General features: G+C 42.1%; 3 protein-coding genes across 5 annotated transcripts in view; 2 read left to right on the forward strand and 1 right to left on the reverse strand.

The window, feature by feature from the left end:
• Positions 1 to 16,652: 16,652 nt before the first annotated feature.
• Positions 16,653 to 25,811, reverse strand: C14H17orf67 (chromosome 14 C17orf67 homolog). The gene is made up of 4 exons (XM_034790397.1): positions 25,671 to 25,811; positions 24,832 to 24,932; positions 18,727 to 18,869; positions 16,653 to 17,158 (listed from the first exon to the last, which is right to left on the reverse strand). The coding sequence occupies exons 1-3, from the start codon at positions 25,723 to 25,725 to the stop codon at positions 18,753 to 18,755; spliced, it is 273 nt and encodes a 90-aa protein (XP_034646288.1). The 5' UTR covers positions 25,726 to 25,811; the 3' UTR covers positions 16,653 to 17,158; positions 18,727 to 18,752.
• A 6,012-nt stretch (positions 25,812 to 31,823) lies between these two features.
• On the forward strand, positions 31,824 to 58,452 carry DGKE (diacylglycerol kinase epsilon). Of its 3 annotated transcripts, XM_034789808.1 has the most exons (12): positions 32,519 to 32,775; positions 36,437 to 36,485; positions 38,759 to 38,918; positions 41,421 to 41,540; positions 42,676 to 42,819; positions 44,359 to 44,516; positions 45,193 to 45,244; positions 48,364 to 48,477; positions 49,668 to 49,739; positions 50,444 to 50,571; positions 50,881 to 50,992; positions 51,328 to 58,452. In XM_034789808.1, the coding sequence occupies exons 1-12, from the start codon at positions 32,658 to 32,660 to the stop codon at positions 51,517 to 51,519; spliced, it is 1,419 nt and encodes a 472-aa protein (XP_034645699.1). In that variant the 5' UTR covers positions 32,519 to 32,657; the 3' UTR covers positions 51,520 to 58,452. The 3 variants fall into 3 exon arrangements, with proteins under 3 accessions (XP_034645697.1, XP_034645698.1, XP_034645699.1); XM_034789806.1 differs by lacking the exon at positions 36,437 to 36,485 and having other exon boundaries at positions 31,824 to 32,775; XM_034789807.1 differs by lacking the exons at positions 36,437 to 36,485; positions 48,364 to 48,477 and having other exon boundaries at positions 31,824 to 32,775.
• Positions 58,453 to 66,786: 8,334 nt separating this feature from the next.
• Positions 66,787 to 71,319, forward strand: part of LOC117887763 (meteorin-like protein) — an 8,710-nt gene continuing 4,177 nt past the window's right edge. The window contains exons 1-3 of the mRNA XM_034790484.1: positions 66,787 to 66,909; positions 67,016 to 67,425; positions 69,386 to 69,445. Of these exons, the coding sequence (XP_034646375.1) occupies positions 66,884 to 66,909; positions 67,016 to 67,425; positions 69,386 to 69,445 (496 nt within the window). The 5' untranslated portion in view covers positions 66,787 to 66,883. The remainder of the gene's footprint in view (positions 66,910 to 67,015; positions 67,426 to 69,385; positions 69,446 to 71,319) is intronic.

Raw genomic sequence — 71,319 nt, forward strand, 5'->3', positions numbered from 1 at the left:
TGGTCTTTTCAAAGTGGCATCCCCCTAATTTTGATTGAAAATAACCCACCCAATTTAAGAAGAAAGTGGCCTTTTAACAAAAATTAAATAAAACTCAGCAGGGACGGTTTTCTACTGCAGTAAGCAAACATTGGGTAAGCCTTGAAAATGCCTCAGGCATTGACAGAGGCCTGATGTCCATGCATGTTATAGATGAGCTGTATTAACCGGGTAATGAGAGTTACTGGATAGCATCATCTCTTTCATCAGCCCACATGAGGCTAAACATATGTAAAGCCACAGAGCACATCTAACTGCAGGTTCCTAATATTGCGTTTCTACTGTATTAATTTTACTAATTAAAATAAATCTTTCTTATGTTCTGTAGACAAACAGTAATCAGGCCAAAAGGAGAAGGAGCAAAAGACTAAGACAGTGGATAAGATAAAGGGGTGTAAATCAATAGTTGTGGGAGTTTTGACTGAGCAAGGACTGAAGGATTTGGCCCATCGTGACTTTAAAGTGTTTCTCGCATTCTGGTCATTAGCCAGATGTTTCAGTGCAATTGCACTTCCAGTGTCCCACAGCAATGTTTTGTGTGTGTCTGTGACACACTGAAGAGATAAATGGGAACTTCCAGCGCCAGCCTCAGTTTTGTTTCCTTGTTGTTTATTCAGAACACATGTTAAAACTCAGTCAAATATTCCCTCAAGGAGCAGCAGCTTCCATTATTTTATTTTGGAGGGAAAATTCGGAGTAGCAGTGGGTGGTGGGGGTTCAGTGTGGTGTTTGTAGCTGTTCTATGTTCTCACCTGGACTACAGTGTTCAATCTGATCTCAAAAATGACATCGCATAAGTGGAAGGGATTGAGAGAAGGCTACGAAAATGATGCATGGACAGAGGTCTGTATGAAGAGAGATTGGGGAGAGGGGAACTGTTTGGTTTAGCAAGGAGACACATAAAAGGAGATTTGATAGATATATGCAAATTAATGAACGGTATAATGACAATAGGCTAAGTGCTCCTATTTACACATCCTTACAATTAATACTAATTAATTAATTCCTAGCTCTTAGTACTTTTCAACCACAGATCTCAAAGCATATAGCAATGGAGGTAATATCTCCACTTTACAGATGGGGAAACTGAGGCAGGAGTGGTGAGGCAACTTGCCCAAGGTCATCCTGCAAACCTGTGGCAGAGCTAGGAACAGAACCCAGGTTTCCTGAGTCCCTGCCCAGTGTTCTATCCGCTAGGCCACACTCCCTCCCATAATTCATGAACAAAGGTATATTCAACACAACTGAAAGGCAAAGCATTTTACACTGATGGAGGGAAATGTTTTCTTTTTTACACAATGCCGAATTAGCCTGTGGAACTCATTGCCACAAAACACCACTGAAGCCAAGAGCTGAGAAGGATTTTTAAAAGTATTAGCTAATTACATGGGAAAGGAGAACATCCACAGTTACATTAAATTATTTATTTTATTATTTGTTAATGAGGGACATAAACCCTCATGCTTCAGGGCATAAACCAACCTCCGGGGGTAGGAAGGATCTTCCCCTCTAAGCAAGTTATTCCAAAAACATCCATGGCCAGGTTATTTGTCCCTATCGCTAATGTGGTGGCCAGCAGAGTCCAGATACTTGCGCTACCCTAGCCCCCTTCACAGTAACACTCTTTTCCAAACCGCACCCAGGCTGCAAAATATTCTGTCAGGGCCCAATCCTGAGAGATGCTGAGCGCCATCTGCACAGGGCCGAGCATCCTCAACTGCCATGAACTTCATTCCCCTTGCATGACTGGGCCTTTCACTACTAGCAAAAGTTTGAGAACTAAAGATGATGGGCCTGCTTCTGCTCCCATTGGCCTCCGGAGTGATCCCTGCTGTGTGCCCACCCAGGGGAGTCAGGAGGTGTAAGCAGTGCCCTGGATATCCTCCCCGCATCAGCAGAACCCACATAGCAGGGACAGCAGCTACTCCCTAACCCAAGCAGATAGAGTGCGGGGAGCAGGAGGAACCTTGGCTCCGGCCCCCAGTGCACCACAGCTGACGCCAAGGACAAAGTGGTCTGTGCCACCGAAAGAACTGGTACAGACTAATTCTCCCATGAGCAAGGGGGGGAAAAGGACCAGGCTGAGTCCCAAAGTCACAATCCTATTCTTACCTGCTCCGGGAACAGCATATCTAAGTGCTGCCACTTACTTCGACTGCCTTGTATGATTGAAATAAAGAGGAGTCATGGATACAGTAGATAGAGTACTACACCGCTACCCCGATATAGTGCGACCCGATATGACATGAATTCGGATATAACGCGGTAAAGCAGTGCTCTGGGGTGGGGCGGGGCTGCGCACTCCGGTGGATCAAAGCAAGTTCAATATAACGCGGTTTCACCTATAACGCGGTAAGATTTTTTGGCTCCCAAGGACAGCGTTATATCGAGGTAGAGGTGTACTTGTGGCTACATAGAGATATTTAAACACAGTACTTTCTCAGCACAAAAAATCGGCTTCTCGTCCTCCTAAGGGATTTCAGCCTCCAACTCTCTTTTTGTAGCTATTCACCTTGCAGCAAGCTCAATACCTTCAAATGCTGCCTATGAAACGTTTTCAGCTCAGAAGCCGTTTTAATATTTTAAATGTTTTTCTCCAGCACTGCAGCAGCTGTACTATGTAAAATAAAAGACATTTTTCTCTCTGTCCCTGGGCAGCTCTAAAGCACCAAATGGTAAATAGGGAGGAAAAAAGAAAAGAAAAAAGTTTTGTTTCTACCTTGGAACTTCTCCTAAATATCAAATATTAACCCCCCAAAATTCCCTCCAGGGCTATAGATTTGATGTTAGCAAAACTTCCTGTCTTGCTGAAAGGCTCTAAAACAGTCAGGGTTTAAAAATGAATTACTCCAATGAGAAAGCATGCCTGAATAGCTCCATTTCTGCAGCTGGACTGCTCCAACTTCAATTCAGATCCAGGCCATGTTAAAATATTGACTTGTGTTCCGTAACTTGGAATAGTTAAAAAAAAGCTATTGGTCTTTATCTCTTAATTTGTATTTTGCTTTCATGTGGCATTGCTGGGTGTCAGCCCAGAGTTTTGATTGTGGAAATTGTAAGGCCAATGCAAATTTATGGGCAACAGGTCTGCACTATGGCAAGCTGTGGCCCTAAGCACTCCTCCCATGCTGTCCCATGTCCCCACCCCTTCTTGGAGCGGTGGCAGGTTTTGGAGTTAAGATGAATGGGACAGTTCACACCGCTTGGAGCTATTGTTTCAGGCTGCCTGCAGATTCAGGCAGACATCCATTGTACTCAAATCACATTTTCAAGCTTTTCTTTGCATTCACCAGGACTAGAAATTTTTTTTTTTAATGAGAGCTGAAATTCTGATCTCATCACATGACTCCAGGAGCTGGGGTTGGATAGTAGTTATGCTTTAATCCAGACCAGACAGTACTTTTAATATTCTTTTTCAACCAGTTGGCAACTTCTGTACTAACAAGTAAATGAAGTTCCTGCTTTTTCCAACAGTGCATTTGCCAGGGTTGTTTTAATTGTTATTATGGTTGCACATGGGGTGTTATTAGAGATCAAGACTCCATTGTGTTGGGCACTGTACAATAAGAGAGAGTCCCTGGCCCAAATCTAAGTAAACAAGGAAGGATTATCATCTTCATTTCACACATGGGGAACTGGGGCAGAGAGAGGTTAAGTGACTTGTCCTGGGTCACACAGGAAATCTGTGGCAGAGCTGGGAGTGAAGCCCAGAATTCCTAAACCTCAGCTTAGTGCATGAACCCCAAAAGTCTCCCTCCTCTCCACTTTGAGATATAAAATGACAAAGATGAACAAAGCCTTTTCATTGCCTAAGAGCTTTATTAATTTTACACAAAAAAGCCTCCTAGCACTCATGTGAAGCAGGCAAGTGGGGATTATTATCAGCATTTAAAGATGGGGAAAGTGAAGCAGAGAGGTTGATGGACTTGGGAGGGGCAGAGTCTGAGCTGGGATGCTGGAGGCCCTCACTCTGAGTCCTGTGCTTAGGCCACTAGATCACACCTCCCTCAATCCCATAATACAGTGCTGCCACTGTATACTACACTGCACACTACACTGCCAGCACTCCGGCCCGGGTCAGTGTAACTAGGAAGGATCACCCTAGCATGGGTGAGCCACTGGTGGTGCATAGCTGCCTAGAGGCTCTTTCCTAGCGGGGTAGCTAAAAAGAGAGAATACAGCTCCTTATCCCCAGCTGTGTTTTCTGTTCCTTGAGGGTTTCTAGCAGCCAGTGGCCACTCTAGCTATAGGCAAACTAGGCAGCTGCCTAGGGTGGCTGATTCCTGAGGCAGTAGACTTCTGGGTGGTGTTGCAATCTGGCACACGAGGTTGCAGATCCCTCAAATTCCCACATACACACACACACTTTTGCAGTCCTTCCGGCACCCTTGGAGGGCAGTGCCATGCTGAAGTTTTACCTAGGGCAGCAGATTTTCCTGAGCGGCCTCTGCTAGCAGCCAGTTGCCCTAACATGTTGCAGAGGAACCAGGTAGCGATAGAATCAGGGGAGCTGTACGCCAGCTTTGTGTATATGCAGCCAGACTTGCCTTGTGTGAAGCCGGGTTGTGCCTGTGGAATGGGGCCCAAGATCTGCTCAGTGAATGCCTGGGGTGGGGTGTGATACTTTCATTAGCTGCCATTTTGTTGCTTCTTACCAGAACACAATCCAGCGCTGGCTTCCATTTGTGGATTCGTCTTAGGGCCCGGTCCTGCGATAGATGCTGAGCAGGCCCATTGAATTCCCTGGGACTACTGCACGGGTAGAATTGCTCATGTGCTTAAGATCTTGTAGGAGTGGGCCCTAAGCAATTCTGTTTCTAAATTCCAGATCAGGCTTGAAGCATTGATCTAGTTACTTTGAAATCAGTGATGTTTTACTGCTGGGTTATTCGAGGTTTTTCCTCTACTGTGCCTCGATACATTTGACAGATGCTTCCCAAAAACGCTAGAGTTATAGCACAAAATAGTATGTATGATGTAGAATAGACAATATATTATAGTACTGTATAGAAGAGCACAGAATTATCGCATAGCATAGAATAGATTTCTATGAACAATTCTCTGTAAGTCTAGTTCTTGACCATGTGGCCGGTCCATATATGGACCAAGGAGAGTGTCATCTGATACCCATAGTTTGTTTTCTGTGCAGAAATCTGTCCTTATTTAACCCTAACTACATGTCAGTATGCTTCCAGGAACTTCTTGCTTTGCGAACATAACATTTTAAAGGATTTTTTTTTTTAAGTCAGTGCAGTTTCATGTTTAGAAGAGTGAGGCACCCAACACATCCTACTCTGAGTAGGGTTCTTTGATCGGTTGTGATGCTGCATGAATGGTAAATATATCCTCAGACTCAGAGTAAATATTCAATGGCATGTAACTCAGGTATAAAGGAGTAAATTTTACACAAGTTGGCCACAGACGCCTTGTCATTTCCCAGTAAATTAAAGGGTCTTCCATTGGACCTATAAATTTATCATACTAGTATTCTTCCATGACTACAGAAACAGACTGACCCTGTTTTGATAGAGTGTTCCATTCCCTACAGATAACAAGAGCTCCATGCTGTTCGTGTGTGTACCACGGCACCTATAAATTGAGAACTAAACCTTTTTTGCTGCTGCTCTCAGTGTTAGTCTTTCTGTTTTACTGACTGGTAGTTTTTTTTCCAGACCCTTGATCGGATCCTGCCAGAAAAAAAACCTTCCCAAGTGCTCTCCCAGCTACTCACAGGCTTGGAAACCATCTCCCTATGCCAGAAGCACTGCCGTTCCCAAACCAAGCTTCTTTCTCCCATAAAGAAGTACACAGTGGGTTACTCAGCGTTGTGCAAGATGCCGAACTGCTGTTACAAGAGTCTCTGTTTTAATGCCCACTCTCAGCTATGCTGGTGTAAGGCAGAAGTAATTCCACTGAAATCACTAGTGTTACTCTGGCTTTACCTCAGTGTCACTGAGTCCTGAATTTGGCCCTCGTTTGTTTTGCTTAGGGCTACGCTATTTTTTGCTTAGGGTTACACTAGATCTTGTTACATCCTTCCCCTCCTTACAACACTGTGAGGGGCAGATTCCCAAGGTGCCAGCAAAGGGTCTCGTGGCAGCAGAAGCAGGGAGGGGTGGAATGTGGGATGTGTTCTGTTGATGGTGCTCTCCTCGCACTGAAAAGACCTCAGTCGGTAATCCCTGCATGCCAGTGCACAAGGGGCAGGTGGGGGTGGGACACAGCTGAGGTGGGGCCAGTGGATCTGCTGCTATACAGAACCTCTTATTTGATGCCACTCTGTGGTGGGAACATTTAACAGGCTGTGGAGGCTACATCACAGGTTGGGCAGCAGTTGCCTCCAGGGGACAGTTGTGCTATTGCTCTATAACCTGGGGGTGAGGATTCCTTCTTTCCAAGGCCCTTCCCCATGGATCTGCCCAGCTCCCCATCGGGTGTTGTCATTCAGAGAAGGTTCACATCTGCAGGACATTCCCCACCCCAAACACAGAGCATTACAAATATCACCAAGGCAGACATGTTAATATAAAAACAGCTGCACAACTGCCATATTCACACAATTACCGTGGATTAGATTGTGACAGAGCACCATTTTTTGTTTGTTTGTTTGTTTTTGGCAGATTAGCTAAAGTGCGTTAAGTAACTGCAAATCTTGTATGATAACAAGGCCTTTGTATTTTAACATTCCGCTTTTTCTACAGGAAGTTAGCAAACTTCAGCTCTGATTTGTGTGAGCATGTGTGCGTATGTGTGTGTGTGTGTGTAGCACAGTTAGGGGATCATGCTGCAAAAACTGATGGCATAGCGTAGTAACGAATGGTGCCAGCCATTTCAAAATGTGCACACAGATCTCCAGGCCAGGTCCTCAGTTGGTGTAAATAGGTGATGATCCACTGCAGTCAGTCTACACTGGCCCTGAATATTAAACATACCCGTCACATTCCTGGTACCACTGCCTAATGCCAGCTCTTTGTCCTCTTACCTGCAGGGATTTTTAATATCTGTTTAGGTGCTATTCGCTGCTAGATTCTTGGGGCGGGAGGGCACACAATGCATTCTGTCCCCAGAGAACAAAAGCCCAAGCAGTCACTAGGTTATTATAAATTTACATCATTAACAATATTTTCCATTCCAATGGCTCATACAGAATGATTTACTTTCTGTCTTGCTTTGGTTCTCATTAGCAAAAATAATAATGAATTATAAAATTATACGCGTCTATAGTGTGTTCCATTTAAACATATGAATAATAATTAATTAAATCTCACACCCTTATGAGGTAGCCAAGCGTTTTAAAGACAGACAGGGAGGCCCAGATCCACAAAGGTATTTAGGCTTCTAACATCCAGTGAAATCAATTGAAGTTAGGATCCTAAATACCTTTCTGAATCTGGGCTAGAGAGTTTAAGTAACTTCCCCATGGTCACACAGCCAATCAGTGGCAAACCCAGCATAACCTGCTGGTCAGTCTATATTAGACATCCTCCTCTGCAGCTGATGCACAGAGGATGTGTGTCCATTACAGCATTGGGCTCTTTAGCTGAATATGTAGATCTTCGCATTTTCCATTTCTGGGGCCCTTGGTTCCATCTCTGATGTTGGCCAAGAGGGCTGCTGTCACACCAGGAAGCGATTTAACTACTGGGCAATACTGCCTCATTAAAATACTTGTCATAAGAAATAGGCTGAATAATTGTAATGACCAACACAAGCCCTGATCCTGCAAACACTCAAGTATGTGAGTATTAGTTACCTGAGTAGTCCTATTGATTATGGGACTACTCACATGCATGTTTCCAGGATTATGAGGTTATATGGTAGAATATAGTCCCGGGCTCTACTTCTGTGATCTTTGTATCATACTGCATTTCACCTGATTAAACACTCCAGTTGCCTTGGGCCAGGCATGGTGTCTGTATAGCACAGGTGCTACGCATCTGATTGGCCAGACAAGCTGTAGACCTTGTTCTGATCTCGTTTTTACAAGTGCATCTCAGAGTGACTCCAATGAAGCAATCAGAGCAGTGCTATGGTTTGGGGGGCGCTGCACATTCTGTGTAACTGGGCAAGAAGTGCTCTTTATTCTGCAAAATTCAAACCCAGGCAACGATCTACCCTGATTATCTCTATCCTGAGTCCAGACCTCTGTCCTGAAGTCATCCCATTGGGCTTTGACAGAGATCATGTGGGATATCCTGTTCCACGTGTACGGAAGGAGATAGGCCTTGGATCCTACCACCCCCAAAATTGGAAAAGATTGAACCTAACCATTGCCACTGTCCCCCCCTTTCTAAAATAGATTGATTTAAAACCCCAGGCAGCTCAGACAAGTTTGAGGCTTGAGCCATCCCTAGACCTGCATACTCTTGGCTTGATGCTGGATCAAGACTAGTTACTGGCAAACCCATTTGAGACAATAAGATAATTTACCTTATTCAAGCCTTAATTAACCTTTTGTCATTTTGGTTGGTATTTTTCATGTTTGTGTACATCTTCACCTCCTGGACCTGAAAAAGGACTAAAATCTCTCACCATTTCTAACCATGTATCTGACAACTCAAGACACGCTGTTCTGACAAGATTTTCTAGCTCTTTTTCTACACCTTAACGAGTTCAGATAACCTTCCAAATTTGTGGATGCTTCATTAGGATGAGACTTAAAACCAAAGTGCACTCCTGACCCCTTTTGGTCATTAAAGGATAAGCCCCTCACCCCCAATATTTTAGCTAGATTCCCACTCATGTAAGTACATTCCACCAACCTAAATACCAATTGATGTTGTTATTACATACATAATTTACCAGAGAACAGCAGAACTCTGCATTCAGAATAATCTCTACTCCACAGGCTTTGAACCATTGCAGACTGTATAAACTAGAGCTGCAAATTCTGAAAAACTGCTTTCCATGAACACTAGTCCCAATTTTTAAATGCATGTGCTTTGGCTGTGTTCACCCCTCTTTTGTGTTTGCTTTTCACAGATGTTCTAGGATGGAATTTTAAGTGAATCTAAGCAACTAACTGGCTTTCAATGGGACTTGACTCTAGCATGTAAGTATTCCTAGTGCAAATACTCACGAAAGGAGAATAATTTCAAGTAGCCAAAGGATTTGAGGAAATTACAATCTGCTCACAGCCCTTCTACAAACAAACTGAAAAATCAACATTAATTGAATAATTTATTGGTTATGAATTGTTTGTCTAGCACTAGTCCAAAGAGACATATTAGATCATAACGTATAGGTTATGGGGTTTTCAACCTGGGAGTCATGACCAGGTCTGGTAGGATCATGACCGCCCTCATTTTTTTATGCTAAATGGGAGGAGGTGCCAAAAATAATGAATAAAGGTCCTGAAACTTTTTTCCCTTGTAATATGGGTCACAGAATGGCAAGTTTGAGAATCGGTGGTCTAGTGCTATCTCAGGACTTGTCTACCTGATGCCGCGGTCTGGAGTATGGGGGTGTGAATTGTAGTGCACTCTAACTGCCCCATGTTGGCCCTGCAGGTGTGAACTAAAAGCTACCTAGTATGCCAACATGTATACCAACACAGTCCTGTTGAAACAGGACTACAGCAAAGCAAATTAGGTACCTTTGAGTTTGCACCAGCAGGGTCTACTCGGGGAAGTTAGAGTACAACATATTAGCATGCTCTAGAGTTCACATCCCCGTAGTCCAGACTACAGTGCCGTGTTGACAAATCCTAAATCATCTTCATAGTAATTCACATCACCACAGTTATTCTTTACTTCCTGTCCTAAACCACTGTGTAGCATTGCTGTGCCGTGTTAAGCAATTGCTCAATTCAACCCAGAAGTGGCTGGACTTCGCTGTCTGGAAAATTATTGCTATATAACAGTGCAGAGTTTGTATTTAGCCCAGACCTACATGACTTTAATACATGCAACTCCTATTTAAACCAATAAAAAGAGGGCTTGCTGGATTAGACCTTAATTTAATGAAGCTACGTCTACACTGCAGCTAGGAGCATGCCTCCCAGCTTGGGTAGACAGACTCGCGCTAGCTCTGGTCAAACTAACGCACTAAAAATGGCAGGGTGGACATTGCAGCATGGGCTAGCTTCCTGACTCCATAGGTCCGAGCTCAGGTGGTTCATCTGAGCTGCTGCCTGTGTCACAACATCCACGTTGCTGTCTTTAGCCCGTTAGCTCAAGCAAAGCTATTGTGAGTCTGTCTGCCTTGGCTGGGAGGCACGTGTCCAGCTTCAGAGTTCTTCTATCAGGTCAATATGATTGTTGTAGCCAGTAAACCACATAAATTCAGCAGCTGCTGAGATCTTGACTAGCAAAGATTATGTTGTCCAGTGAGAAGGGCATGGGGCTAAGAGCAAGGAATTCCTGAGTTCTAATCCTATAGTTCCTCCACTGACTCTTTATCTGACTTTTGGACAAGTCATTTCAACTTGGATTTCCTAAGGGAGTTGACTCCTTTGAAAATTCCAGATGTGATCTTTCTTTTTCCTAGTTCCTTCATGTGTAAATGGAGGTTAGTAATATTTCCCTACCTATTGCACAGGGGCAATGTGACTTTGACTGGAAACTCTTTGGGGCACAGTCAATCGTTTTGATATATGTGTGTACAGCGCCTGGCACTGCAGGGCCCCAATCTTTGACGGGGGCCTCCAAATGCTATCAAAATTCAACTGTTATAATAAATAGTAATCATATAATGGTCATCCCACACTTTGAAAATGCAAAACACTATCTACTTTCTGGGTTATTCTGCAGCTTATCGTTAATAATGAAGTACTGAAGATGGCACAATGTGAATCCATTCTGGTGGCAAAGATTTTAATAGGAGCACAAAATGGCATCTCTGGAATCTAGTGTCAAAATGCAAAGTAAAAGATAACAGTAAATAACCAGGAGCTGCTACAGTTCCCGTGCAAAAAATAGAAAAGGAACCATTCAAACATTTTTTTTTATGGCATTGCCACTGGCACCAAGATGTGACCAGAGATAGACCCACAATTAAGCCCATATTCACAAGAATCTTGGATCCAAAGGGGGGAAATGTTTAACTACTCTCTCTAGGTTTGGGTTGCTTAAAAAGAAAAGTGACTTTTTATTTCAGTATCTGAACCCTTTAGGAAAAGGGTGCACATGAATACGAAAAAAAAATTATCAGGCAAGACTGCCCTTTCAAAATCAAGTATATGCTCCAATTTGTATGCAGAAACAGTGACATCTAGTGGTCAGCTAGTTTACTCACAGGTCTGCACCACGCCTCATTCCAGTTTCAAGGCAGAGAAGGCAGAATGGGATCAGGAATATTGACTATAAAACAAGTTAAACGACCATAAAACCAAACAAAAACATCGGGTTCATTTCTTGCCTAGATGAAAGTTTTTCCCAAGTCTTTCCAAGCCTCTCCTGTAAGAGCTTCTGGAAACCATCTATTCTGCTGAACTTTCCATCTTCAGTGTTGACACAGCTACTCTGCGTTCAACTTCATAGCCCTTGTCCATACTGTGTTATACCCTGTCATGCCTGTAAGTTCCATGGAGGAGGGATCCTGTTCTTTGTCGAGCACATCATGGCTTCTTAAAAATCATTTAGATAGCTTTTTGCACCCCTCTGTGTTGGTGTCTTTATAGCAGCCAGCAAACTGCAGCTATGCCTCACACTTCCTTTGTTAGCCATGATCTTTGCTACGGCTGAGCAAGCTTCCGAAGGGTCAGAAGTCAGATATGATTTGGGTATGTTCAGTTCTTAGGCCGGATCCTAGGCTGATGTGGGTCCATTGACTTCAGTGGAGCTACACCAATTTACACCCGCTGAGGACCTAGCTTCTTAAATCTGCAGAAGTAGGTTGGAAATCTTGAGAAGGGATTATCTATCATCTAGATAGACTGAGATCATCTCCTTGACTGAGATCATCTTCACAGCATTGAAGTGTCTTACACAAATTATCAAAGTATCTAAAGACACTGCTAGGGTCCAGTCTGGTTTCCTCTTTCTTTACCTTTAGGCCATCATGGTTAATTCTCTCTTCTTCCTTCTGTTTTCTCTCCCCTTATTCTACCTGCTCAGATTTCCTGTAAGGTTTCTGGTACTTTGTACCTCTCATCAGGCCAGGAACACCTCCAGAACAACTCCCCATATCTTTCATCAGTTCAGTGTCCAGTCCCAGTCAGGACCAGGAGCTGCAGATGCATGGGATGGTGAGTTTGGTTTAATAAAGTATTTGGAACTTTGGAACTCCAGGCAGGGTTACATAGATTTGCGTTTCAGGGTCAGTGTGGGCTGATTCGTCTATACCCTGTTGTCTCATCCCCAGTGTGCACAAAGTTAATGAAAACTCAGAAATCAGACCACCTATGTATGCAAAAGGAAGCAGCCCAGGATTTCCCCCCTTAGATAATGGTAGAGAGGCAGCATAGCCCTGGGTTGTTTAAGGCACTAAGCTGAGACTCGGAAGACCTGAGTTCCATTTCTAGCTCTGCCACTGATTTGTGTGTGGCCTTGAGCAACTCACTTATAGAATCATAGAATCTCAGGGTTGGAAGGGACCTCAGGAGGTCATCTAGTCCAACCCCCTGCTCACTTCACCTCTCTGTCTCCATTTCTCTGTTTGTAAAAAGAGGGATAATGCTCCTTGGCTATTTTTGGAGAGGGTCCTGAGCTCCTCAGATGAGAATTATTGTCTATTCGGTTATATTTTATTCAAATTCAAAGCATGTGGCCTGATGTCTCCCCTGAAGCAGAGCTGTACACTAGGACACCAACAAAGCCAGCCAGGCTGTTTTTTGAGTCTAAGCATCTTTGGCAGGGTGACCAGCCTTGAGTTTGTGCCAGCCTCAAGAAAAATGATCTCGCTCATTTGGCAGTTGAGGAGCTGGGAATAAGGAGTTGTGTGACCACACTACCAAACCATGTCAGGGCGGCATAGACATTTTTATTTTTCTCCAGCAGTCAGATTCATGACTGAGGAAACAAGGTGAGAGAGGAAAGGAGGCTAAGGCACAGAGCCACGCACATGATTTGCTGTTAGTCGGCTGCATCTCTATTCAGAGAGCAGAGGCGATGGAAGCCTTTCTAAACTAAGGCCTTTTTCTTTGGCTTGAATTCCAGGCATGGCACTCATAATTATGACTGCTCTCACTTAAGCGCTGATTCCTATGGCCCCGCAGGAAGCAGAGAATAAATGTAGGGCAGTAAACTGTGGCTATGCCTCCAAACTGCTCCCCACGCTATGGGGCTGGGAGTAGGGCCAGAGTAGAGCCCTTCTGTCAGCTCAACACTGGTTGCAGAAGGTTCTCTGTGCAAGGGGTATTCTTGGTGGGCTGTTTCCTCCCACTTCAAGGCCTCTGTATGCTGTAAAATAAATCATGGAAGGGCATTAGCATAAGTGAAAACCCAACCCTGAATGTTGTGAAGTGGACCAGTAAGAGACAAGCCATGAAAGCATATATGTCTGGTCATATATCTCTTGTGCAGTCATAGCAAAACCTTTGGCTATGTTCATTCATGTGTTTTTTTCTCAACATTTCAAATTGTGTTCAGGTTATCTTCATTTATAAAGTTTCTGCTTACGTCTTCATAGCTCAGTGACTTTGCCCAATATTATTCAAACATAGGGCAGTATCATGCCATTGTTTCACATGTAGACCTCCCATTCATGTCATACTTTTTACTCTACAAGTTTAGCACCATTATCCATGAGTGCTTGAACGGGTGAACATCAGATAGGCTTTCTGAAAATGTTGGTACAAAAAACCCCCAAACTCAGTCACTTGAATATTCAGGGAGACATCTGGGCCTGGTCATTGACCAGGAGCCCAGTCCTGGAGGGGTTGAGCAAACTCAGCTCCCACTGAGTTCAGTGGGAGTTGCAAGTTCTCAGATCCCTGTAGGAGATCCTCAGTGCCTCACAGGATCAGGCCCACAGGCCACTCAAAGTATGTTGCTAGTTGTCCAGGTCTTCAGCGGGTATAAATAGATGTAGCTCCAATGACTTCAATGAACGCAATGGGTGAAATGCAGGCCCTATGAAGGTCCATGGGAGTTTTCACATTGACTTCAGTAAAGACAGGATTTCACCCAATGACTTCAATTCACTGCAATGGAGCTGTCAAATTTAGAGATCTGGCTCAGTATTTACATGGCATTTGGTACCATGTTAGATGTGGAGAATGAAGGACAGAGAAGCAGCCCGACTGCATTTTCTTGTTCTTAGAGCTTTAATCAGCGATTCTTGACATTATTTGAAAGTAACCCTTTAATGCTTTGAGATTTAAATAATCTCCTCTGAATTATCCAGTAGAACCATCTCAGTGGCAGGAGAATGGTCTAGATGGACCATTGGCCTATTCCAGTATGAGAAATCCTCTAATCATCTATACCAGGGGTCGGCAACCTTTCAGAAGGGGTGTGCCGAGTCTTCATTTATTCACTCTCATTTAAGGTTTCGCATGCCAGTAATACATTTTAATGTTTTTAGAAGGTCTCTTTCTATAAGTCTATAATATATAACTAAACTATTGTTGTATGTAAAGTAAATAAGGTTTTTAAAACGTTTAAGAAGCTTCATTTAAAATTAAATTAAAATGCGGAGCCCCCCTGGACCAGTGGCCAGGACCCGGACAGTGTGAGTGCCACTGAAAATCAGCTCGCCTGCTGCCTTTGGCACGCGTGCCATAGGTTGCCTACCCCTGATCTATACCTTCATTGAATTGGCTTTATTTTGTCACCTGTCAACAGGATTCCAGTGTGAATGCAATGATGGTCTCTGAGAGTTATCTGGGTGTGATATTTAAAGTATTTTAATGTTTGTCACATTATTTTAATTCACTGTTCACAGGCTTTGTTTTGATGAAGACTAATTCTATGTGTGCTGCTTATATAAGCAGATCCCTGAAACCCAGGGAAATCTAAATTGGCTTCTGATTAAACAGGGATCTATATTAAGGCCCTGCTCAGCGCACAGTACTATGATACAGTGTACACATTCAAATGTCATACTGACCTTTAATGATGACATTCTGCACTTAGCAGGTCTATTAATTATTTTATCTTTCATGAGTAAAATGTTAACACATCATAATATATTCTATCACATACACCATTCTGATTGGTGATATAAAATATAATGAGATAATAATAAAATAATAAGCTATGATTATATTTACACAATACTGATGGATAATCCTGGTCAGATAAGACCAATTTCTTTATACCAGTGTTAATCTGGGGTAATTCCAATGACTTCAGAGGATATACACTGGTGTAAATGAAAGCAGAAATGAGAGCCAGTCGAATGATAGGCCTGTATAATGATATATAGAACAAGATCTCCATTGAGACGTATAGTACTAGCTTCCTGTTTTAAGCGCCTCTTCAAGTATGCAGTAAAGGACAAATACAGCCGTGCCTTCTTAGCTTGGGAGGTTTCCCTTGCATTGGAAGTGGTGAGGATTTGGGGGACAGAGCAGGGGGTGCACAAAGAGGCACAAGACATGTCCCTGCGAGGGGTCTTTAGACAACACCACGCAACGAGTGTTTAGAAGCAGTATGGGGAGGTATGTGTGTTTAGAGCCACATGGCTGGGCAGGGCTATAAAAGGAAAGGGGAAACATGCAAAGGAAGCTCCCACAGGGTTAGTTTGTGTCCTCTCTCTTCCCAGTGGGCTGAGGCTGTAAAGGCCTCAGGGGGTTATTGCCCAGTAGTCTGAGTTGAGCCCTAAGCAAGGTATGTGAAGTGACCAATAGTCGGAACTTTTATTTCTCCTTCTCCAGCCAGTGAGTCTGCACACTGGCTTACAGAGCCCTTTCCTTGCTTCTGAGAGAGATCACTAGAAGCCACCAGGAGGTTTCTCACAGCACTGGAGCCTCCCATTTGATTCCCCAACCATCCCATAACACTGCCTGACTTTTTCAATGTTAGGGAATGAAATTGGTATGATCAGCATTCAGGCTCTGAGGATATGATGTTAGGAGGAAGGCACTGCACAAGCAGGTTCACAATCAGCTTCTCCCTGAAAAGCAGCGCAAATGCCCGTAGCGGAACAAACAGATGAGTGCCACTGGTGAAGCACTTCCAAGTGGAAACAGCTCCTAGTTGATTCAGCTTATGCCTAAAAGCCTGGTTCCCAAGAATGCTCTACAATAGCAGGTGTTCACATATTCCTTATATATGTTCATGTGCCCAAGGGAAGGCGGTACATACTGTCTGTTCGGCAAAAGTACTGTCTTACCTACTTTAAGTATTCTTAGTGTCAGAACTTCCCAAGCATCTAATGGATCTGTCCTTTCCTTCCCCCTTTGAATTACCAAATTCTGCCCTCAGTTCCAGTTGTGAAATCCTACCGAAAAATCCATGTGGCTGCATGTATGAAACAGAGGCCCCAAATGTATTATTTTTGTATAGAAAGTTTGCTGAATGGCGGCATTGTCCCCAGCCAAAGACATATACCCAGTCTATACATTTCCTCTGTCATGCTTTGCCCCAGTGAATAACATGCACAGTTCATACGGTAAATATTGAGCCACACCTGACTGATTTTATCAACACACATCGTCTGATTTCAGTGTAACAAAATCAAATGTCAGTGGATTTGATTTGAGCTTTTATTATGACATAGTAGGTGAAATAACTTGCAAGGCCACTAACATAAAATGTTAATGCTGCATAAATGTTGTGCTTCACTACAATATTATTAAAACTGCAGAAATTCTATAATCCAAAACCCCAAAGGGTGGCAGCCTCATCGTGTTTTTATTTTCCATCCGTATTCATTCCTTTCTCTGAAAGCCTCCTCCTGCTTCAATATATACTAAGATAGTGCCCAAAATAAACACGTTCTAAGACAAGTTGGTGATTTATTCCACCCCATTCCTAAAATCTTAGGAGAAGCCCTAGATTCACGCATATAAATCATTAGTTTACCTATGGGTTGAAAATTTATGGCGATCTACATGAGTCAATGGAATTGTTTTAATATGTATGATTACAAAAGAAAGCCTTGCTACATACTAAGATTGCTCAATATTCCAAAGACATTCAGCTCGATAGTTAGTACATAGCAGATGCTGCATGAACCTCGTCCTGTTTAACATGATCATAGACCGTTTCCTCTTAAATGCACCTGGGGAGATCTGGAAAAGGAGTGGGGAAATATTGTTAAATCACAGAAAGACATGTTGACAATATTAAGAACTTACATAGTGCTTCACATCTTCTAAGTGATGTACAAACAGTAATCTTCACAATACCCCCACACTCAGAGCAAGGGTAAAATTGGGCCAGCTGCTACATTTTTGGGATGCTGCCATCTTATGTCCCAGAAGCTAAGCTTTTGGGTTTTTTTTTTTTTTAAAGGGCCAGATCTTCCGCTTTTGTAAGTCAGTGTTTTTCCACTGAAGGTCCAGATTTTCAAAGGTATTTAGACACCTACAGATGCATATGTCCAGCAGCCTAGTGAGATTTTATGGGTTAGGTGGCTAACTCCCACTCAATTCAGCAAGAGTTAGGCACTTTTGAAAATCCCACTAGGTGCTTTTTTAGGCACCTAAATACCTTTGAAAATCTGATCCTAAGGCTATGTCTACACTACAGCCTATGTCGGCATAATTTATGTCACTCCTGGGTGTGAATAAACCACCCCCTGAGCAACGTAAATTACACCGACATAAGCGCTCGTGTGCACAGCGCCATGTTGGTGGGAGAGCACAACTGCTATGAAACTATGGTAGCTGAACAAACCCAACTCTTTGCAGGATCAGGCGTATGAAGCAGAATCTCAGATACCACCATGTGCTTGTTGTTAAATGCTGCCTTTTTAATGATGAGCCCTGTGAGTTTCATACTGCCACAACCCAGGTGCCCAGTACTGTACAAGGTATAAACAGCTGAGCAGGACAAGGAGTGCAGGGAGGTCAGGAGCTGTATTAATGAGTGCTGCTAGGCAGTCACCAACGTACTCCCAGGTAGTAAGGGATTATGTAGTCAAGTACTTTATTAGCATGATAAGAATCAGGCATAAACTCCTGTTCCCTCAGACATGCCCACTGTCCACCTATCCCTTCTCTTTTTTGTATCCTGTGCATGTACAAGGAAGAGAGCAGGTGCACAGAGAACATGAGACTGACTATAGCTCAGTATAGAGTTGTATGAATAGTGAATAACCTTATTTACGCCCATGTCTTGTCTCCACTAACACTTGCTGCAGAATGCAACAGCCATACACAATCTGCTGCCTCCTGCACCAAGATCTGTATGATCGGGGCCTTTGTGTGAACGGAGGTACGTACAATTCTGTGCTATAAGGCAGCAGAGTAGTTGTGGTGTCCAGAAGATTTTAAGTGTATGCTTGATTATTTCAGCTTTAACTTGCACCCTGGATAGTAACCATTGAATAATTTACCGAGGCTTGTGGAGGATTCTCCATCACTGATCATTTTTAAATACAGATCGGATGTTTTTCTAAATGATTTGCTCTAAAAATTATTTTGGGAAAGTTCTCTGGCCTGTGCAATACAGGAGGTCAGACCAGATGATCACAGTGGTCCCTTCTGGTCTGAGAATCTATGAAAAAATAACATTCTGTGTCAAATTCTCTGCAGGTGTGAACTGGCATAACTCCATTGACTTCAGTATACACCAGCAGAGAATTCGGCCCTTTATTTTGAAGGAACTGTGATGCTTCACAAAGGAGAACACATACCAGTAACTGGGGAAAAACCAAACCCTTTAGACTGGATGAACTAAATTCCTGTTGCAATGCGGGTAGCAGTGTGGATTTAACCAGTGCTCAAGGAATTGTTCTTCTGATCTCTGCTCCAAGCGCTGGAGGTAAAGCATGTGTTCCTGTTTTGAGGAAAGAAAAGAGCATTAAACTTGTGTATTCACTCACTTCTGGTGTAAGCCCATTGAATTCAGTGTCAAGTATCAGAGGGGTAGCCGTGTTAGTCTGAATCTGTAAAAAGCAACAGAGGGTCCTGTGGCACCTTTGAGACTAACAGAAGTACTGGGAGCATAAGCTTTCGTGGGTAAGAACCTCACTTCTTCAGATGCAAGTAATGGAAATCTCCAGAGGCAGGTATATATCAGTGTGGAGTTAACGAGGTTAGTTCAATCAGGGAGGGTGAGGTGCTCTGCTAGCAGTTGAGGTGTGAACACCAAGGGAGGAGAAACTGTTTCTGTAGTTGGATAGCCATTCACAGTCTTTGTTTAATCCTGATCTGATGGTGTCAAATTTGCAAATGAACTGGAGCTCAGCAGTTTCTCTTTGGAGTCTGGTCCTGAAGTTTTTTTGCTGTAAGATGGCTACCTTTACATCTGCTATTGTGTGGCCAGGGAGGTTGAAGTGTTCTCCTACAGGTTTTTGTATATTGCCATTCCTGATATCTGACTTGTGTCCATTTATCCTCTTGCGTAGTGACTGTCCAGTTTGGCCAATGTACATAGCAGAGGGGCATTGCTGGCATATGATGGCATATATAACATTGGTGGACGTGCAGGTGAATGAGCCGGTGATGTTCAACAATAGCAGATGTTAAGGTAGCCATCTTACAGCAAAAAAACTTCAGGACCAGACTCCAAAGAGAAACTGCTGAGCTCCAGTTCATTTGCAAATTTGACACCATCAGATCAGGATTAAACAAAGACTGTGAATGGCTATCCAACTACAGAAACAGTTTCTCCTCCCTTGGTGTTCACACCTCAACTGCTAGCAGAGCACCTCACCCTCCCTGATTGAACTAACCTCGTTAACTCCACACTGATATATACCTGCCTCTGGAGATTTCCATTACTTGCATCTGAAGAAGTGAGGTTCTTACCCACGAAAGCTTATGCTCCCAGTACTTCTGTTAGTCTCAAAGGTGCCACAGGACCCTCTGTTGCTTTTTTAATTCAGTGGAATTTCACCCCTTACAAAGGGGTTGAATTTAACCCAGAGAGTTAAGCTATGTCACCTTGAAAATAGCCTACAAATCAGGTTGATCAAATCTCACCATTGTTCTCACTGAATTCCATCAATAGTCCTGCTAGTGTTTGCTACTTTATGGACCAAGTTTTTACAGGCAGACATTTGCATTAGTACTAAGAGATAAATTTGCATGGACACTATTTTTTTTTTTTTAATACACACACTAAAGCTTCTGCTGGCCCAGGGGGTGAACATGGATTTTTGCAGGAACATCTACAGCACTTTAAAACCATGGAATGATTCTGGATCACTGAGTAGTTCTAAAGGGGATTCTGTTAAGTACCAGTCATTCACTGATCTTCCTTACGAGATTGATAAAATTCTGTTTTTTCCATGTAAGTAAATAGAATGTATTGGTATGACACTCCCCGACCTTTTAAAAGGGTTCTAGTTCACAAGTGTAATCAGCTTTCCTGCAAACATTAACAATTCTTTCTCTCTCTGTTTTCATTGTATGTTTGAACATTACCATCATACCAACATATATCATGCTGAACTTTTACATTGCACGTTCTCCACTATCACCTGTTGTAACCCCATCTGGATATGGATCACCTAGCTAACAGAGAAACGCCAGCCCATCTTCAGGGTCACTTCTTCCCCATCCTGGGTGATTTTTGAGGTCTGATATCTCACAAACCATCAGGGTTAGAAAGAATTGCCATATATCCCAGGTTTTCAGTGGTGTACTACTACTTGTGGTGGTCAATGAGATGTAATTCTTTGGGTGGTCACTGGTCCCTTGGATGTGTTCAGTACCCTGGGCTAGTTTATCCTTGAAGAGAAAGGTAGTTTGCAGTATCCCTTCCCCTCCAAAATCTATTATATGTGGTGCTTTCCCAAAGTAAAAAAATAATTCAGGCCTGGTCCAGCATCCTTGAAGTTAATAGGAGTTTTGTCATTGACCTCAATGGGCGCAGGCCCTAAATAAGTAAAGGCAGAGGTGAAATGAGTCACATCGCAATAATCACAGGCACTACCAAAGTCCATTTCAGAAATAGGGGGCTTTTAAAAGTACCTTTGGAATTTACTTGCAACCAGGGCCACCCGGGGGGGAGGGGGAAAGTGGGGCAATTTGCCCCAGGCCCCACAGGGGCCCCCACGAGAATATAGTATTCTATAGTATTGAAACTTTTTTTTATGGAAGGGGCCCCTGAAATTGCTTTGCCCCAGGCCCCCGGAATCCTCTGGGCAGCCCTGCTTGCAACTGTCTTGAGAAAAAAATATTAGCCAGCAGTATCTGTTGTACGTTCTGCCAAGGTGGAGACTTCCTCAATCTGCTGATTCTCTAAAGAACTAATTGATTTATACCACTCCCATTCCTGTGGTATCTGATCTCGGAGGGCCCAGTACATCTCCCGCTGAAGTCAATTAGAAGCCTCCCAGTTGACTTCATTGGGAGCAGGAGCAGACCCCCTCGTTTTTAGTAGTTCCCCAAAATAAAATCTAGCTATGCCCAGTGCATTGTCACCATTCAGAAATGAAAACCCTCGGCAATCATTAGATCTCTCCAAAGGCAGGCAGCTGAGAAATGGGTTCCTTTCACAGGTGAATGTACTACTCTACAGTCACATCTTCAATCGATTTGATGTGAGATAAAAAAGCAGTGTCTCGCCGGTGGAGTAGCTACTCGTTTCTGTTATGACATTTTAAATAAAAGGTGTTCGAAAAAAATGGGTTTCGCACAAAATGAAATATGTGTGATAGTTTCCCACCTAAAACCAGTCTACACTGGCTATAGTCATTGCGTTAGAACATGTTTTCTAACCAGGGGTTCTAAAATTTCATTGCACCGCGACCCCCTTCTGACAACAAAAATTAATGCACGACCCCAGGAGGGGGACCAAAGCCTGAGCCTGCCTGAGCCCCACTGCCCCGGGAGGTGGGGGAGGGGAACCAAAGCCCAAGGGCTTCAGCCCCGGCTTGGGGTTCTGTAGCCTAAGCCCTGCCAGCCAGGGCTGAAGGCTTGGCCTTTGGCCCTGGGTTGGGGGGCTTGGTCTGTGGCTTCGGCCCTGGACAGTGGGACTCGGGCTTTGGCCCCGGGCTCCAGCAAGTCTAATGCCAGCCCTGGTGACCCATTAAAACAGGGTCGCGACCCACTTTGGGGTCCCTATCCACAGTTTGAGAACTAAATCCAATGTTTTTTCCCAGTAGTAGTAGACAACACCTCAGGTCCTCTGCTTCCCCATTCCTCAATTGTCCCAACAGTTTCATGCAGGGTGGTAAAATATTTGCCTAGCTTTGATACTAACTCCTATGTTCTTGGAGTGGTGAGGAGGGAATACAGAGACACCTGTCGTTAACTGCAATTTTTTTTTTTTTTTTTTTTGGTTAGTTGTGGTGGTGGTGAGGGGGAAGGGCTTGTGTAAAAAAGAAAAAAACTGCTGACAGGTTGAATGATAGCTGTCATTTAAACTAGGCACATTAAACGCCTCTCCTTAGGGAATGTAGTTATAATGGAAATGGCCAATAAACCTTCCCTTTAGCATCCTAAGTAAAATGCACTAATGAAATCAGCTATCTCATCGAATCCTGGCTGCTTTGGGAGTCAGATGAAGTACATATCTTTTCCTAAGAGTCTATATTAAAGGTAAAATCCTTCCTATTTAATTTGCACTAGGTTTGATTGTCCATCAACTTTTAAACCGGCTGTATTTTCTCATTAGCACACATGCTCTGCAAAGGGATGGTTGATTAATTGCTCTTCAAAGCTTAGCACAACTAAAAGGACTGTAGAGAGACAAGGTGGGTGAGGTTAACAGCGTTTATTGGACCAATTTCTGTTGGTGAGAGAGATGAGCTATTGAGTTTACACAGAGCTCTTCTTCAGCCCTGACTGAGCATGGGCGAGCTTAATACATGTACCATTAAAATAAATTAACAGAGGTACTTTAGCAAGTGTGTTCATCCCAGTGTAAATTTCACCCTGGTGCAAAGGACCACTTAAACTCTGTGGTCAAACTGTGCAAGAGGCTGCTGGAGATACACAAGGGAACTTCTGCACCTCTTATGTGCAGAGAAGGGAAAATCTCCATTCTCAACATAGGCTGGTATGGAAAACTGATGAGAAAATGTTCTTTTTTTTTCTTCTGGAAAATTTAAATTTTTCATCAAAACCCAAAGATGGGGGGAGGTTAATGAAACGTTGCCATTTTCTGTTGAAAAGATGGTTTCATCTAAAACCCAATGTTGCATTAAAAGAAAAAGCTTCAACAGAAAATTTTCAACCAGCCCTAATGGTGTGGAAAGTTGCACTGGGGACAGGGCAAGGCCAGACCAGCAGTGAACAGAGATCTACTGCTGTGTGGCTCCTAGAGCCTTAAACCCCCCCTGCCAGTGAAGACAAGCTGCGGTCATTATTCTAGCTCATTACTGGTACTTGCTGTGAAGGCTGTGTGAATTTCACCTGCCTGGATCACAAGTTTTATGTAACATGCTGTTGTGCAGGAATTTATCCAATCCATTTTTTCTGATCTATCCTATTACATTTAATAGCCATCATGGTGTTGCTGCATATCATTTTAGGTAGAACCGGGGTTCCTGCTAATGTCCTGCCCCTGAATGAGGCTGCTTTGACCATAGTTTGAAATCTTTATAATCCTGGATGTTGAGGTCTGCTGGGGGGAGCCCATGGCCAGTGGTTTTTGCTGCATTTTGCCATATGGGGTACGGCTCCCATTGTCTCAGGTCGGTGGGGCACTCTGATGTTGGAGGAGTCATTGTGTCAGGGTTGATGTGGTGATGCCAATGTGGTGGACAAAGAGGAGAGTATGTAAGTGGGCAGAGTTGTAAATTCAGCTCTCCCTGGCTGCCAGATGGGTTATTCCTGGCTAGTATGCACTAACCAGGGGATAGAGGGAACTACCAGCCTTCCCCAACCACATGCTCTGTACACACTGGGCTCAAGTCTGCAAGGTGCTGAGCGCCCTCAACTCCCACTGACATGAGGTGTACTCAGCACCTCGTCCGATTGAGCCAATTATGCTCATCATATGTGCACGGTCTATTGTCCGCTTTCTGGCTTCTGTGGCTTTTAGCCTCTTTACAACCATATAATTTTAACACCGTATATTTACTTTGGAGAGAAATGTGCAGCAATTTTTAAATGCTGTAAGTGGCTTTTCAGAAGTCTGGGGCTGTATCACACATCCTGTCAAAAGCAAGTAAAACGGAAGGGTCCTCGCTGTCTTTTTTTTTATTTTTCTTTGTATTTTTAATGTGCTTAATAAGTAAATAATAGCAAATATTATGTGAAAAAACATACAGTTACTTTATTCTAACAATTAAAGAAGTGAATACTCTCGTAATATATAAACCTATCCCTAACACTTGTAGAAAAAATTAATGGATGCAGCTAAATGGATTTTAAAGTCAGTTCTGAGCTACCTAAATCTCCACACTGACCACTGACACCTGCATCCCCTCTGCCAGCTTTCAGTGCAAAATGTAAAGCAAGCAAACTACCTTTTGTACTGCGGAGTTTAATTTTTCAGAAATAACGTGATGAACTAAACATTTGTACAGATGAGATGCTATCTTTTGATCAATAATTGATTCTACACTTTAAAATGATGACAGACATAGATTATAGATAACCCCCACACTTTGCAGGTATGTACAGTCCCGAGCTATGTTCATAATTCAGAGAATGCTATCCAACAGTAGTTTAAAGAGTGAAAAGGGGTTTACAAAATATTTCACTCCATTGTTTAAAAGAGTCGAGTTTGCACCCAGATATACTGATTGAGTAGAGTCCTATCTATGCAAATTCAACATTAAGCACAAAATACAATGAACTGTTTTAGTGTATTCGTTTTTAAAATAAAAATTAAAAATCACCCTCATTGGCTCATCAGGGAAACCAACTTTTCTTGGTCTATCTTCACGACGGGTTCTCAGAATCTGTTTAGCTTCTTTTTCAGTCAAAATTGGTGAAGTATCTAACGGGGGAGGGAGGAAGAAATAAAGTATGAAATTAACACGAAGTTAATATTTTATCTTTCAGGTCCATGGTGAAATGTTTTCGGGTCTGATTTTTGTCAATACACAAAGTGTTCTTTCATTACAGCCCTTTCCCAGGGGATATTGCATTCCAGAAGAGATGAGTGGAATTTTAAACCATTTTTATAATATACTTGTGTTTTTTATAAGCTAGTGCTACTAACAATATGCAAAACCTATTCAGAACACCGTATTATTACAATTCCTTCCCAAAATTAGAAAAATATAACTGCACCATCTACCTATTTAATATTTGTATTAATCCTGCCAGTTTTTTGTTAAATGCATTTCTATGTTGCACTATTTTTAGGGTTATTTTTCAAACCAAAGCTAACTCGTCTGACTTTTGTTGAAATAAGTATTAAGACAAAGAAATTGCATTAAATGGTGCAATAGTCCAGTGCATCAAACATGTAGATTTATAAATGAAAACATCTTTCTTTTTAATCAATAAATGACTCCAGGGTTGTGATACAGAAATAAAAATGCCTAGTATGGTAGTTAAAAATAAAATTCCTGGAAGGCTGCAGTATAACATGATATTTAATATCATTATACTGTAACAGGTAAAAAAAGGCAAATATTAAGATATTTAAATACAAGATTAAAACACTAATATTATCATATGCACTCCAGCTCTATGAACATTAGCCGATTTGTTTGATATGAACTCCTACCTGTAAAAACAGTCAGGATGACCAAAATGAAGATAAACACAAGTAACTTCTTCATTTTGATTCTGCTTTCTCTCAGCCTGTTCCCAAATGAATAACACTGACTGAGGTATTAGCCTATTTGAAGCAGCTACGTCAGTCACAGATGTTTGTTTATGCTTTGACTAATTTGACTTACAGTATGATTTTGACTTTGAAGACATCTGGGTCTACGTTTTGAATATGGCGATTATCAGCTTAAACATTCTCTGTTCCTGACCAAAAGAAAATAGAAAAGCTTACTAGTCCACTGCAGGCTTCCAAGTTATACTAGATATTTTAACTTTGTGAAGATAAAACACATTGCATTACATTCAGCATGGTAAGGTATGGTTTTAATAGTGTGATTCAAGAGAAATAATAATTTAAAAAAAAACAAACCTAGACTCTTGAGCCTAAATTTGGCAGGCAGCCAGTGAGGGGCCCCTGTGTCAAAAGGTGCTGCATATATGACCTTCTTCAAGCACAAAGTTGCATCTTAATACGTTGGTTTAACTCTTGAAAAGCTGAACTACCACAGCTAAAGTATGGAGAGTTTATCAAATGGACAGAATTGTGGAAATTAATACTCAGTTAATTCTACCGTGTGCAGGGAAAGTCAGTAATGGACAAGATTGTAAATATCCTTGCTAGTGAACATAAAGTGATGGGAAGAGGACACGTCTGGCAGATGTATAGAGAACAACCAGATTTCTAAAAGAATTAGCTTATACGTTTCTGCCTTTTTAAAAACTGAACTTTTGTACTTCCCCCAAAGTGCAGGGTGGCAGACATTCTGAACCATCCACACAACACCCAGTAGTTTTTAGGATGAGAAATAACTTTTCCCTATGAAACTCCAGTGGGTGGAATGTAGTCAGAAAGCAACAGCTCAGTTTAGAGCTCAGGTAGGACTGCAATGATTAGCACCCACTCCAGAGGGAAGAGTACCACCAACTGAATCACCACCACCATGCTTCCAGCAGCACCTGGATTTCACTTGGAGATCTCCCAGCCAGGCCCTACACTTCTTAGCTTATAAAATCTGACACTCAGGCTAGCATGGTGCAGCTGCCACTGTAAAGCTTGACTCCACTCAAAATAGCCAGTGAAGCGAAGCAGTGAAATCTAGTGAACTAAGCCTAGAGCTAGTAGCAAGGAACTCCTGGGTTCCAATCCCAACTCCGTCAGAGACCTGTTGTGTGGCTATGCTCAAAAAGGCCAATGTTTTCAAAAGTAGCCACTAATTTGGGGTACCTTGATTTTTCAGTGCACAACTTGAGAGACTTACAGCCTAACTTCCAATGGATGAATAATGTATTGTTAGAGCCCTACCAAATTCCCAGCCATGAGAAATGCGTCACGTACTGTGAAATCTGGTCTCCCTCGGTGAAATCTGGTCTTTTGTGTGCTTTTACTCTATGCTATACAGATTTCATGGGAGGAGACCAATATTTCTCAAACTGGGGGTTTTCACACAAAAAGGAGTTGCAGGGGGGTTGCAAGGTTATTGTAAGGGGGTTGCGGTATTACCACCCTTACTTCTTCACTGCCTTCAGAGCTGGGTGGCCAGAGAGTGGAGGTTGTTGGCTGGGTGTCCAGCTCTGAAGGCAGCAGCGCAGAAGTAAGGGTGGCAATCCCATGCCATGCCATCCTTACCTCTGCACTGCTGCTGGTGGAAGCTCTGCCTTCAGAGCTGGGTTCCTGGCCAGCAGCCACCGCTCTCCAGCCACTCAGCTGTGAAGGCAGTGCCACCAGCAGCAGCAAAAGTAAGGGTAGCAGTACCGCAACCCCCCCTACAATAACCTGGCCACCCTGCCACAACTCCTATAAGGGTCAGGACCCCTACAATTACAATTTAAATATCTGAAATCATGAAATTTATGATTTTTAAAATCCTATGACCATTAAATTGACCAAAATGGACCGTGAATTTGGTAGGACCCTACGTATTGTATAGTGTGAACTTATGTAACTGTTAAGATTTTTTTTCTGGGTACTGCCTTTTTTGTTCTCTCTTATTGCCATTTTCCTTTATCTACAATAAAAGTCCTTCAGGCTGAAAGTTTATGAAAACACATTTGCTTGGGTACAGACTGTTCAAAGAAAATAAGCTCAGATTTATGGAAAGGACAATTCATGTTTAACAAATGTGATTTGGGGAAAAATTTTGACACAGTACCACCTAAAAGACTTTGAGGGGAGTTAGATACCAAGATGATATTCAACTTCAGTGGCAGTTAGGAGCCTAACTCCCTTAGGCTTGTTTTAAAATCCAAGCCTGTAAGGCAGGGGTGGGCAAACTATGGCCCAGAGGCCGCATCCGGCCATCCAGACATTTTAATCCAGCCCTCGAGCTCCCGCTAGGGAGTGAGGTCTGGGGCTTGCCGTGCTCTGGCACTCCAGCCGGGGAGCGGGGTCAGGGCCTTGCCCCACTCCACACAGCTCCCAGAAGCAGCAGCAGGTCCCCCCTTCAGCTCCTACACATAGGGGCAGCCAGGGGGCTCTGCACACTGCCCTTGCCCCAAGCGCTGTCCCCACAGCTCCCATTGGCCAGGAACCATGGCCAATGGGAGCTGTGGGGCGGCGCCTGCAGACAGGGCAGCGCACAGAGCCGCCAGGCCGCGCTGCCGCATAGGAGCTGGAGGGGGGATGTGCTGCTGCTTCTGGGAGCTACTTGAGGTAAGTGCTGCCTGGAGCCTGCACCGCTGACCCCGTCCAATGCCCCAGCCCCCCAGCCCCAGCCCTGATCCCGCTCCCACCCGCCAAACCCCTCAGTCCCAACCCAGAGCACCCTCCTGCACTCTCAACCCCTCATCCCCAGCCTCACCGCAGAGCCCTCACACCCCACCCTGCATCCCAACCCTCTGCCCCAGTCCGGAGCCCCCTCCCACACCCTGAACTCCTTATTTCTGGCCCCACCCCAGAGCCCGCACCCCCAGCCGGAGCCCTCACCCCATCCTGCACCCCAGCCCCCAATTTTGTGAGCATTCATGGCCCACCATACAATTTCCATACCCAGATGTGGCCCTCAGGCCAAAAAGTTTGCCCACCCCTGTTATAAGGGCAGTTTAAGGTTAATGGGGTAAATTTGCTATTAATAGGAATGTTCTTGACTGAATACAAAATTGGCTTAGTCACCACAATCAAAGTAGTGAGAGATGGAAACTGATCAGATAAGATGAATAGCAAGCAGAGTACCACAGCCCATGGTGTTATCAGTCTTTTTGTTCACACTGTACATCTGGAGGAGGAAACATACATGTATATTGTCTTTGGCTGAGTACAAATTTGCAGAGGACAGAAAACTGAAAAGGCCAGTCAATACCAAAGAGGACGAGATGGATCAGATTCAAAGGGATCCAGATAGAATAGGGGCATAGGCTGACAAGGAGGTCATGCAAAGCAACATGGAAAAACTATGTAATAAAGAGGGTGGAGATAATGAATGACAAAAAGGTTTAGTGACAAAAAGGTTTAATACACTACAATACACTAAGCAAGAAATGAATTGGGGCGTGATAGAAGACATCAAATTATAAAATCAGTGTCTAGTAGCTGTGAGGAAAACAGGCTACTTGGATTTATTAGTACAGACATACATCAGCAGAATGCAGATTGGAACAACGTAAGGAGATGCTGAGTTGGGGTGGGTGTCTTACTGCAAGAAATTTAGTTTAAAATGGAAAAAATAGGGACGGGGACAGTGTAGATTAGAAAATATATCTATGTTCTAGCTATCTGGAAGGGCTACAAACACTAGGATTCCATTTTTTGGAAAATAAGAGATTGAGTCAAATTCAGGCCACCTCTTCTGCAACGGTGGAAGCGGCAGAAAGATAAACTGGGAGGGAAACAGTAGGGCACCAATATTTTGCTCTACTGTTTCAGGCTTTCACAAACCCCAATTTCTGGAGGCAGAAAGAGGGCAGAGTGCTGTGGGAGAGGTCATGGTTAGCACATTTTAGTGCAACACTACGTGGCCCAGCATCCCTTAAACTTTAGGCTGGTGATTTCTACCCTTGACAGCACAACTCAGCAGAGGAGATGTGCACAGAGCTGCAACTTGGTCAAAGGTTGAGTCCATGATATTTTTGCAGCTTTTATATACACCCATTTTGTTTCACAAAATTGAATCAGACCTGAACTTAGTCTAAAAAGAGAATAGCACCAATGTAGTAGTAAGCAGCCTCAGAATACAGAAAGGGCAGATTCCAGGAAACTGACTGAGAAGATGACAAGCTCAAGAATACGAATATAAACTGAAACTAAAAATAGAGGGGAGTCTTGGTGCAGAATTAAATCTTAATTTCTGTTGACAACTATATCATGGAATTTAGAGAGAAATTCTTTATATTTGAGGTAATAGAAAGAAAAGTTACAACAGTATAAGCCTACCCACTTAACCTGCAGAAGATACCCTATGTTTGCTTTGTTCAGGGTCCTGAACTTCTACTATAGTCTAGCCATTAAATTTGCTCTGGAGTTGCTGGACTGCAGTTCTGTGTGAATGACTGAAAATAAGCCTTTGTTGGGCTCTTGCAAAACCCAACTGGAGCTTAAAAAGGGGAAGCATAAGAATCTTTAATCAGCCAGTACAGTACTTAGGATTTTAGAGATCAGGCACTGATATTAATGAGTGAAGCCTTGTGCATTGTTTTCAAAAAGAGACCTGTGGCAACGTAGGACTGGATTCTGCCTTCAAATGATATAAATCTGCAGTGACTCTGCTACCAGGGCCGCTCCAGGCACCAGCTGACCAAGCACGTGTTTGGGGCGGCACCTTGGGGCGGGGCGGCGCTCGGGTTTTTATTTATTTATTTATTTATTGGTTCGTCGGGGCAGCACTGGAGGGGGGGTTTTTTGTTTCCGTGGCGCAGCGCACGGGGGGGCAGGGCTTCGGGCGGCGCGGCGCTCGGGAGGTGGGGCTTCAGGTGGAGCGGCGCTCAAAGGGGGACAGGAGCTGGCACAGCATGGCGCTCGGAGGGAGGGGCGGGGGCTTGGCACGGCGCTCGAGAGGTGGTTGCTTCGGGCGGCGCGGCGCTTGGGGGGGCGGGGCTTCGGGTGGTATGGTGCTCGGGGGGGCAGGGATTTCGGCGGCACTGGGGGGGGTTCGGCTGCGCGGCGCTTGCAGGGGGTACGGCGGCGCGGCGCTCAGGGGGGGGCGGCGGCGCTCTTCTTTTTTGCCTGGGGCAGCAAAAAAGTCAGAGCCGGCCCTGTCTGCCACGCTCGGCACAGTTACTGCTGAATCACACCCGTGGTGCCCAGAGCAGAATCGGCCCTTGTTTCTTTAGAGGGATGGATGTTCATAGTGGGGTCTCGCCTCTGTGCCTGAGGGGCCCTTTACTTTGTTTACAGACCATTCATTTGCAGTCCCTGAACCAGAAGGGCCTTTGTTTTGCTCCTGCCCTGCCTAGGAGTCCTCAAGCAGGGCTGCCCTGCCTGCTGCCCCTCCTCCCTCCTGATACCCCTCCAGCTGCCTCTTCCCCTCCACTCTCTCTCATGCCATCCCTCCCTCTCCCCCTTTCGAGGCCATTTCCGGTTGCCAGCCCGTCTCCTAGCAACCCTCATCAGCAGCCACCGCCCCCCTCAGCTCGGCTCCTTCCGCTTCCGCCGCTTCCCCGGCCCCGCCGCTGCTACGAGCCCTCCCCCGACCCGACCCCCCCCTCCAGGGCCGCGGCCGGAGACACCTCCTGCTGCCAGCCCCTCCCGCCCACGGGTGAGACCCTCCCCTCAGGGGGACCTCGGGGCGAGACCCCGGGGCGCGAGCAGGGCCGGGGGGAGCTGCTGGGGCGGAAGCTGTTTTGAGGGAGGGGAGTGTCCAGGGCTGGGGAGGGAGGAGGTTATAACAAGGTAGCTACCTAATTTCCTTCCCCCCCCCCCAGGTCATCGTCTCTTGGGGGGAGGGGTAATTATCCTAGGCAGTGGGGAAAGGGTGGCGTTGGGGGGGGAGGGAAAGAGAAGAGTTGGGGGGGGGTGGAGAGAAACCCCAAGAGAAGGAGGTTTTTGGGGGGTTGTTAGAGTGGGGTGGGGTCAGTATAATACCAGGGCTTTCACGGGAGGGGGAATTAAAGCTAGCCTTGATGGACAGGGAGGCAGGGGGGAGTAAATAGTTTAAAAGGGGGGGGGAGTGTCATAGATATTAGACCAGTTCTTGGGCTAGGAGTACTATCTGAATTAAGAAGAGGAGAGGTTAAGTATCAGACCCCCTTTTGTGGCATGGGGGGAAGGGAGTTATTGGGAGAATAAGGCTATTTATATCAGGAAAAGTGAGGCTGATCATTTGTTGGAGCAGGTGTCTCACAAGAAGGGTGCGTTCTGATAGTAATTGGTATATCAGGCCGGAAGGGGAAAGAGAGGGTTTTGGGATAATACCAGGGTGGAAAGAAAAGCAGAGGTTAATTATGATGATAACAAGTGTAGGGTATCCAGTCTGATGAGTTGTGAGTCAGGCTTCGGGGGGAGGAAAGGGAGTATAATAATAATAATAGGGGAAAAGTTAAAGCATACAATAAAGGATGGTTGCTAAACCCACCCACAGTATCCCTGAATTGGGAAGCGAGCCCCAAGTTAGCCCTACTTGTCTTGTTTAATTTGACCGTTTAGACAGGGAAAGCTAAAATCCATAAGGGATGGAAGGGGAGGAAAACAGCGGTCCTCCCTCCTCAGGAGTGTTTGCGGACTGGAGTTTGGCCTTTTGGACTCTGTGCTCAGTGATCCTGCCGGTAGTGATCACCTTGTGGTGCAGCTTCCAGCGATCCCGGAGGCAGGTGCTGAGGCGAGACATCTTCCGCCAGAGCAAGCACGACTGGCACTACACAGATCTCTTTGGCCAGCCCACCTATTGCTGTGTGTGTGCCCAACACATTCTTCAGGGAGCTTTTTGCAGTTGCTGTGGGCTGTGTGTCCACGAAGGGTGTCTCAAGAAGGCTGACCAACATTTCCTCTGCAAGGAGATTATGATGAGGAGTGATGGTGAACCCCACACCTCTATGGCACATCACTGGATCCGAGGCAACGTCCCACTGTGCAGCTATTGTGTCGTATGCAAGCAGCAGTGTGGCACCCAGCCCAAGCTCTGTGACTACAGGTACAGCGGAGGAATGTGCTTGCATATACAGGAAGTACGGTATCATGTCATTATTGTAATTGCTGTGGCAATATTTGGTCACCTTGCTGCTAAATGAAATGCTAGAATAGTTCAAGCAAGTTGTCCAGCATGAAGCTCTGTTAGAATTTCTCACAGGGCCTATCATCAATGAGACTGCTTATGATAAGGTGCTATTCAGCGTGAGTAAAGGTGGGAGAATGGAGTCATAAGTTGGGGGTAAAGCATAGCTCGCTGTCATCTATTTTATTATTATTTCTATTACTGGAGCACCCCAATCAAGAATTAAGACTGTATTTTGCTAGATGTTGTACAGGCATGTAGTAAGACAGTCCCTGCCCCAGAGAGCTTACAACGTACGGCCTGCTCCTGCTCATAATTTGTTTAACTTTACATACTGTGAGTAGTCGTATTGACTTAACTTCATGCACTGTGAGTCATTCTCTTTAAGTAGGTGCAGAAATCTTTGCAGGATTGGGGCCTGGACTTACGACAAAACACAGTATAAATTAAACAAGTATAGGTGCAAATGGGGTTCAATCCTCCTAAGACTATATTGCACGGGTCAGCAACCTCTGGCACGCAGCTCACCAGGATAAGCACCCTGGTGGGCCGGGCCAGTTTGTTCACCTGCCGCGTCCACAGGTCCACATCCCTCGGCCCGCGCTGCTTCCCGCCGCCCTCATTGGCCCGGAGCAGCGAACCGCGGCCAGTGGGAGCCGCGATCGGCCGAACCTGCGGATGCGGCAGGTAAACAAACTGGCCCGGCCCGCCAGGGTGCTTACCCTGGCAAGGAGTGTGCTAGAGGTTGCCAACCCCTGCTATATTGTAAGCTCCTTGTGGTAGGGACTCTTTTTGTTCTGTGTCTGTACAGCATCTAGAACAACGGAGTCCTAGTTCATGAGTTGGTCGCCTAATGCTATTGTACAATACTACAAATAATAATAAGCAGAACTCCCCCTGAAAGTTAATGTGGAATTCTTAAAATGTCACCCATTAGCTTATGGTTACCTTATAATATAAATATCTATAATATCAAATCAAAAGTTATCTCAGTACCCTGAAATTAGCTTTTGTTGATTTCAATGGGATTACTTGTAGAGTAAGGTACTAGTCAACCTGATGAATGTCATGGAGTTGGTTCTGTAAATATTATCCTCATGGACCAAGTTCTGTTTTCGGTTAATCCACTGTAACTCCATTGACTTCACTGGACATACTCTGGATTTACATCACTGTAACTGAGACATTATACTTTGGGATGGACAGGTGCCTGCTGCTTCATATTTACTTACTCAGGTAGTTTTCATGAGGCAAGCTAATTAGAAGAACCACCTTAGGAATCTTTTGCCAGGCTCTGAAGCTGTACAGCAGCATGGACGAATAGTCAATTAATATATTTCTATGTATAAAACGGCTATTCTTCTACTGTCAAACTCTCATTCAGTCTTGGCAATCATTTATTTAATACTGGTTGCACTGTTGGGTGATTCATCTGCAGTTTACAATATAAATTGTATCTGTTTCCCATCTTTTCTTCCTGTCTCTTTTCCCTCCAGTTGAATTTTTGTGTTTCTCAAGTTTCATTTTCTTCCATGATTTCAGGAAATAATGTACAGTATTTATTTAAGATGTCTGCATAGTGCTATAATTAACTGTGCATGGTTTAGAGAATGAGGACACAGCATTTTACTCCGAAGGGTTTACAATTTCAGTGACATACATACTGTGACATGGAGAGATTATAGCAAACGAGAGAGAAGGAGAGAGGGATACACAAAAAATAAGATTGAGGTTAATTGTCTTCCATGGTATGCATAGTATTCTTTTATTTTTCTAAAAATAATTAGTGTGTTGGTATTAAGGAAATAGTGAGTCATTGTTGAAGGGAAGGTAGCAAAAAGTTGAGCTGGAGATTTCAAATGGTCTCAAAATGAACAGTAGCTTCAAAAACCTATTTTGGCAGTCAGCTTGTATGGTAAAGAAAATAGAGTGTTGATCCCAAGCAAAGTATGTACAGATCTGGCATATTTGTTCATTAGTAACTTTACTGTCTGAACTCTTTCAGCGTAAAACCTGCCCTAGCAGCAGATGGATATTCCTGGAGTACCTCCACTGTCTGTCTAGCTGTACGTCTGGACATTGGAATTGTCTTGCACGTTGTCAGCAGCTGTGCGAGCTTCACACTGAAAGTTTGGGGTTCAGTACTTTTAAATTAAATCTACTGTTACAGTTCAATTGTATTCTGAATTTTCCTAGGCACCTACTCTTAGATAATCTTTTCAGCAACTGCTAATTTCTGAAAAACCCATGACAGACTTCCCTCTATTGTTCAATTAAATATCTTTGACCAGGACCAGCTCCAGGGGTTTTGCCGCCCCAAGCGGGGGCACTCCAGCGGCAGCTCCACCGCGCCCCTTTCTTCTTCGACGGCAGGTGCTTCCCTCCGAGAGGGACCCGCCGCCGAATTGCCGCGGAACAGCCCGACGTGCTGCCCCTTCCCCTTGGCCGCCCCAAGCACCTGCTTGCTGGGCTGGTGCCTGGAGCCAACCCTGTCTTTGACACAGATGTGAGTAGGTACATACGATGGTAGAGAAAGTATAATTGTGTCTATAATGTTACAAAGGAATTACTATTTCCTCGATTATACTTGCTATTTATTTTTACCCAGCTCTTATGTGACACCTTGTAAGTGAGTAGAGCTCCGGAAGAGCAAACAACTCTCATCTGTAAGGAGCCTCAAGTGTGTTTGGTTGAGGGCGGGATTCATGGCCAGGAATGAAAAGAAATGGTCACCCATCGGGAATGTCAGTGTCCATGGTTATAAAAGCTGGATTAGCGGAGGGACTTCAAAAATAGCTTCCACAGCTGCTTAAATCAGGTTTTTGGATGTGGTGAACCAGGATTAGCCTTCTGCAGAGGATGGCAATAGGTATTATAATATTTCCTCCTATATTGTCTCTCATCAGGACAGCTGTAGGAATAGGTTAAATTGCTGAGCAACTATGTGCAGTGGGATTTTTGTGCTACAGCTTTGTATAATGCTGTACAACTCTTAGAGTTTAGGATTTAAAGGGATGCTGTCAACTTTGAAAAACGACATTATTTACAAATTTATTATCTTCTTACTAACACTAAATTGTTAAATTAAAAAGCATTTTTGAAATTCAGTTTATTTTTTACTATTTGAAATGTCTTTTTTCAGTTAATGAAAATTAATGGAGCTATTTACACTTTCACTTTCAGGTTTTCAATTCTGCAGTGTTTGTGTTGCCAGCTATGCAAGGGAATATTTATTTGCTTATAGCAGCTGTTTCTCTTGGAATTACAAAACATGTTAATGTTTCCATTGGTTTTAAATTTTGTAAAAGCTCATTTTTACAAAATCCTAAATATTTGGCCAAATTTGAGTTGACGGTGACCTTTCAGTAGTAGATTTGAAGCACGTCTGTTCTCCTTAAACCTACAGAGAACTTGCTCAGTTTTGTTTTTGTAATGAGTTATGACTATGTAGTGTGTCTTGTAATATTTAATAGTAATCATTTTGCCATAAGTATACCTGGAGTATTTTTTTTAGTGAGTGCACAAAAAAATAGTTTTTTTCCTACTTGGTTAAAGCTATAAATATCTGCTCTGTTTTTAGATGGAAGTAAATATTGTTCCAGGATGCTGTTTTGTCAAGTTGTCCAAAGGTCTGAAACTTTTCTAGTTATATTTTGATATCTGCCTATTTGAGTCTATTCCCAGTTCCTTGGGAATAAATGTCTTGACTTTCTTCACACTCCATGCTGTCAATGCTCATGTATTCCAGCCCAAGGCTGTGTGCACAGTGTAGTGTGCTGTCTACATTCACTTTTTTTAATATAGAAGTTAGGCAGTGAGAAGAAAGAAGTGAAGAGTTAATTGATAGCATGTCAGCAGTTTTTCTATATTTGCCTGTTCAGTTGTGCTGGCAGTAGCAACAGTAAACGCTAGTTTCAAAAAGTAAGATACAACAGTATAAGTTGTGCTTTCCGCCTATTAAATGTTTGTTATTGAAACAGGAATAAATGTCAGAAAAGCCCAGATCCATTTTCCTATGTGGTAACGATCCTCGGTTTTCTCTCACTGTGGGTTTGTAAGCCCAATAGAAGGGAGAAGAGAAGGAGTAGTTATTTGATCAGAAAATATGTATGGGGGGGAGGGGTGTGGTGGAGAAACAACTTCATCTCAAGGCAGGTAGTAAATTATCTACTGACAGTTTATGCCAGTTTTGTCTATTTAGGGAATTGCATGTGATATAGTTACTTGGACTTGATTATTATTATGAGCAATGTGATATTGAGAACCTTAAATACACTTGCCTCCTATCTTATATCATTATGAGAGAATAAGAATGCATGACTTCTAAACTTCACAGTTTAAGAAAAGTATTTGGTTTTCTAATGTATCATATGGGGACATTAGAAGTGGAAACGATCTATTTGGCCAGCTAGTCCACATCTCTGTCAGTGTGGAACTCTTCCCTTCAGTACATTTACTAGTGCTTTGTCCAGTCTAGTTTTAGTGTGCCAAGCTACTTTGAGGAGGAGCTGGGTTTTTCTTACTATTCAGTCTGAACTTTTTATTTTCTTAATTTCATCCCACTAATACTCTTTTTGTCTGCCTTGAAGATCAGGTCTAATAAGCTCCAATATATTCGAAGTTGTGGTCACTGCACGTAAAATCCAAGAGTACCCCCAATAACTCATTTCTCCCATGGTTCCTACAAATCTGCTCCGAGTTTTTCTCAGACTTATCAGCTCCTCTGCTCTCTACCAATTTTAAAATTAATGGCTGTTTGTGAATTAAAAAATTATGCTATAGTGTGCTGCAGTTTCATGCTGCATCTCCACAATCACCGTTATAAACTTTCTCCATCATCTTCTGGTCTTTCATCTCTCTATTCATCTCTTTATATAACCATACAGAGAACATGAAAAGATGGGAGTTGTCCTACCAACTCTAAGAGGCTAATCTTGTCAAACTGTCTGTAATGGGCTATCTTGATTACCACTACAGAAGTTTTCTCTTAATTAATTAGCATCTTAACGTTGGTATGTGTATATATATCTCCTTACTATATGTTCCATTCTATGCATCCGATGAAGTGGGCTGTAGCCCACGAAAGCTTATGCTCAAATAAATTTGTTAGTCTGTAAGTGCCACAAGTACTCCTGTTCCTTTTGTGGGGATGGATTCATCCACTGCTCCCGTCCTTGCTTGGCTTTGTCCTTTGCTTTCTAACCTTACTATGTTGGCTATGTTTAGTTCCCTGTACTGATGCTAGTGTTGCACAGATGTCAAGGATCTTGGGGCAATAATCAAAAAGAATAAAAAGTAATTGCCACCTGGCCTATTACAACATTAAAAATATTGTATATAAATCACTCGGATTATGCATTTTAGAAACACAATTTTTTCTAAATCTTTTTAACACTTAATCTATTTTACATTGCTTTTTCAATTGTTCCAGAATATTACTGTAGGGATTCAAAACCAAAAACGTGATTATATATCATTATTTTCTGAAGAATCCTTCCGTACACTAGGAGAAGCAGTTATAAAGTTTGATTGTACCAGGATTCTCCCAATAATCAGTCTGGTGCCTGCTAGGGTGTCCCCTAGTTTGAGAAATAAAAATATATTTTTAGACCATGTTTACTCTCTTCTGTTAATTCTCTAAGTAAAGGACAGCTAGTTTTTCTGAATTAGACCCTGCACATTTCTAAGTGTGTAAGTGCTGTTGATAAAGTACCGTATTTTAAGGCAAGTTCTACAGTATTATTTTGTGATCCCATTGCATAACTTGTGCTGTATTAATATACTTTACTTTACAAAGTGTTTTTGCATAGCCCTATATAAGTAAACTCAACCTTTCAATCCAAACAGTTGGTTAGAAATCAAGTCAAACCACCATTTGGACTCTTTTTGTTTCTATTTTCAGGTGCGTTTGGTGTCAGCACACTGTACATGATGATTGCATGCAGAGTTCTCTGAAGAGCGAGAAGTGTCGTTTTGGAGAATTCCGAAACTTAATTATTCCACCATATTACTTATCCACCATTAATCAGATACGTAAGGATAAAAGAACTGATTATGGAAAGGTAACTTTATCGTTATATTTATAATACATAATTCTAAATATTAAATAAGTGCAATGACATATTGGTGGTTATTCACTGAATAAGTGTTTGAATACGTAAATGCTCAGTGTGTTGATTTGAATTTATTAGTCATTTTATTAACATCCTGGTTGAGATTGAACAGATTTTTGCATTTAGTTTTCTGAGACGACACTGAGACTATAGTAACTTTCTTAAACATCTTAACCACAGCTGTTTAAATCCCATAATCATCTTTAGTCAAAAATTCCAAAAGTAATTTATGCTCAATTCCCTATTATATGTTAGGGAATATTCATTAAATCTTTAGCAAAATCTGTAAACAGAGCCATTTAAAAGAAAACTGTTTTGATGCTCCAAGCCACTACTGTAGATATTGGAGAGAAATCCTATAAAGTCTGTTTTAAGGGATACCTGATAAGAATAAGCCTGTTAAAGAATAAACTTCCATTGTACCCAAAAATTAAGTACTGTGAAAACAGACTGACTCTTCAAAGAGCTACAGCTGTCAAATGAAAATATTTTCTGTGTACCAAAATAGAGTGTATTGAATAATGCAGAGTGTCAACACTCGTAGTACCACCACGAGTTTCGTGATTGGGGGACAGTACCCTGGAAATTAATGACTCAAAGGATTTAGGGATCATAGTGAGCAAGCAACTCAACTCAACATGAATTCCCAAGAGCGATGCTGTGGCAAAAGGGCTAATAGGATCCTTGTATGTATAAACGGGAGTAGTGAATAAAAGAGGAGCAAGGTGAATTTATTTCTGCATATGCCATCGGTGAGGCTGATACTAGAACACTATGTACAGTTCCGGTGTTTACGGTTTAAAAAAGATGTTGGGGAAAACTGGAGAAAGTGCAGAATAGAGCTGCAAAAAAAATGATTTAAGGGCTGAAGAAAATGCCTGACAGTGAGAGACTTAAAGAGCTTAAACTAAACAGAGTAACAAAAAGAAGATAAGAAGTAACTTGACTAGTGTATAAGTACATTACAAGGAGAAAATACCTGTACAAAAGGGCTATTCAATCTTGTGGAGAAAGGCAGAACAAGAACTGGTGGCTGGAAGCTGTGCCAGACAAAAACGTGTGCCTTATTTTTACTTTGAATTTAACAGTGAGAGCAATTTAACCATTGGAGCAAACTGCCAAGGAAAGTGGTGGATTCTCCATCTCTTGATGTCTTCAAATCAAAACTGGATGCCTTTCTGGAAGATAGGAATCAGTCAAATAGAAGTTAATGGGCTGGTTACAGGACTAACTGGGTGAAATTTAGTGGCCTACGATATACAGGAGATTAAACTAGATGTTCTAATGGTCTCTTTTGGCCTTAAAACCTATGAATGATTTCAGACCAATTTTAGGGGGCTCTTGTGATAAAACACAAGCAGCTCAGAAATTTTACCTGAGGTGCCTGTACTTCCCCCTTCAGCCTTTATAGGCTACTGTGCTTTTTATGCCACAGGCAGCCAACCCTGTATGCCCTGAGCAGGGCAGATTCCAGGACAGCAGAGCCGGCCCCGCTCCAAGCTTAGTAGTCTTAGCCTAGCTATCCCCACAGGCCCAGCGCAGGAAAGGAGAGTTATTGGATGTTGGAGCACAGAGCAAGCTTCCTCCCTGCAGGTTGAAGACATGGGGCAGCTGCTGGATCCGGCCAGAGGAGAAGTTGGGGAAGTGGGGGCTTACAGGTTGGCAGGAGGTGAAGGGGAGAGCAGGCTACGGGAGCATGCTGGGGAATTGGGATGGCTGCAGGGGTGTGCCAGTAGGGAGCCTGGAGGACTGGGCAGCGAAGGTGAGGGGAAAGAGAGTTGAGGCCTGCATTATTGTGTATTTGAACCCTTGAGGTTAGCAGTACTGAAAACATGAAGTCGATTTAGAGGGGAACTTGCATGTTTGTGTAAATTTGATAAAAGCTATTTGTAGATATGTTCAACTTTGCTGATAATTTTCTGTATATCCCTCTATTATGGAAATCATTTGTGTTTGAACAAAAGCATTATCTGTCCTAAACCATGTTCTGATTCTTCCATGAGAGTATAGTCCTGGGTTTAAGACCTCAAGGCTGCTATGGAGATAATTCTGATGTGATTTCATTGCAAGATCCAGGTGTAGATGAGGGAGGGACTGTTTGAAAGCTCTTGTTACAAATGATGATTAGCAAAAGTGGCAACAAGAAACTATGAAAAAAACACAAAAATGAAATGACTTTTAGTAGCTGTATTTTGACACTTTCAACTAAATCTTCACTGACTGGGAATGCTACTGGTTAAAATAAGTTGTAAAACTTATCACTTATTTGCAAAGGTTGCTTGTTTCTGTACTCACTATAAAGAGGGAATTAGCAACTTTTTATTTAAAATTATGGAGTAATTCATTCTTCCTGTCTTTGTGCGAATGGGGAATGAAGTTGGAATTCAAAGTCCCTCATTCCTTTCAGGTTTGTCACATTTGTGTACATATGGAAATTTTTTCTTTCTGCAGTTGGCATCCTCCTATGGTAAACACTGGACCCCAATAATAATCCTGGCTAATACTCGTAGTGGAAACAACATGGGCGAAACATTGTTGGGCGAGCTTAAGATTCTCTTAAACCCAGTTCAGGTAATTGTGGGGAAAAGCCATAACTATGTAATAACCTAAAGACTCAATTAAGATCACCAGCATTTTGCTTATATATGGACTACAGGATCTTTTTAAGCAGTTTGATACAAATCTCCAGCTAAGGAAACAGATTGGTACAGTTCTCGTTTGAAGAAAAATGGACACGAGGATTTTAGCACAGAATTGCAAATGCAACTTAAGGAAGGAGCTTTTTTTTTTTTTTTTTTTTTACAATGAGTTTGATAAGGAGCTAGGTGTCACCAAGATTTATAGAAGTTGAACTTGCAATAATCCCCTCACTGCTTTTATTTTCCATAAGTCTCCTGTTCAGGAAGGTATGAGGCTTTTAAGATAGGGAACAATTTAAAAAACACTTTAAATCATAAGTAAAAATCATAACTTATTTTTTTCTTTTCACTGTATGATGCAATGTACGACACCATCACGGGGTCACTCTGTCTGGTGCAACGGTCCTTAGTAGACTATGTGGGTTTGATATGATTCTTTTGAAACTTTTTAAATCCTAACTTTACTTGTGAAGATGGCAATACATCTGGCTTTTTTCCTGTGTTGCTCTCTCTGTGTTGCCATTGTCCCTTAAACTCAACTGGGAAGGCACAGGATGCTCTGACGTAACATAGCTGTTCCTAGACTTCCTGACTACATCTTAATTCTCTTCCTCCAAAGTTCAAAGCAAGAGCCTTTAATGATTTCTCCTAGTCTGAATTTAAGGTCTTTGTTTAAAAAAAATAACAATGCCAAGAGTAGTCTCAAGGAATAAACTCTTTTACAAACTGAATTTTGTCTTTTTTTTTTTTTTTTTTTTTAAACCATTTTTTTATTTCATTACTTTTGGTTCTTGTAAAAATGAAGGATTGACATTAATGGATTAAAAAAAATTATTTTGGGGCAAAATCCTACTTGCTTTGTTAATATGAATATTCACTGAAGTAACTACTCACATGACTCTGAGTAGGTTTTGGTCGTTGGTATGATCATTTGCCAGTGTAGTTGACTGGAACTTATTATGATCAGTTTGCATCCTGATATATAAAAGTGAAGATGTTTTGATCTGTGAAGTAAACCCTGTGTTGTGTGTCTTGTCTTAGACCTTTTTATTTTCATTTGTTCATAGGTTTTTGATCTGAGCAAAATTTCACCTGCCAAAGCACTCCAGCTTTGTACCTTGCTGCCTTATAATTCTGCTAGGGTACTTGTTTGTGGTGGGGATGGCACAGTGGGCTGGGTCCTGGATGCAATTGATGAAATGAAGATAAAGGTATTGCGTTTGAATACCTTTGCATGTATTGTGGTGAAATAACTTTCGTAACAGGCCAAAGTGTAAACCCTAATCTCTTATCTGGATATGGGTCATTCCTGTCTTTCAGAGTAAACCTATTAAGAAAAGTATTTGTAAAGTAGCTTATGTACAATAAAGAGATAGACGTTGAACATTTAATTTAGAAGCCATTCTGCTCACAGAGTGTAGCCTATTTTATGCATGCCTTTGTAATCTAAAGAGAAATTTAATTTGCTGTTAATAGACTCATTAATATAGTAAGGTTCTTCTGCTCTGGCTGCTTATTTCTCACCAAAAGTATTCAGCTTCTAAAGCTACCAAAAATAATGGCACAATTGCAGATTGTGACTTTAGAAAGAGATTAAGGGACAGAAGTAGATAAATTATTAAATATTTGGTTTTCATTCTACCATCATTTACTGACAAGAAGTGAAGAAACTTTGTGTGTTTAGTATTGTTTCTAAATAGAACATCTTTTCAGTTTAAGAGGTGTCAGCAAGAACTCCTGGGATGTCTAATTCAATTGTCACCCTTTCTGCCTAGTATCCACACAGCTCCTTTTCGCTACAGAAAAAAGAAAACAGGTGGTAAAGGCCACAAAATTGGATAATAAAAATTTAATTCCCATTTCCCAATTTTCTGGAGCCAGTCAAAGTGAATGTTATATTTGTTAACTAATAATACTTTGTAAAGTACTGTACTGAAAGCTGCGACTGGGTCATGATGCATATCATCAACCTATGAACTCTTTTGAGAGAGACATATTTGCTGGTACAATGAAATACGTGGAGGAAAATGTCTTATTAGCCCTGCAGAGCTAACATACTTAAGATGGTGTGAGCTGGATTCTAGGCCCTCTCATGCCTCCTTAGCCGAGTTCTTGACAAAATGTTATGCTCCTGAAAACCCATTACAGGCATTGGCAGTACATAGGTATTCCTCTGTGGGCTGGGCTGTAAAACCTTTATTACTGGTGGTAAGTGAAGGGAGAAAAGAATCCAGCTTGACTCTCAGATCCCTGGTTGCAGGGCTGATAATAATAAGAAACTATTATTTGTTATTACTATTATTACTATGTTTTTCTTATAAACATATATATCCTGATTAAACAACAGTAACCGTGATGCCACTTTTTCAAATTACTTCTCACAGTTGAAAACTTAAATCTCACAACAGCTCTCTGAACTAGGTAGATAGACCAGCTTTACAGAGGGAAAGCTAAGGCAGTAAAGGGAAAGGCAAGATATTTTCCAAAGGAACTGCACACTTGGGGATATGTTATGTTTGTGCATTTGATATTTGCCTAGTTTAAAAATTCAACCTTTCATATTTTCTCGATCCCAAGTGCTTAGATTTGACATTTGCCGTGCTTACAGTACGTGCTGTGCCACTCTGTAATAACCATTGAAGCAGCTTTTCTGTTAATGGTGTTCAGCTATCTTCAACTTTCTGGGGATAATGGGGAGGGAGAGGACTCTAAAAAAGGAGATTCTAAAATGTACCATTTCTATGTCACAGGGACAAGAACGGTATATTCCACAAGTTGCAATCTTACCTCTCGGAACAGGTAATGACCTGTCTAATACGTTGGCTTGGGGTGCAGGTTATGCTGGAGAAGTCCCAGTGGAACAAATTTTACGAAATGTAATGGAGGCAGATGGAATCAAACTAGACAGGTAAGTAACACAGTACAAAGGTGAATCCCACAGCACCATGATTATTTTATCTATAAACTCCAGAAAGCATTACCAATCAATAGTAACACCCAGTGACCACAGAGTTTTGGTAAGGAAACACAAGGCACCAGCAGGTGCGCACAAGTGTAACTGCTCCTGTGGGAAACTAGGGGCTACTGGATGTCAGAGATGGAGGAGCCTCTGCCGAGCAGCTTCTCCAATGCTGAACCTTTAGATATTTAACCAAACCTCTGAATCTTCTGAGGAACATCCGTCTTCCAATTATAATTTCTTACATTGCAGTTGTTGGTTTCTTATTGCAGTTTGAGGCCTGGTCTATACTACCCGCCTGAATCGGCGGGTAGAAATCGACCTCTCGGGGATCGATTTATCGCGTCCCGTCGGGACGCGACAATCGATCCCCGAATCGGCGCTCTAACTCCACCAGCGGAGGTGGTAGTAAGCGCCGCCGACAAAAAGCGGCAGAAGTCGATTTTGCCGCCGTCCTCACAACGGGGTAAGTCGGCTGTAATACGTCGAATTCAGCTACGCTATTCACGTAGCTGAATTTGCGTATCTTAAATCGACTCCCCGCTGTAGTGTAGATGTACCCTGAGTTCAGTGAGAGTAGTTCATCTTCTGTAACTTTGCTAAATATTAGCCTTTTGTTTTTCAGATGGAAGGTTCAGGTAACAAACAAAGGATACTACAATTTAAGAAAACAAAAGGTATGATTTCAAAATTACTAAAATGTGGATCTTACCAGATGCTTGTATGAACTGATTATTTTATTTCCTACTTGCATATGCTTTTTAAATAAAATAAAATAAACTGCCCGGCCTGAAGGTTGTAGAGTAATAATACCTCGCTGATGGAGCACTTCTCATCAGAAGATCTCAAAAAGCTTTAAAAAGGAGGTCTGAATCATTATTCCTATTTTGCCGATGGGGAAACTGAAGCGTGGGGAGGTGAAATAATTCCCCCACAGTCACGCAACATGCCGGTGACAAGAGCCAAGAATAAAACCCAGGTTTCCTGTGTCCTAGTCCAGTGCTCTGTTCACTAGGTTTTTCTCTTCGGTTCACAGTTCATTAGGAAAGTAGATGGAAGCTTTAACGATAATGACATTGGAGCATTGAAAACAATGAACTGCTTTGTTAATTGGCTGACACAGAAGTGAAGCTGTCATGCAAGTTTCCAGCAGTCCTGAGAACACTATTCTTACTACATGACAATCTTATAATTCACAATAAACAAGAATAATAAAATAGGAAATGTGAGGAGGATTGCAAATCATGTGTTTCCACTCTGGAAAGTTTCAGGAAAAAAGATATAGCCATTTGGTACATGAAAAAGATAAGTAACTTGCCTGTAAAGTGAATTATTTGAAAGAGTGATCTCTTCTCACATCAGTTTTACACTTTTGGGACTGACATCAGTAGAGTTACCCCCTAATTCTCATCAGTGTGAGAGAAGAATCAGGCCCTACTCTCCAGGGAGCAGAGGGGCTTGGAATAGTGTTTGAGGGAGTTGGTATCTGACTTGTTACAGGGTTAGTTGAAATTCCAAGGTATAATGAACTGTATATATCAATATGCAAATATAGTAGTTAAGTAGCAGTGTCAGCTGGAAAATGTTGGGATCCACAGAAAGAAATGCAGGATTTACAGTTTCTTTACTAGATTGCTACATGTTTTGCTTGCAGACCTGGCATTAAGAACCTTTCTTATTTTTAGGGCTGTCAAGCGATTAAAAAAATTAATCGCGTGATTAAAAAAATTATTCTCATGATTAATTGCACTGTTAATAATAGAATACCATTTATTTAAATATTTTTGGATGTTTTCTACATTTTCAAATATATTGTTTTCAATTATAACACAGAATACAAAGTGTACAGTGCTCACTCTTTTTTTATTACAAATATTTGCACTGTAAAAAACAAAAAAGTGGTTTTCAATTCAATTAATACATGTACTGTAGTGCAATCTCTTTATCATGAAAGTTGAACTTAAAAATGTAGAATTATGTAAAAAAAAAAACTGCATTCAAAAATAAAACAATGTAAAACTTTAGAACCTACAAGTCCACTCAGTCCTATTTCTTGTTTAGCCATTCATTCAGACAAACAAGTTTGTGTACATTTGCAGGAGATAATGCTGCCCGCTTCTTGTTCACAATGTCACCCGAAAGTGAGAACAGGTGTTCTCATGGCACTGTTGTAGCCGGCGTCGCAAGATATTTACATGCCAGATGCGCTAAAGATTCATATGTCCCTTCATGCTGCAGTCACCATGCCAGAAGACGTCCGTCCATACTGATGACGGGTTCTGCTAGATAACAATCTAAAGCAGTGCGGACCAACCCATGTTCTTTTTCATCATCTGAGTCAGATGCCACCAGCAGAAGTTGATTTTCTTTATTGGTGGTTCAGGTTCTGTAGTTTCCGCATCGGAGTGTTGCTCTTTTAAGACTTCTAAAAGCATACTACACACCTCATCCCTCTCAGATTTTGGAAGGCACTTCAGATTCTTAAACCTTGGGTCGAGTGCTGTAGCCATCTTCAGAAATCTCACATTGGTACTTTCTTTGCGTTTTGTCAGATCTGCAGCAAAAGTGTTCTTAGAAAAAATGTCATGTCCTGAATAATCATCTGACGCTACTAGAACATGAAATATATGGCAGAAAGCGGGTAAAACACAGAGCCGGTGACATACAATTCTCCGCCAAAGAGTTCATTCACAAATTTAATTAATGCATTATTTTTTTAACAAGCATCATCAGCATGGAACCATGTCCTCTGGAATGGTGACCGAAGCATGAAGGGGTATATGAATGTTTAACATATCTGGCACGTAAATACCTTGCAAAGCTGGCAACCAAAGTCCCATGCGAATGCCTATTCTCACTTTCTGGTGACATAAATAAGAAGTGGGCAGCATTATCTCCTGTAAATGTAAACAAACTTGTTTGTCTGAGCGATTGGCTGAACAAGAAGTAGGACTGAGTGGACTTGTAGGCTCTAAAGTTTTGCATTGTTTTGTTTTTGAATGCAGTTATGTAACCAAAAAAAATCTTCATTTGTAAGTTGCACTTTTACACAATAAAGAGATTGCACTATAGTACTTGTCTGAGGTGAATTGAAAAATACTGTTTCTTTTGTTTATCATTTTTACAGTGCAAATATTTGTAATCAAAAATAATAATATAGAGTGAGCAGCGTACACTTTGCATTCTGTGTTGTAACTGAAATCAATATATTTGAAAATGGACAAAAACATCTAAAAATATTTAATAAATTTCAATTGGTATTCTATTGTTTAGCAGTGCGATTAAAACTGATTAATTGTGATTAATTTTTTTGAGCTAATCAAATGAGTTAACTGTGATTAATCAACAGCCCTACTTATTTTTAAAAATGCCACAGTGAGCACTTAAAGTGCCAAAAGATTTTAAAATAAAGGATACTATGAAAGTGGTCATAGGACTTTCTTTCTCTTTGAGGAAGTCAAAGGGTAGCTGAGAAGTGTGTGCAAAACTCCATGAATCCAACAATAATTTTTAAGTGGTGTCAGTGTATTGATAAGTGCAAAGAGTCAGTGAAAGTCTTTCTGATGATTTTAATTTCATAGACCAAATTCTGTTCTGTAACGTGGGTGCTTCTCCCACCCCTGGGTAATTCTCATCGAAGCACCTGTATAACTGAGAGCCTTTAATCATTTTATATTCACTAAGAACTGGTTATCTGCTACTTCAGATTACACACGTGTAACTTTCAATTTGCATATTGCTAGGATTTTGTTTTCATGTATCCATAATTTTAACTAGAGCTGTTGTCGTCCCGCAGGTGTTCACAATGAACAACTATTTTTCTATAGGACCAGATGCTCTCATGGCTCTCAACTTTCATGCGCATCGTGAGAAGTCTCCCTCACTGTTTTCCAGCAGAATTATTAATAAGGTGTGATTGATAAAATAGCATTTCCCACTTCTTGCCAAAGATACTGAGAATTGCCACCCTTTAATCAAAAGACTGCAAATAGCCTCCATTAATTCATGCAAGTATTTAAGTATCAGCTGTTTTGTGTAACAGTCTGAGACAGACTTGGATTTTTTTTACATTTAATAGCAATTAAGCAAAACATTTTTCTGCATCTTAATCTAAGGTCGTGTTTTACTAGTGTCTAGTTTATTCTAATGTGTATTTCCATTTTGTTGTTGTTGCTCAATATCAGTGATGCTTTCTAGTAATATGGCAAAATTCTCTTTGACTTCCGTGGAAACAGCTCAGGCCACTGATTTGTTGCAGTTGTAACTACCACTGTTGGAGCTATGTCCAACCTTGGAAACTGCCATTAGGGCCCTATTTTCCCTTATGTGAAATTTTCCTACATAGGGAAAGAGAAACTCTTCTAGTTTAGCTCCTGGAGTTTCATCTTCATTGTTCCATTGGGCATTCAGGGTTTATCTCCCTGGGTCAGGAAGTTCATTCTCCTTCAGCAGTACATGTCTTGAGATGCACACGGATCTTGGTCAATTGTCTCCATGCAGCTGTTCTGCTGGCCCACCGCCATGCTGCTATTGGCTCACTTACCACTCCATATTTTTAGGTTGTACAGTAGTGGCTGAGAATATGGACTCTAGTACCAGCCATGAAACATGCTTCTTAGCACTACCTCTTCCCACCCCAGTTTTCGAAGAGGTTCAGTCCTAGAGCTCTTGTAGAGGAGCTTCCATGGGGAGCTTATGGTGGGTCAGGTGCATTTGCAGCCAGGTTCCAACTATTTGGGTTGCTCTCCCCTTCTGGAAGCAGAGGGAAAGACTCTTGTTCTTAATGACCTGCAAAGCAGTCTGAAGTATATTTATCTCTGTAGAGCTTCTCAGTCATTTGGAAACTTAATGGACTGGAGCAATGGCACTGCCTAACTCTATTTAAAAGTGTAATACGGATTTTATTTTAAAAGGAAAAACTCTTACTTGCACTAGGTGGTAATGACTGGGTCGTCCTTTTCCTGAAAACTTAAAAGCAAAGAGGATACACAAATATCTCATGTTACATAAGAATTTCAGATTGAGCTCTTATAACCGTAATTAAATTATCTTTGTCTTTCTCTCTGTTTCTGATACTGATTTCTCTTTAACTTTTTGTAGGCTGTTTATTTTTTCTATGGAACCAAAGATTGTTTAGTACAGGAATGTAAAGATCTTAACAAAAAAATTGAGGTAAGGTATCTTACGTTCTCTCGCTAACTCACTTTTTTCCCTGGGGAACATGCATCTCCCTCCCTCAAGAAAGCAGGATCTGAAATGGAAATGATCTAGTAGTTTTTATAAATAAAAAAGTCTAAGCAACGCCTAAGTCTAAGCTTCCACTAGATACAATCAAAGAGACCTCTTAAAGCATACCTGTATATTGCTTACCTTTTGGTATAATAGCAAAATTAACTTGTATAGTCCCTCTGCACTGGAGCAAGTTTCACCTATACATTGGGATTTTAGCTACAGCAGGGGCTCGATCCAAAGTACTACAGTACGTCCTGATCCTAAGCCCATTGAAGATTCCCATTTACATTTATGGACTTTGGATCGAGCCCCTGCTGTAGCTAAAATCCCAATGTATAGGTGAAACTTGCTCCAGTGCAGAGGGACTATACAAGTCTGAGTCACGAACCCTTGCAACTGTAATGTGCTAGTTAATAATAGAAATGGGGGTTGTAGGATACGGTACCATATTATGAAGTCAAAAATATTGTTTCTTAATATGTTTATATTTATTTTATAAATAACACACATGCTGATCATGTCTTACAAGTTCACATTGACTTCAGTGGGATGCCCACCCTAATGCATGAAGAGAAGTGGCACATGCCCAAGTGCAGAATTTGGCCCACAGTAACTTACTAACAATCTGTTGTGTATCTGTAAAGCTAGAGTTGGATGGTGAGAGAATCGATCTGCCGAATTTGGAAGGAATCATCGTCCTGAATATTGGATACTGGGGAGGTGGCTGTAGATTATGGGAAGGAATGGGTGATGAGCCTTATCCCCTGGCAAGGTATGTAGTGCATCAATGGTTATAATATATACTTTTTTATTACAGTGTAAGGGCCAATGGGCTTAAATAAGCAGTCCCATTAATCAGAGGGATTGCTCACATGAATAGGTGCTAAGGTTTTATAGAATTCATTGAATTTGTTATGCAGCAGAAGGCAAACAGATAGTTTTAAGCTTATGTACTATATCAGTCACTTTCATAATAGTTTTATCTATTAACACAAAGACTATATAAAGTTTTTTGTACAGTTATTTCAGTGGTGTTCACAGCTATTTTTTGATAATAAATGTCTCCTTTTCTAAAATGTAGGTATGATGATGGATTGCTGGAAGTTGCTGGGGTTTATGGCTCTTTCCACTGTGCACAGATTCAGGTGAAATTAGCCAATCCTGTTCGACTAGGACAGGCACACACTGTGAGGGTACGTAGCATTTATAATTACCTTTACCCAAGTTTTTCAGTGAATGTGTCATCTTAGGCACTCAGCTGCTGATCACGTCTTTGTTTTTAAAAGCTGCAGTTTGTCGGGGAGTCTGGTGTTCATATTTCTTGGAAAAGTTAATTGCCACTTAAATTGCACCCCCATAACTCAATTATGGACACCCTATACATGTGTGTAACTAACAATATACTAAGATTTTCTACTGGGAGGCTAAAATCTTGCTATATCAGTACGTAGGCAGTAGGTGTAAATGAAATATCTTTGACTGGAGTGAACTGTTATGATTCCATATATGCTCTTTTATTTAATACCAGCTGATTCTGAAGAATTCAAAGATGCCAATGCAGGTGGATGGAGAGCCATGGGCACAGGGACCCTGCACTGTTACCATAACTCATAAGACACGTGCACTGATGTTATATCACTCGGGTGAACAAACGGATGATGATGCTTCCAGCATGTCTGAGCAGGAACACACAAGGGAACAGACGGATGAAGATATATAGGTTTTGAAGAATTTTACATAATATATTAATCAATTCTCATTAAAAAACTTAAATATATATTAAATGTTCTGTCTCAATAACGATACCTTTATGCAGTAAGGTGTAGACTTGAGTGGCATAGGGATTTAAAAAAAAAAAAAAAAAAGCCATGCTTTCAAGTATTAAAGTATTAATGGAAAAATCTCCAGGCTAACCTTTAGCAAAACACTTAGGTGTATACTATCAAAATGAAAATCTCACCATAACTTAAACTGATTTTTCTTAAGGCTAAATGTTTAGTATGTCTTGAGAATACTATTTTCTCTTTTTAAATAAGCAGTATGTCTTACTCAGTTCAATAATATACTGTGAAGTGCACATAACAGAAATATCGAAATGTGACTTTGGGTAGCACAACCATCTTTTAAGACCTATAACAAGATTGTTTCTTTTGATGACAATTGGCAACACTTTTTAAAAACTGTTACAGATAACGGATCTTGTCTGAGGATGATCTGAAAATAGCAACATGGCAAGTCAGTCTGTGCCACCACATTGATCGTATATACAGATATGATCTGATTCAGTAAAAATGTATTATCTGCTAAAACAGATGGAGAACATATGTAAATTTTGCTTCCTGACTAGGTCATGCAAGGTGAATAATAGCTCTGTGGGATTTAGAACTTTATCTCCCATTTAAATGTGTGACCACAAAAGAGCATTATTACAAACAGTGATATGAAAATTCTGAATAGATGTAACAGTAGATATAAACATCCTGTTTAGGTAACCATCAAGATTTCTCAAGGTAAATATTGACCTAGTTGAAGCTTCTCAGGTTAAAGCTTCTCAGGTTTAAAACTTCATGGTCGCTTCAGCAGAAATAAATATTTGCTCCTTAGTTATTTTTACGAGCGAGTAACTTAACCTACAAAGCCAAAAGCTTGAAGCTAAGGAGTAAACCTGTCACTAATCAATCCAATTGAGCTCATGTACTGCAAATGATCTCCGAACAGTAACTGAAATTATAGTGGATGTGTGCTACATACGTTAAGCCCAGTGATAGGTTAAGGAAAGAGTCTTGGTCTAAACACTGAATGTTCTTACCTCTTTTGTCATTTTAAGCCAGCGCCCTCAAATAACTTTCCTTTTGTTTTCTGTATGCTAGTTTAAAGGGACACAGTCAAGTAGGGTAGGCCATATATCTAGGTTTTGTAAACCAAATGCAATTGTTTTACAAAATCTAAAAAAAAGTTTCCATGGATTACCTAATGTTAATGAAAACAATTTTTAAACAATTTATTTAAGCATTTTTGTACAGGTTTATGGAAATCAAACACAACAGCACTATATCAGTGCATGAGAGACCAGGAAGTTAAACAGAACCTTTCTGGTTTGAATTTTCCATGCTGAGTGAAAAGCAAAAAGCAAACATAGTTTATATGGTAAAAAGTTAATTACATTTTTGAAACTCTTCCATTTTTAATAATCTTTCAAGATAAAAATATGTTTTAACTTGACAGTGTCCCTTTTTAAAAGTTTACATGCTAGATTCTAAATACTACTGACATTAGTAAATTCATAATTAGACAGATTTGCAAGGTGTTTATTATATATGTGATTAGAAAGTAATTAATTGTAAGTGTTGACAAATGTAAATTTTATACTTGGTAGCCTTATAGACCTTCTTTGAATTTATAATTTATCATGTAAATACATTGCGATTTGAGTCATAAAAGTCGACATAAAAAGTAAATTAAAAATACCCAAAGTAGATATACCATGTTATAAATAGATCCACTATCCAAATCTTCTTTGGTTAAAACTGATTTAGGTTATACTAGCTTAAAAATCATTTTAAACTGGTAAGCCTCTATTCTATTTATTTATATTTGAGTAACTTATTCACACTTATTTTTAAAAATATTTATTTAAGTATTATGCTCTTATCCTTGTGTACTAATGTTTACAGACAAGTTATAAAGCTCTGGAAAAACTGGGTATGTATTTGGAATGCAGATACATTAGAAAGACAATGACAGGATTTCTTTATCTAAACTTATCAAACTGTGTTGGGAAGAGTCATCGAAAGTTTATCTGGAAATTTTCAAGCTATATTTCAATACTCATAGGATCAAAAACTGTCCAGAATTTTGAAAGTTTGAACCCCCACCCTACCCTTAAATCAAAACTTACAAAATGTTTTTTTCCTGGTCCTGAGGAGATGGTAGATTGAAAATCCATCCTGTCTCTAGATGGATACCAGGGACCGGATTGCTGCCTTCCTAAACTGTGTCAGGGAGATCTCAGGGACCTGTGCCTGTCCATGGACCGGTCGTTGAAACACTGCTCTAGATAACAGCACAGTTAGTGAGAACAGGCTGTCTCCCAGTTTTTGCTCCTGGTTGGAGGAAGGAAACAGGTACAGCACCTAAGACAACGGGGTATTGGCCAGGAGGTACTGTATGCAGACAAGCTGGATCTTTCCACTCAGGGCCGGCTCCAGGCACCAGCATTCCCAGCAGGTGCTTGGGGCGGCAATCTGCAAGGGGCGGCAGTCGGTGTGTTTTTGCCGCCCCAAGCAGCGCGCCGAATTGCTGCCGTGGACAGCGGGGGCAGTCCATGCGCCGTTAGGGTGGCACGCGCGTTTCCGCAGCGGCGGCAATTCGGCGGCAGCTTCTATGTTCAGCTGCCCGCGGCGGCAATTCGGCCGCCACCGCAGAAACGGGCGTACCGCCCTACACGGCACACCGACTGCCCCCGCCGTCTGCGGCAGCAATACGGCGCACTGCTTGGGGCGGCAAAAACAGTAGAGCCAGCCCTGCTTCCACTGACAGCAACTCGCTGAGCACTTCTCAGGATCTGGTGCCAAATGGGTGAGAGACTCTCTGGGCAGTACAAATCCATGAATAGCTTTGTAATACAGGAGGAGAATGGACAGTGAAGGTAACACTTCATCTAATACCTACTTGGTAATTTTGGAGAGCTGCTTTCTGAGGATGGCCCTAGTTGTCTCAGCCAGATCATCGCTCTTTGCATACTGATGGGAGGAGAATTATGCTGCATGTAGGAGTGATTAGAAGTGAATGTCTGAATAGTCGAGGGCATTTGATGGGTAACAAATTTAGATGGTGTATGCTTGGAAAGCCTTTCAGAAAATTCTATTTGAGGGTGGTAGAAGATTGCACTCGCTATACATGTTTATCTCCAAGTCAGATATGCCATACCCACTTTTCCTGCAATTGTCTCTAGTTGTCCACAGGTCAGAGGACTTTTTAAAAACAAATGTTAAGGCTGGAATTTAAATATGTCAAGTGATCACAGGAATCTTGCAATTCCCAACTTACCACCCAGTGGTTTTTTTAGGTTTTTTTTTTTTTTTTAACTTCTCTTGCTCGACTGTTTTATTTTAATCAAAACTTTTCAGTTCATCACAAATTTAGAGTCAGATTCTGTTGTGAATTTCTCCCTGTGCAACCACTTTAGTCTGCAGAAGTTATAAGACATTATCATTTGCCTCCCCACATCTAATTTGCATATAAATTAAATAAAGATACTTTTCCGTTTTAATGGTAGTTGCTCATGTGCTGTTGTATATTTATCATGGCTGTGAATCTGATGAAATTCACATTTTAAAAAAATAGATGATAGAAAACATGAAGCACCTGATACAGTTTTGTCCATTGATTATCCTATTTTTTAATTAAAAATAGGCTTTGACAATTGGAAACATAAAAATATTGCAATATATTTGTTACTCAGAAGAGGGTGCTCTGCTATTGAAATTCGTGCCCTGCTCTAAGAGAAGCCACACAGCATTTAAGGATGACATAAATTATGAATACATTTAATTTCTCAGAGGCTTCTCATAAGCATATTAATTTGAATAAAATGTACAGCTGCAGAAATATTGAGCTATTAATTTAGCAAGCATTCAAAATATTCATTCACAAAGCTGTGTAATTCTAGGCTACATTGAGATTTTATTGCAGCATATGCTAGTGTACCTAAAGATCGGTCAGTGCTTCTGATATAAATCCTTTTCCTGGGTTTATAACCTACAGGTTGAAATGTTTTTGGTGGGCTTAAACTTGCACACAAAACCTAGATATGGAGTGAACTTTTTTTATCCCCTCACAACCTCCTTACTTATTAACTTTCACAATTTGTATAAAATATATATATTTATCTTTTTCTTAGAGTAGTTCACAGGTCAGAGTAAAAGTTTATTGATTTTTGGAGACACTTCTGTATTCTTGGGTCTTCTGCATCTTGTTTGTTTTTTCAAAAGCAATGTTCCCAATCCATAAGGTGGGCCCTACACCCTTTCTATTTTTCCCCTTGAAATAAAATAGTTGAGGTCTGACAGTAGTTGCCATTCATGTTTATCTTTTTTATAAGAAATTGTGCTACTTATTGGCTATGATCTATTTATAACGTTGCGTACTGGTGGTCATGTGTTTACAGCATACCTCAGCATAGCGCCAAAACTATCACAATGGGTAAATAGTCCAAATTCTCCTTTCCAATGCACCGATGAGGCTCCAGTTTTAAATGGACACACCTAACTTTAAATCTGATGTGTGTTTGGAACATTTTTGTAATCTGCTGATTGTTCTGGATTGCATTCACTTCAGCTGGAGTAGTGGGTGCTAACACCTTTGAAAACCAGGCCCCTACTAATTTTTCCCTGTTTGGGCCTATTTACATTCTAGAATTCTACCATATAAACACAATCGAGAGAACCTGATTTTGATAACAGGATGAAGAAAGCCATGATTTAGCAGTCATAGACAGGGCAAATCTTATTCAGCACCATGTTCCTGGTCCAAGCAAAATCTAATCCCAGTTAGATGACGTGGTGAAGATGATGAATTAGATTTGTCTGGTCTCCACTAACCATACAGTCAGGATCGTCAGTATTATGTTGGCTAACTAGCAACAAGGGAAAAAAGAATATTTGTAATTGCAAAACGTGCTCGGAAAAACTACTAAAATTGACTGGAGCGCTTGGACAGTTGTAATACTAGAAACTTCCTTCTAATTCACTTTTTGTAATTGACTTGTTTTGAAGTTTTTGATATCCTTGTAAGTTGGAGCCATTCTGAGGTCAGTGCACAGTTCTGTGCTTCTATTTAGATTGCATTTCAGTCAGGTATTTTTCCCTGTGTATATAGACTTGTATCCTGTGCTGCTGCTTTTTATTTTTTATTATGTGATGTTATTCATGGTATGTTTTAATAGGTGTAAAATTTAGGTCCTCCCTATCAGTCCAATGCACTTTTTTTTCTAGAAGACAGCATTCACTGAAGAGACAATGCTGATTATTTATGGTCTTTGCGCTGAAACCTACAAAAACTTATGAACTTGATTAATTTTTAGCACGTATGTCTTTATAGGATCAGGACCTTGATGTTTTTCAGTCTAGCAGTTACACTCAGCAATGTGCTTGCAGTGTTACTCACTGGGGTAAGCAGGCTTAGTTGAGATCCAAAATAGCCTCCTTAAAAAGTGCAAGTTACAGTCTTTACCTGGAAAAATATTGTCTATTGTTCCGTAGCTTTCAACAGCATTAAAAATGTTAATGTAATCCATGGTGACTTCTTACAGAATATCCGAATGTTGAAAATATACCACTGTTATTTAGTTCTGATGTAAGAGTAACACATTTTTGAAATTCCTTGTATGTATGCTCTTCGTTTCCTATTTCATTACATAGTGTGACTGCAGATTTCTTTTTTTTTAAACTGTCAGCTAGAAATAATCTAGAATATTTTTAGATTTAAAAAGAGATTACTGCAACATTTTAGTGGTGTGGTTGGTCCTATTGAATGTGAACTCTCCACTTTAAAAAAAATATGCTCTGATCTTGTTCTGAGGAACTGTAGCTGCTTATTGAGCACAGTGTAGGGTGACAAAACATCACTTGTTTTTTGTGAACAGTATTCACACATTCCATATGTTTAAGGCCCATTCCTGCAAGCTCTGCCCACTCAAAATTCCTATTTGCTTCACTGAGTGCTGAATATTCACTGATCCCAGGATTGGGGTCTGTTGGGATAGATCTTCAGCTGGAGCAAATCAGCATTGCTCCATTGAACCAAGTGGTGCTAGGCTGACTTTCACCAGCTGTAATGTTTTGGAAGTCTGAATTACCTTCATAGTTTAAAACTATCTTTTTTGTTTCTCTTTAACATTTCCCTGTCTTCTGTGCCCACATTATCTACAATGGTCTTTACACTTTCAAGTTCAGAGTTGTTAATTTAAAATGTTTGTATCCATCAAACATAACACCGATTATTGTATTGACTTCTCTTTAAAGAGGAAATGGAAACTATTGTTGTAAGGATTTCAGTCTGTATCTTCAAAGTTTACATCCCTCGTTAGTCACATGTCCACTACTAACTCATGTAGCTCTTAGAACTCTAGCCATCTAATCTTTATAGATTTTTTTTATAGTAAAACAGAATGATTTTTTTATTTTTGTAGCATATGCCTTCAATATGTATAATAGAAATAACAATTCAAAAAGCATATTCTGAATATTGTAAAAAAAATATTTGTGAGAAAATACCAGCACGTCAAAGGTTTACAAAAACCTATTCTTTAGGATAGAAGTATTCTGATAGTGTAATATGTTTGTATTCTATGTGCATATGCAGATTCTGAAATTGCACTAAATAAGAAACAAAGAGCTTTTTACAAATCCAAGCACTGGATCAAAATGCTGAATTCGTAACATTTAGTGTTCTTTTTATCCAGAAAAGTGATGGGTGGTTGGTTAGTGGTTTTCCCACAGAACAGTAATGCGGGAATCCATCAATTTATTCAGAAACATAAGTTGGTGCCTAATGTTGCATATTAAGCTGTGGCTATCATTCAGTAAAGTGCCCAAAAATTAACAAATGCCCATTTTTCCTCCACCACCTCCCCATGCTCCCCCCCACCCCCCAAAAAAAAAGAAAATGACACATTGTGTATTCACAGCTGCAAAGTGCTTGAGGTCTTATTTATAAAAGAATGACCAACCAGCATGATACTGCTCTTCCAAAGTATCTTTTAAAAAGGTAGTAGATACACTTATATTTTCCTTGGCATCAAGAGATGTCTTGTAACCCCCCAGGTAGAATTAGTTGCTCTTCTGCTTTCAAAAAGAATTAATAAGCTGTAGGGGGAAAGTGTTACACAAAACTCCAGTCATAAAAGTAGGGAACAACTTTTTTTTTCTTTTAAAATAATCTTCTGTACTTTCCTATACACAAGCAGTAATGTGACTTTGGAAACTTTTTGTGGTCAAACTTTTTGGTTTATGTTTGTGCAGTCTTTAGGCTTGATCATATTCTCCTTAAGCTGACAATACTCCCATTGCCTTGAATGGGAGTTTTGCTTGCCTGAGGAGTATATCTTTGGTCGCTTTGACAGTGCACTGACCAGTTTAGTTAATCATTGCATGTAGGTGTTGTGTATTTTGTTGAGAAGTAAAAAAATATTTGAGTGAGCTGTTCGTAAGCAATTGTAAATGCAGAGTAACTCCCAGGGAAATCAACAGAACTCCATTGATTTCAGTGGAGTTACTCAGATTTACATCCGTTAATTTTGTGTCCTGCTCGTTTTTATGACTTAGAAGAGAAGATGTGCAGAAAGGAATCCTTTTGAAAGGATGTCTGCTTCATAGTCCTCTTAGTTTTTATTTCTTTACAAACATCTATTTTCATACCACTGATTCTGTTGCTGAATTTCCTAAAGCATCTTTCTGTTGTCTTGTTGATCTGTATTGTATTTCTCCGTATGAACTAGACTGAAGAAAATGTGTGTGGATTAAAACATTTGAATCCATTTTGTTTGTCTGTTCCATGTTCAGATTTGTGAATGAACATCAGCTTTCAAAATCTGTAATAAACGAGTGAGAATATTTGACACCTAACTGTGTGTACTTTTTTGTACTCTGAAGTAAGACAAGTATGTTATTTGGGGAACACTAAGTATACACTGTTTTTTACACAACACAAACATGAGGTCCCTGACCTAAAGAGCACGCACACACAAGAGAAAAGATGGGTCACCCTTAAAATACAAGACTGTAGACAATCAGTAAGGAGCTGTGATCATAGGATTTCAAGACTTCTTGGTATCATAATTTATCTGTTATAACAACAGGTGATGATACTTAAATAAAAACTTTCCTTTTGATTTGTGCTTCCTCTCCCAATTTTTAACAATTCATACCTTAAATACCCTATTTTATTCCTTACGTAATTAACATTTCTAAAAGATGTTGCTGGTTATTTTCCTTAGTGAAATTGCCAGCTGTGATGATAATTCTGAAAGCTACTGTGATGAAAGCATTCGCCATGTCTTCCTGTGGGTGTCCATATTCTTCTGAAGTGAAGAAAGCATAACCTATGTATCTTGTAAGGCTTAAGAATTCCGGCTTGTTCTTGACACTCCAAGCCAGCTTCCCCACTACTAGTTAATTGAAAGATTTAACACTTACACAGCAGCCATAAACCTGGCAGTCCTAACCTCAAGAGTTCCCTCTGCCTAGGGGAATACTCAGGTTAGCTGCTGTAACAGCTCCAGCTCCTTACACCCTACTCTGTACTGCCCCTTTTTTTTAAATTATTATTATTATTTATTTGGGGGGAGGGATAGCTCAATGGTTTGAGCATTGGCCTGCTAAACCCAGCATTGTGAGTTCAATCCTTGAGGGGACCACTTAAGGATCTGGGCAAAATCAGTACTTGGTCCTGTTAATGAAGCCAGGGGGCTAGACTCGACCTTTCAGGGTCCCTTCCAGTTCTAGGAGATAGGTAGGTATATCTCCATATGTTGGTGTGGGGGTGTGGTTGGAGCAAGGAGGGCTTAAGGCCACCTTTGCACCTCTCTCTCTTCACCCGCCCCATCCCCTTTATCTTTGCAGAGTACAGTTCAGCCACAGCACGGAATCTGGCCCATCCTTGTTACTATGTTTTGCTCTTGACCTTTCATCACATGATCTGCGAGCACTCCAATAAATATTGGGCCATGTCAGTCTCTGGTGTAACACTGTTGAAGGCAGTAATTTGTACTGAAAAGGCAGGAGCACTGAAAAGCCTGTTTCCATTGAAGTAGAATGAGAGTTTTGCCATTGCCTTCTTGAGAACAAGTGGGAGACCATAGTCTCTCAAATCATGTTTTCACAGATGGGGAAACTGAGGCACAATGAGGTTAGTTACGTGACCAAAGTCACACAGTGAGTCCGTGGCAGTCGCAATAGATCCTAGGCTCAGAAATTCTTGTTTCAACCCCTAGCCCAAGCTGCCACTTTTGGTAATTGTTGAGGTGGTCTTGATTGATTTTTAAGATTAACGCCTTTTAAAATTCCACAGCAAGCAAAGGTTGTGAATGAGCCTTTTCTAGCAAGGTTTTTTTTAATTAAAAAAACTATTCTGTTTTGAAGGGACATCTCTTACAGTCTAATCAATGCTTAATATGTAATGAAAGGGGTGCTGGGGCTCAAGCAATTATTTTTACATTCATAATTGAACTGCCAAGCCCAGAGGGGCCGGGGCTCAGGACTGGCACTTTCTGGCACAAATTAAGCACCTAGTTTAATGCTTTGCATTTTCTAAAGAGCCGATGGTAGTTTTATGTGGTTTCTTCAGTGCTGACAGGTAGAAGATCTGGCACTTTAAAGCGAGGGGTTCTGTAGTATTTTCGAAAGGGATAAAACTTTTTTTTACTGCATTTTAAGGGATCATTGTCTCTTTTATTTCACATACAGGTACCCCTAGATTTGGGTGGCCTTTTAATGGGTGTTTTTATTGAGTCCACTCCAGGTTTTGAATGGTACTAAAGATAAACTGACAAACCTTTTTTGTTTTTGTTTTGTTTTGTTTTGTAAATGTTTTAAGATTCCCAAGACGCTCTCAGAATATTTCAGGAGATCTAAATTATGCATTTTTTTTTTTAAATTTTAATACAAAAACTGGAAATCCAGGTCATCCTTAATTTCTTACCTGCTGTTTACCTGGGTTAAAATTCTGAATTTCATCTGCAGTGGAGGCAACAATAACTTTAATAACTAACCACCTGTAATCACAGGTTTCCAAACAGGAAACTTCAGCAAGCTCCTTAGCTAATGTAACTACATAGGAGGATCTGGCCTCTTGATTTTCCCAGGGAGCTTTTCTGAGTGTGCTTTATTTATTTTTATTTTGACCAAAACTAAAGAGAAGACAACATTCTAAGCTCCACTGATGGGCCACCAGTCCTAGTACTGTGAAAGTACACTCAAAGATCTAGCTATATAATTTGATGCTAACACAGGGAAGTCAGTTTTCAAGGAGATATGGGAGAAAGTGAACATCACAATCAGGGCCGGCTCCAGCATTTCTGCCGCCCCAAGCAAAAGAAAAAAAAAAGCCGCGATCGGTGGCGGCAGTTCAGCGGCAGGTCCTTCGCTCCTAGAGGGAGTGAGGGGCCTGCTGCCCCCGAATTGCCGCAGGTGCCGCCGCCCCTCTCCCGTAGCCACCCCAAGCACCTGCTTGTTAAGCTGGTGCCTAGAGCCGGCCCTGATCACAATTAGAGATTTCTGTTAATGTTAGTCTTTAAATATGAGGGTTGCTTTTCAAAGAGTGTGATTTTCTTTAAAATGAAAATGAAGGAGCAGCAATCTAAAATGTCATCCTGGTGTGCACTTACTAATGACTTTAGCAGGAGGGAAAGTCTTGATTTGTTTTTGATTAGCCTCTTAAGTGCTAACGATTCCTGGTCTCTGGGGGCCAAGGATGTGTAAATCCACCTACCAGACTCAGATAATGTTTCGTCGTGTGACCCGTGTTAATATGAAGGGGATGAAAGAAAGAAATCCCGAGGACAAGTCAATAAAATAGGCCCAGAGCTCTGGCTGGAAAGGGAAAGCTGTGGGTCTGCTGCTGGAAGAGGTTCAGAGATCAAGTGGCTCAATGCTTTCTCCTGATGGCAGCAGATGGGCTGGTTTGGGTGTGGAGGCCTTTGTGACTGAATAAATCCTCCTACTGGGCTACTTCATCATCATGTCAGTTTCCTCCCAAGTCCTCTCCTTTCCATATCCCCACCCTGCCTGACTAGCACAAAGGAGGGGAGCTCCGGCGTCTTAACTCCTCTACTGTGCTACAATCGAAACCTTTTTAGAGACTATTTGCATGTTGCTTTTTATTCAGGATGGGGTCAGGTCATATATATTTTCAGCAGCTCTTTCCTTAGATGCCCGAGACAATCGTTTCACAGAAGCTTGACGCTATTGTTCACATAAGATCTTATCCTAAGATGCCAATTTTTCCTTGCCTCATACTTTTAGAAATATTTTCACATAACGTACTGCAGTGAGCTATAGATCTACACTATGCAAGGACCACGGAGTTGCACCGTCTTTTGGATCCTGTCACATACATTTAGGCTGAAAGCTTTAGCTAGTTGGAGAATCTTATGAGTTCAAAACCTCATGAAGCTGAAAGCAAAGCCCAAGGATTTCACATGAGTGCATAAAGTTAGGCTTCTAAATAAATAGAGAAATGCTCAATCCAATCCAATCTCGTATTGAGGGGTCTAAAGAGGGATTTAGGAGCCTACCTTTAACCCAGCTACCCCTCTGAAACCTACCTTTAGACATTCACTTTTAAAAGTTTTAACCTAACCACTATGCTGCTCTAAGTTCCTTGATTTCTGGAAGTCTTTTTTGTAATGATTACATTTCCCCAAGTAGGAGGAAAAGCTTGTGGCAGAAGTGCAAAGGCCCCAAATCTCTGCATGCAGCTGTGGAAAATGCTCTGTTAGCGACAAGGTAACAGATGGCCTAGAAGGCTTGGTGACCATGGGCCCTGTCTTATTGAGAGCAGGAAACAATACCATGCACATCTTAGCATGTGCCACCCAACAGCGTTCAGGCACATTGTCATCACCCTAGTGCAAAATCCCAATTCCACGCTTAAGAGCTGCAGAAAAGACCCTCAGTCTCTCAAACCTGCAAATGAGCAGCTCCCCATGTCGCGCATTGAAAATATGGAAAGGGCAATGCATATAGAAATCTAATTATTGGCAGGCACAGCCCAGCGTTTAGCATGAGAATCGCAGGGCTCTCATGCGTTTCTTGTGCATGGACCCCGAAAGGTAATCGTGAAAGCAAAAGTTAAAGCTATTGAATTTCCATCAGTCATTCAATGTTCCCTTTGATTATGGTGACATGAGTTTGTTGTTTGTTCTTAAATTGCAGTGAGAAAGTGTTATTAATCACTTTAAAATATTTTTAAGACAAAAGGGGGATTGTCTCCCGTGTTAGCTATAATGAGAGGCAGAAAGGGCTAAGGAAAGATACTTTGTGTGATCTCTAGCTGGCCCTACCGCGCTCACTTGCACAATGATCTTTATTTCCCATTGGGCAACACAAATCCCTGCATAAAACCGCTGGAGTCTAGCTTAGGGCTGGAGTCAATCCACTGTGCTCTACTGGCAAGGCTGAGTTACACCAGTTGAGGATCTGCCCCTTGGGTCCTAAAAATGATCCACAGCCATTAGCGCTGTGAGCAAAGCTTGGCGCCCAAGTGCGGCAGCGGCGGGAGGGGGGGCAATGAAAGGGGCTAGCGCAAGGCCGAGCCCTACCCGGAGAGCGGGTGCGGCTGTGCCTGGTAACGCCGGCCCCGTGTGTCTACACGGCTGCAGCTCTTGCTCGGGGATGCGGAGCGGCGCGGCACGAGCCCAAGGGGAGGGAGGGGGTTGGACTCTAGTGGAAGCAGCTTTAGCCCAATAGCTCGCAGCAGCCCCCACAGGGGGGGGGGGGGGCCCCGCCCGCGCTGCTGCCTTCCCCGCCCCCCCCCCCCCCGGGGGGGGGGGGGGAGCCTGACCAGGTGGCCGGAGCCCCCATGCACCCGCCGCAGCTGGCCCTGCCCCCCCCCACGACTGCGACTCCCTCACCCCCACATCCTTCGGGGGGGGGGAATCATTTGCTATTGCAATCAATTGCAATCAGTTGTGCTGCCAAACTCCAGCCCGCCCTGCCGCCATCCCAACGCCAAAGGGCCACTTGACAGGACCCGGGCGGGGGGGGGGGCCCAGCAAAGGCCTCCCCCCCCTTCCCCCCCCCCCCCCTGCTGCCCAGGTTTATAACGCGGCAGCCCCAGGCCAGGCAGCAGCGCCGCGCGCTCGTCCTCTGTCCCGGGGGCTGCAGCGGGCGCGTGCGGGGCTCCGGGCCGCCAGGGGGGCGGGCTCGGCGGCGGCCCCCCCCCCCCATGGCCCTCGGGCGGGCGGCGCGGCTGCTGTTGCTGCTGCTGCTGGCGGGGAGCGGGCTGGAGCCGGGCGCCGCCGATCGCTGCAGCTGGAAGGGGAGGTAAGAGCCGGGCCAGGGGTGCGTAGAGCCGCCCCGGGCCCCAGCCGGTGGGGAGCCCCCAGAGCCGGGCCAGGGGTTGCTGGTCTCCTGGGGATGGATGTAGTTGTTTTCCAGCACAACGAGTTGGGTTTGGAGCCGCTATCCTGGAAGGGGGCGGGGGAGCCTTGGGCTGCCCGAAAGGTCAGAAAACTCCCCAGAAAATGACAAAGGACATGAGGATGTTCGGGGGGGGGGCGGAATTGTCTGTCGCCCTCCCCCCCCCCCGATTTGATCGAAATTTTTCCACCCGCTTGTCCGCTGAGCGCGGGAGCTCTTGGGGTTAGGGGTTACCCAGCCTAAGACAAGGTGAAGCTCTTGCATAGATGGGGGGGGGGGGCTGCGTAGCCTCTTATGCCCGTTACAAACAGAGCCCATCTGAGGTTGGCCCAGTGCATATTATTTCTGTATTTGAAGATGGGGAAACTGAGGCACGGAGCCGCAGCTTGATTTGTCTGCCGCCACCCAGCGAGTCATGAGCCCAGGTCTCCAGCTTCCCAGTCCCGCTTTTAAAGCGGGGCCTCTTTTTTACAGCCATCCCAAAAGCCATCCAGTGATATAACAGCAATGACTCCACTCATTAGAGTTGATAGAGAAAGAAAGAACAATATTGAGTTTTGTTTCTCTTGTCTACTGAACGCCTGAACCCTGACAGCAGAAATAGCATCAGACTGGTTTACAACATCCCCAAATGTCAGTGTCTTATTTTAAGTGTTTTTTTAAAAAGCAGGATTTGACCTTTGCAGAAAACACCTGCACCCTCACATGGGGCGTCAAGCTATGTTGAAAGATTTTCCCCTTAACAAATCAGTGTATCATCTATGTCAAATAACAGGAAGATACAAAACTGGTGGAAAATGTTCAACAATATTTTTGTCATAATTTTGAAGGAAAACGTGGTTCAAATTTTTCACAAAAATTACGATCCTTTTTTTAACCAGCTGTAGTAATAAAGATACTGGGCCTGATTCAGATCTAAGCTATGAGTATAATCAAACGTAACGACAAATTAGTGAAACTGCATCGATGTCAAGCTAGTGTGAGCAAGATCAGAATCAGGGCCAGCCTACAGCTCTTTGTTTAGAAATGACTCTTCAATAGTAGCTACCGTTAACATTTTTAAAGTCCACCTGCGTTAGGTGTCTAAGTCCCATTTTCAAAAGGGACTTGGGCACCTCATTCTCATGGAAAGGCATTAGGACTTGCTCCAAGGGGTAGGATTTTCAAAAAAGGCTAAGCATTGATCTAACCCTGCTCCCACTGAAGGCAATGGGAATTTTGTCCTGGTTTGGAAAGGTCAATGCTGAGCACTTTTAAAAACTCTACCCTGAGTCACTTCTAAAAATGGGACATAGGCTTAGCATTGAAGTTGCAGTGTGGGCTCTGAAGCCTGGGACAAGGGGCAGGCTTCAGAATCAAGCTGCAGCTTCAAAGTGCGATCTTCACAGCAATTTTTAGAGCCCTAGCAGGACCCCCACTCCACTCTGGGAGACTCCCGGCCGCGGGCTGTGGCGACGTACTCTGCAGCTCATTTGAACAAGTTACCCTACATCTGTTACCAGGCAGCCTGCCACAGAAGCAGCTCTCCTTTAATAGCTGCCACTAGAGAAATAATTAAATGTAGTAACAATCATTAATAATGTAGACCAGAAATCTACATCCCGTAGTTGCTGCAACAAGACTTTTGAGGCACGTTGCTGTCTCCTCTTGAAAACGGGGAGAAAATAGAGTATAGGGAGCAATCCAGCAGTGGCCAGGCACCAGGAGGTAAGACTTACAAATCATCCAGGCTGGCTCGGACTCCCACGGGTCATTTCTTTCCCTGTTTCGTGTACAAAAAAGGGGGATTGTTTATTATGTGTATTCTAAGCCTAGCTGAGATGGGGGCCTTGTTGTTCTAGGCACTGCACACATAAAAAAGAGACGGTCCCTGTCTGGAAGAGCTGGCACTCTTAATCTGCAAGACAAAGGGTGGAAAGGGAAACAGAGGCACAGAGCAGTAAAATGGGTTACCCCAGATCACACAGCAGGTTAGTGGCAGGTTAGGGAGTGACCTCACTCTGCTGACTCCCACTAGCCTGTGCTGCCTAGGTTTTGTTCATTATTAACGATGTATTCTTGGCCTTGCCTTGGCAGTGGTTTAAGTTGGGAACCTCGTTCCCGCACCGTGGAGCAGGTCCACCTGCGCTGCACCGAGGGCTCCCTGGAATGGCTGTACCCAGCACGAGCCCTGCGTGTTGTCCTGGAGCCCAACCTGTCGAGCACCAAACACACCACTGTCTGCATCAAGCCAGCGAGTGACTTCCAGGGTGCCAGCATCTACGTGGAGCGCGCTGGCCAGCTGCACCTGGTGGTGAGTGAAGCTGAGGAGGCACGGCTGCGCCACGTGTCCTGCTTCAGTGCCCACACGCCACAGCGGGTCGCCCTTTTCCTGCAGGCCAGTCCGCAGCGGGATATCAGCCGCAGGACGGCCAGCTTCCAGTACGAACTGCTGAGCAACCAAAGCACGGCGGGCCCTGACTTCCAGAAAATGGCCCTTGTGGAAGGTAAGGCTGAGATCTCCCATAAGCCCCGATCCTGCAAATGGATCTACACAGGTGAACCCATGCAGAGCTTGATCCACTTCTGTAGGGGTCCCACAATGGTGCAGGGCTCCATTAACCGGGAGCCAATTTCATGAATGGGCTGGTGGTGTTCCTCGTTGCAGGAGGGGGATAATCTCTTACCTATGAACCCCAACACCTGCCCCTCTCCCTACTCCCCTTAACACATCACATTGATCCTGAGAGATGCTTACAGCACAGAGGCTCTCGCGCTACCCCTGTTCCGTGCTCCAAAAGCAGGAAAAGCTCGCGGTGCTGTGAGGGGAAATTCTGTCCTGTCCCATTTGTCAGCTAATTTAATCATGGACGCTTGAGCAAGCAGCACTGGAACACAGGGGGGAACATTTTCAAAAGCATCGAACGCTCCTGCGTTTCCTTTTCAGAAATTAATTTAGGCGCTTTAAGAGCCCAGAGCTCACTGAGGAGCCTAAATGCCTTTTGTAAATGGATTTAGGCTCCTACGTCCTTAAAGTGCTTTTGAAGATTCTACCCTGGTTCTGTTCCCATTTTGTACCCTGAGAGACCCTCAGACAATGTCTTCAACCCACGTGGCAGTGGCTCAGGGCTGAGGCTGGCTGTAGGAAAGTGGGGGGGAAAGGACATTGAATAAAAAGAGCAATGACAGCGCTTTCCCGCTGTCCTCTCCCCTTTCTTAGACTATTGGGGGGAGGGGCTTAGTTTTGGGTACTCACAGTAACTGAGGAAATATGCTCACTTAAGGATGTAATTGTAAAGAGATTGGCACAGTCAAACAGTGCCTGACAGACATTACGTATAATAAACTTAATATAAATCAAAGTAAATACATAATGAAATAACCTTTACTCGGAACAGAAACAAACTGATTTCCCAGCGGCATGTTCAAAATTAGAATTACATAGAATTAAACAGGTATGAACATCTGTCTGTCACAAAGCAGGCATGGCCCTGTAAATTACAAAATGACCAATATTCCAGCATATGCCCAGCTATTAGCAAGGAAGTGGAAAGTCCCCAAGGGAAGCGGGCTTTGAGCCATGGATGGGGATTTCCAGAGTTAAACACTCAATTCCCATTGACTTTGAATAGGATTTGGCCAACTAATGCCCTTAAGGCCATTTGGAAATCCCAGCCATAATGCTTTCTTCAACGTTGATGGATGGAGGCCCCAGATTCATTAGAGACATCCTCCTTGATTCTGATCTTCTGATCATTCTTGCATCAGGTTTGTGTCTTTCATAGTGAGGAAATAGCCATATTGGCTACCAAGATATAATTGCCCTAGCCTAAGACAGGAAGGAACGTAACAGAAAATCACTGAGGAAGACTTTTGCGCTGTGCTTAAAGCACAGGACTGTGAGTAAGGAATTCGGTGTTCTATTTTTGGCTCAGTGTATGACTGTGAGCAAGTCACTTCTCCCTGTGAGATTTAGGTCATTAATTTCAGTGTCTGGAAATTCTCAGAATCCTTATTATAAAATAGCCCCGTATTTCAGAGCAATGGTCTCTACCACTGCCTCTTACCAGAGTGCTACTGCAGTATTCCCAGCATCCCAGCAACAAATATAACGTATCACACAATGGACGGAAGGGGCTACAGAAGTGCAAAGTATTGTAACTGTTGCAATGAGCAGTCCGGGATGGTAAGATTTCCAATGGAATTCACTTTGGAAATTAAGCAAAACACCCACCTAGAATTCTTGATATTTTCAGGGATCAAAGTAGATGGATGCATAAAGTACCAAAGTTTTCTACTATATGATATCTCCAAAAACTACTGAACTGAAGAAAGGACAGTAAGAATATTGTTGGCCTGGTCCAAAGCCCATTGAAATCAATGGATGAGGTTACTCCCCTCAACACTTCACTGGTCTGTTAGCAATCATTATTTTATTTATCAGTAACTGATTATTTTGTTCTTTAGCGATGTGCCGTCCTTGTGACAACATGGAGCTTCTGATGGCCATTTGCAGTAGTGATTTTGGTAAGCAGACTTACAGGAAAATATTCTGCCTCTAATTATGCATTGATTATTTTGGCTTATTTGCCTCTTCTTTAAATACTTTGCTCTTCAATCTGAGAACTCCACTAGCTTGTGTCAAAGAATGAAATGGAAAAAGATAGGATAAATCACATCTGCAGATCAAACACAGTGAACCCCGCAGGTGGGAAGGCAAAGCAATTTTTTTTTTCTTTCCATGTCCATTATACACACTCCCTCTTTGGCATGAAGTTTTTTGCTGGAATCATTTTGTCACAGTCCCCTTGCCTTTCACTTTCTGATAGTTTTGCATGTGCACACAGAAATATTCTTTACTTACCTTCCCTCTAACTGCACAGATATGAAGAATTTTGTAAAATCCCTGTTTATGCAGGTTGGCTTTTTCCAAACTGATCACACCTTAAAACTGCTGTAATGATAGCAGAGCAACCCTTGTGGGGACTGTTCCTCGCCATGTATTTCACGGTGGGGCTGTACCCAGGGCTTAAATTCAGCCAGAGCTGTCCGGAGCGGAGTTCTGGTAAATATTTTCAAACCCCTGGAGTTTTTATAGCATATTGGTGGCTCCAGGAAATACTCTATGAGAATTTAAGCCCTGGCTGTACGTTATACCCCCCCCCATCAAACTTTCCCGAAGTGAGTCTGGTTAGAGATGCAACCTCACACAGATACTGTAGAACATCAGATGCAAACAATGTTAATGGACCTGATCCTGCATCGGTGGAAGTCAATGGCAAAACCCCAATTTCCACTGCCCTCGATCAAATTAAAAAAAAAAAAAGAAAGATCTTTTTGAAAACCATTGATTCTGCTATCCCTCAATGAGATCCTTTATCCTTGATAAACTCAGTGGGTGCAACCTTGAAACTGAAGCCAAATCAGAAATAGTTCCTGCTACAGAATGCCAGCGCCTGCACATGACAAGGTCACAGATACATTTATAATTGTCCTCTCTACATTCCCTTTTATTCTACTCTCTTTCATATCGTGCTCTCAAGGTTTACTATACTTAGCACAAGTACACACACACACACACACGTACGTTCCAGTTCTGGTTACTGATGGAGTCCATTGTTTGTGACTTAAACCTAGTTGTATGAGAAGCTTTACCCTTCATTAACGACACCGTTTTTTCAGCCCCAGCATTGCACATCCCTTTTCAGAAAACAAATGCATTAATATGCTATAAAGTAGGGAAACCGTTAACATGACGCTGTAGCAAAGGCTTTATCTCCTTTATTTCATCTTGCAAAATCTCCACTGATCTGTTACTTCTCAGTTTTGTCTCTTGCTCTGTAACTTGTTTGTTTTGTTTTGTTTTATTGCACTGATTTTTCCTTTACAAACACAAATTGTACCATATTAATTATACTGGTCTAGTTAAAGCCGTACAACCTCCCTAATGTGGACACAGTTAAATATGCTTATAGCTAGGATTGGCAGCATTCCATTTTTATTTTTTCATAATTCCAACAGATAATATCAATGTTTATATTTAAGCTTTTTTCAATTTAAATTTTCAGTTGTGCAACTTTATAGATTTTAATTATCTTTATTTTTATCAATTTAAACTTTCACAGGAGCGGGAACTTATGTGATGATATTTATTTAATGACAGACATTGAGAGTCAAAAGTTAACGGTTTCTAGCCATTAAAACACAAGTTGTCTATATTAGAATAGCCAAAGGAAATAGTCTTACATCAAACTAAGAAGTTCTCAAGCAGCACTTTTTTTACTTTGCCTAACAGTAAATTTTGATGATCATGGATGGAAATAATGTGTCAGTTTGTGGTGAAATGGACATTTGCTAATGCTTACTGATAAAAATCGACTCCTTTCAAGCCTACTTATAAG

This window comes from Trachemys scripta, chromosome 14, assembly GCF_013100865.1.
Source record: "Trachemys scripta elegans isolate TJP31775 chromosome 14, CAS_Tse_1.0, whole genome shotgun sequence".
Lineage (NCBI taxonomy): Eukaryota > Metazoa > Chordata > Testudines > Emydidae > Trachemys > Trachemys scripta.

Excerpts from the sequence above, each read along its gene's own strand:
- C14H17orf67 (XM_034790397.1), bottom strand. The coding sequence starts at position 25,725 with ATGAAGAAGTTACTTGTGTTTATCTTCATTTTGGTCATCCTGACTGTT. Across the intron at positions 24,933-25,670 it reads CATCCTGACTGTTTTTACAG|ATACTTCACCAATTTTGACT; the intron begins GTAGGAGTTCAT and ends CTCCCCCGTTAG. Across the intron at positions 18,870-24,831 it reads TCCCTGATGAGCCAATGAGG|GAACACATGCTTTACCTCCA; the intron begins GTGATTTTTAAT and ends TCCTCAAAACAG.
- DGKE (XM_034789806.1), top strand. The coding sequence starts at position 32,318 with ATGGAAGGGGAGGAAAACAGCGGTCCTCCCTCCTCAGGAGTGTTTGCG. Across the intron at positions 38,919-41,420 it reads AAAGAACTGATTATGGAAAG|TTGGCATCCTCCTATGGTAA; the intron begins GTAACTTTATCG and ends TTCTTTCTGCAG. Across the intron at positions 42,820-44,358 it reads TTGATGAAATGAAGATAAAG|GGACAAGAACGGTATATTCC; the intron begins GTATTGCGTTTG and ends TCTATGTCACAG.